The sequence below is a fragment of the Zingiber officinale genome, chromosome 9A, assembly GCF_018446385.1.
Source record: "Zingiber officinale cultivar Zhangliang chromosome 9A, Zo_v1.1, whole genome shotgun sequence".
NCBI lineage: Eukaryota > Viridiplantae > Streptophyta > Magnoliopsida > Zingiberales > Zingiberaceae > Zingiber > Zingiber officinale.
In genome coordinates this window covers 11342095-11408646 of record NC_056002.1, presented here as the reverse complement: position 1 = coordinate 11408646, position 66552 = coordinate 11342095, and the positions used below count along the sequence as shown (strand labels likewise).

At 38.4% G+C, this 66552-nt stretch overlaps 1 protein-coding gene across 1 annotated transcript; it reads left to right on the top strand.

The window, feature by feature from the left end:
* Positions 1-11467: 11467 nt before the first annotated feature.
* Positions 11468-12772, top strand: LOC122021689 (AT-hook motif nuclear-localized protein 17-like). The gene has a single exon (XM_042579839.1). The coding sequence runs from the start codon at positions 11698-11700 to the stop codon at positions 12592-12594; it is 897 nt and encodes a 298-aa protein (XP_042435773.1). The 5' UTR covers positions 11468-11697; the 3' UTR covers positions 12595-12772.
* Positions 12773-66552: the final 53780 nt, after the last annotated feature.

The window sequence follows — 66552 nt, the reverse complement described above, 5'->3', positions numbered from 1 at the left end:
CATATGTTTTTACAACAGTTATCTAAATAAGTACATCATACAAAAGGTATTAGTTGTGAGATGAGTTACTTGAATGCTTGCATGGCTGCACAAGTAGAAGTCAAATTCAGTAGGATGGCATATCTTAGAATCAACAATAGTCCCGGGAATTTCAAGGATGGCATATCTTAGTAACATAAAGCATAACAAGAAAAATAGATCCACCTTCCACATACTCACCTTTCCATTGATCTAGAGGCCAACATTGGCAAGGTACTGTTTACTCATCCTGAAAACATGCTTTGTCAAACAACATTGTGAAACTAAACCAAGGCCAGTCTCACATATCTGCTTTTGATCACCTGTAATAACTATGACATATGATAATAAAGCGAATAAGGAAAGGGAAAAATTAAAGTTAAAAGGTTCATCCAATTGATATTCGTCAACAAGTAAAAATATCAAGTTGTGTCGAACAAGAACAAGTGCAAGAAAGACATCATACCATAAAGAGAAATATCATTGTCAGGCAATATTACAATGAGCAAATCAAGCTCCTTTCCCTGAGATTGGAGTATGGTCATTGCATCATGATAGCGTGCTGAAAGCGCTCTTTCAACATGATCAGGTCGAGCAGTTAGAGGATGAAGCACAGGATCTAGAGAAAATTCCTATAAAATATGTAGATAAAAATAATGATCTATATGACTCTTCTTCAAATAAGATAATTAAGAATTAAGTTGCATATAGTAAATCATATGTTATAGTAAAAATGTTGAAGTCATACCATTCCTTATATCTGGCACATCTGAGCAAGCTCATGACAAAATCCCCTAGTTAAATTATCTTGCACATTCTTTGCAAAATTGATACATGTCCAGCTATTCACTCTCCCACCATTTATCATTTTCTACAAAATTTAGAACAAGATATGAAGTAATAAGATGAGCTTAGGTCATCCAAATGGCAATCAATGCTCTTCAACCAAACGGCTGGTTAGTCACGTTTAAATATAGAATTGCTACAACATCTTTGGCGTTTGGTTTGCATACTACACAAAGAGCTGGTCTAAAGTATTGCAGATCACCCTGCTGCCTCATCTACAAGGACATGCACATGTCAAGAAGTGGCAAATGCATACAATTGTCCAAAATTTTCACTGCTTGTTATAATTCAACAATCACTACATAGAGATAGACATTAGATGAATAGCGCGACTATCCAAAAAGTAGTAAATTCAATCTATCAACTTTTGATGCAGGCAGATTTACGAGAATATTTCATTTCATAGATAGGGATGATCTGACTTACCCCCTTGTGGTCACCTACTTTGCATTAGCATTAAATTCTTTGAACTCTGCAACATACTGATCCAAGAACAACTGGATTGTTCGCCAATACCGATCACCGCCAGAGTGCCATGTATCCATGTGCAGGCCATTTGGAAAATCCACAAATATGCAATCTAGGTTATTTTCTATAGCTTTAGAGTGTAGCATCTGCATGTGCAAAGGGGGAACTAACTCATCTTGCAACCCAAATAGAAACAAAATAGGCTGTTCAATCTGCATGACAAGAAAAAACCTGTAAAACATCTCCATCCATAGCTACTTGCTTAACAAGCATATAGATTAAAAATATGGAAGGAGAATTATGAAAAGTAAATATCAAAAATGACATTCCAATGTAGGGTGGTGATCCTTATGAACTATCCTAAATAATCCCATGGTTTGAGGATGATGAAGTTTTAACATCAGAAGTAAACATTTATAGAAAATGATGGTTTGTCAATGTGGAGACATTTAGATAAGTATCAGATTCCTTGTTAGATTGGATGGTTCATGGCAGAGGTTTCTAAATATGATTTGTGCATGCATAGTATTGCACTCTAGAATTTAGTCTGGAGTTTAGGCCTTTGGAATGGATTTCATTATCTTGATTATTAATTTTTTTTGTTGATGACTAAGAACTATAGCAATACAGAGAGATTGCTCTGCTGATTTTAATAAGGGTACATTTCTATTCCTAAAACACGAATCTATGGGAACAAAAATTTTGAAAAGCATATGCAGAAGACATCATAATAAATAAACATAATGTAACTCTATCACAAATAACAAAAGGAAAAATGCAAGCAGAATAAATATTCCAACAATTGTAATAGACAACTGGTACTGGTTATGCAAACAACTCTAGAATTTAATTTGTTAATCTTGCTAAGGAGTTCAATCATAGTTGACTTTCTCCTAATCATCACGCTCCTCTCTCTTCAATTGTGTCATGTAGAGATATTATCTGCAAGAATGTTAGAGATACATGTAATGGAGAATGGAAAGAAACAAAATCCTACCGTATGTATTGAGAGTATTAATTACAAACTATATACGAGTTCAAATCATAACATAATATAGAGCCCAAATGTATAGTAGCTAAAGTAGCACACCTGTGGGGATGCATTCAGTCTCCAACATTTAAGATGAAAGTGCATGTACAATAGTAATGGTCCACTTCCATTCAATATACCGTGACTGGTTCAAGCAATATCATTTCCACCGTGGGTGATTCTTAATCAACAATTATTATCTCAAAGGAGGAATCAACAACTGAAGAAGACTCCATTTATCTAGATCAAAACAGAAGAAAACTTCTTAGATTTTTTTCTAAAAAAAATAATTCTAAGATTGAGAAATAAAACCTCTAATTACCCGCTTCGATGTTTCGAACCAAAGCATTATAGCTAATGTTCGTTCTGCCTCCTTTGAACCACTGTTATTAGCAAGTCAATGTCTTTTGCAGTTCAAAATTTTCCACCGAACAAGATTAAGTATAAGACAACTCACCTCGAATTTGACGGTTCCCTTCCTCACATCAATGTTTTCGGTGTAGACCTCTGGATTCCACTTCTCCTTCTAGTAGAACTGGGAAGCGATCTTCGACCAGAATCCAGCTGGATCCTCTATCGATTTCTTGTACATGTTCCGATACTGAAGATACGTGATATTAATGTTGAGAAAAAAAAGGCAAAACAAGTTTATCCAAGAAACTAAACAACATTCCATTTTAAAGTTTTCGCATTCTTCCAAATCGGGGAAAAAAAGCACACAACTAGTTCTGTACAATAGCAATTATCACAATCTCCAGGTTTCCACAAAAGAATAAAACTTACATAAACCTAAACAAAACCAAAACTTACTTACAAAAATAATGGAATGTCCAACAAAGGAGGAACCTTCAAGCCCACAAAACAGAATTCGCCCAAGAAAGCTCGAACCGAAGAGTTCCAATACAAGCAGCACACACTTGTTTGGGAGAGGAGACGAGGGCCTGGCTGGAAAATTCTTGTGAGGGGAAGACGAGGTCGTTCTCCTTGGATTTTAGGAGCTCACTAAGGATGACGGTGTTAAGGTGTGAGATCCGACCAGCGCCCGAGGGATGAGGGACATGGATTCCACGTGTCGGAGACGGTTGGAGAGCGCGACACCCACCTTCGGAGACACCGCCGCCTCACCGATCGTCATCACACACCGATCACGACACCCTCCGGAAGAGGAAGAAGACCGGCTAGGAGGGAAGAGGTTTTGGCGAAGAGCGACCGAGCACAAGCAAGGAGAGGAGTCGCCGCTGAGATCTAAGACGCCCTAAGCCCTTCGCGTCCTCTTCTATGATGAAGAAGAAGAGACAACAAAAGAAGCGCAGATTCATTTCACCTTCCTCTTATAGGATGAAGAAGAGCTCGTCGGGGAAGTTGGGGGGATTCTGGTGGCAGCGAGGTGGGATCGAGAAGAGATCAAGAAAGAAAAACGCGAAGTAGATGAAGAGATCATAGGTTGGACGGAAATGCTTAGGGATCGAGAAGGTAAAGGGGCGGAATACGACGACAAAAAATTTTGGAGAGAGGGAAAGAAAAAATGCAGCGCGCGGCAAAACATTGCGAAGGGGAAAAAGCGGCGAAAGAAAAAAAATAACTATATTCAACAACACTTAATAGATAGCGATTTTCAAAAACCGTTATCGTAATCCCCAAAAAAATGCACATAGACAATAGTTTCCAAAAACTATTATCGTAGCCTTTAAAAATTATTGTCGTAGCCCAAAAAAAAAACATAAATAGACAATGTTTTTTAAAAACCGTTGTCGTAGGTAAAAAAAAATTGTTAAAAGACAGCGATTTTTATTAAAACCGTTGTTAAAAGGCAAAAAACAACGATTTGATATAAAATTGTTGTCATTTGAGTGTTGTTGAATGAGGATTTTCTTGTAGTGGTGATGCATAAGTGGTAAACATTTGTTCAAATGTTGGAGGATAAGTAGAACTTGCACCACTTGGTTCGAGAATGAAATTCTTACCCACTACGTCAATTATCATCCTTTGATATGGATTTAATTGATCATAATAACTTTGATCCCTACAAAATGAGACTTGCATGTTTTGTCCATAATCCTCATTAGATATGAATTATTCATCATGACATGTCCAATTATAGTAATTTATGATATAACCAAATCTACAAAAATATTCTAAAGCTTTATAACAGTGTAAAAATTTATCATTGTGACACTTTTTGCACAAACATCTTACCTTATTGTCATTCATATACTCAACATTACTAGATACAAAATTCAAACATTGTTCCAACCAGTCATAAACTTAAACCTCGACATTCAAGTAAATTCTTTTTATACATCTAACTTCTTTCATTCGTTATTTTGACTATTTCCAATTTATTACAACATTAATAAAAACTACTACATATAAAAACTAGATAATACACTAATGGTCAATATGTACTTAGTTCACATACAAATGAAGAGAAAATATAATAAAGAAAATAGAAACATGAGATAGTACACTAATGGTGAATATGGTATCATTATTAAAGTAACGGTTGTAGGTATACCTAACAAAGGTGAACAAAAACGAGTGTCTCTCTAAACATGTTAAATAGAGTCCACAGATAAATATAAGTCATGCAATCTCATGGCCAACTAGAGTTGTAAATCAACCAAGAGTTTGTGAACAAGCTTGGTGTTCGACTTGATAAGAGCTTGTTTATGTTTATATAATATACACAAGATCAATTAAATAAACAAGCTTGAACAGCTCATTAAACTAAACAAATAAGTTTGAACACATATGTGTTTAGCTCATTAACGTTCCTAAACAACATTTGTGAATAATGTTTATGAACCATATTCATTAAAACTCTTATCAATATGCTAAATAAATAATAAAATAAACAAATAAGTTTGAATTATCAAACTCAATAACCAGTCAAACAACTAAACGTTTCAAACAAGCTTAATTAAAAGTTCAATAACATCTAAACAAATCAAGCTTGAACTAAGCTCGAGCCCCCAGGGCGTAGAATAGACGGTGGGTGCATGACATCTCTAGCGTAATGGTCAGGGGTCAATTGTCAGGAACCGACGGCCTAGGGTTTATCCCACCATGCGCCTGACGCCTGTGTACCTGCATGTACCTCCCTCCATAACCGTGGGGCCGACACTAGGGGGCCATTAATGTAGCGGATCTACATTTGAATTGAGAGCTCGATAATATCTAAACAAATCAAGCTCAAGTCAAGCTTCAAACAAGCTCAAGCTCGTAAAAAATAAACCAAGGCAAGCTTGAACAATCATTTCAAAGGGTTGGTTCATTTAAAACTCAGCTTCGCTTGGCTCGATTACCTTATCAAATAAGCTTGAACATCCCAAATCTCAGCTCGGCTCAGCTCGCTTATAGACCTAAGCAAACAAAGGCTAGCTAAGGCTCGCCGTGTGCGGCCAAGGCCAGCCGCGGTTAGCCAAGGCCAATCGTAGGCATCAAAGGTTGGCTGTGTCTGGCCTGTAAGGTCATCACCTTAGTCGTTGAGAAGGGGAAAAGAGAGGGGAGAGGGAGCTTACACATTCGTTACACCTTAGGCATAATGCATATTGCAGCAGATATTTGGTCAATTGGTTTTTTAGTAATGGAAAATGTTTCAAAGATAAGATTTTGAATGATGCACAGCTCTCTTAGAAAGTTTCACCATCCAGTGGACATGATCGTTGCTTATCATTTTCTACATGTTTGTATACGATTATCTCATTTTTGTGGTTAACAACCAAAATGAGTTAAAGTTTCTTTAGTTGAAAATTAGGATGATTCTGTTTTTAACTATTTGCTCTACTTTTAGAAGATAGGCATTGTCATCCTCATGGTCATACCCAATGGTTATTGACTTAACTATGATCGTTTTGCAAGATTGTGTAATATTTGATCCTTGATATTTTTTTTCTTCTGATTATGCAAAAACAGAGAATGGGAAACATTGATGATGCCGTTCCGTTCTTTGGTAAAGTGTTTAACAAAATCTAACCACTTATTAATGTTCATATACACTCTGTTGGTGGCCAGCAATTTCTTCGACCAAGTAGTTGACTTTTTTGGAAACTGGAAATGGCTTAAGCTTCAACAGGAGGACGCCAATACAGATGGTTTTAATCCTTCTGGAATCATAATCCTGCAGAAAGGTAGGATTGCCCCTTGTTAGCATGATTTTGATTCTATGATGTATATGTTCTTACCTTTTTTTTTAAAAAAAAAATTGTTTCTAGTTTACTTGTATGAACTCGACAAATTTAGACTAAATTTTTCCACTTCTAAAATTGGTACTTGGATAACTTATCTTTTAACTTGGCAGAGCACATTTTTCAATCCGGAAGCTAGCAAGGTATGGGGCCTAGATTTTTCTCTTAACTTTTAGTCTTTTGTATCATTATTATATTCTTCCCCATCATTACTGAAGTGAGACCGCTAATGCAAACTAGTTAGTATTCAATTTTCTTTTGTTTGCTAAGATTGTAGCGTAGGAATATATGAAATGTGGAGAAAAACTTTAGTACTTGGGGGTTTTAAATTAAATAAAGTATGGTTTGAAATCTCATATTTCGGGTGAAACGATCAAAATATATCATTTTGATAAATCATCGAAACTCGATACCACTCGACATCAAAGTTCAAAATCTTGGGTTGTGTCATAGTTTCAAAAGTTGTTGTTCTATTATTGTTGAGTCAAGTGAAGGATGATATATTTTGTCGTGTACTAATTAGGTGGTAATCTTACAGTCCAGAGAGGTTATGGAGATGAAAGCAGCAGCAACTCTACTAAAGGAGGATGCAGGGCTCCATCAAAACCTCCAAAAGACGATTCTCGCAAAAACACTGCAAACCGTGAATCCATTAAGAACAAGTATGCCATTATAAGGGAACAGCAGGGGCGGCAATTGACAAACCCTTCAGTGAAGGGAAAGGACTCATCTCCGATTTCTGTATCATTGCTCGAGGGAAGTGACTCCGATATGCACTCAGATGGCCCAAACATGGGTGATACCACCCGATTAACTTCAACATGGGCATCCATGATGAGAGGTTTTCAGAACTTAAAGACTAATTTAGGTGCAAAGAGGTTTTTCCCGTTGCGCCAAGCTCAGGAGAGTTCTACCCACACGGCTTCCTCTGACTACCTCGATGAAAGTTTTCAGAGACTGAAGGAACTCCCTAGCAAAGATGACAACATGGAATGCAATTTCGACGATGACAGAATGGACATCACACATTCTAGATCAAACAGATAGCAAGGTAAATATTTCGTTAAGTAATCAATCAAAAGAAAATATTCAGATTAAGATGTTCTTGTTAAAATGTAGAATGGAATGGAATTAAAATTTTTTGTTTGGAGTCAAACCCTCTAGTTCATGGGAAGACTCCAATGATATATACCACAAGGTCTATACATGGTTGAATCATTGGTTGATTAAAAAAACTAAACTCTGCTTTAGAGCATTTTAGCATATACAAATACACATTCTTATGAATTGTATGTTGTCTTATAGATCCAAGGAACTTTTACTAAGGGATGTTATTTTCATTCCTTCAATTCTTAAATGTCTTTGCTTAACGAGACTTGGGATTTATTTTCATGTTAATTATTTCTTATCTTATTCTGTTAATGTTGTTGTCTTCATCAATTTATCTTTCATGTTTATTAGTTTTAGATATTTAAATGTTGGAAGCAAAAGGATACTTTGGCCATTTTAAATTTTTTTGCCTGCCCTCTCCTCTGCTCTGCTTGGGATGACCCTGCACTCAAGTAAACATTGGTCTTAACGAGTATGAGAATTTAAAATTTATAACAATTTTGAGCTTCTTCAGTGATGATGATTTCATTAATGTTCTTTCTCTTATCATATTATTATATTCTATAACTTAATTATATACAAATTGATGATTAAGCTACCAAAAGCTTGACCAATAGTCAACCACTACGATAAAAGGAATAGCAGATCTTCTGATCCATAAAAAAATAAATTAGGGAATGAACTATATATTTTTAATTATGATCGGATCGTAATTGTAAATCGACCGTAATTAGTTGTAATCCCTTTCTAAATTTACCGTTTCCATCATATTATAGTTTCGATCGGAACGGATGACCGAGATCATTCTAAGACCACCCCGCTTAGCGAACGATAATCTAGATATTTGTCCACTTTCAACTGCCTTCGGGTAATTTTCAGTTATTTATTCTAATCAAAATTATAATTTGATGGAGACGATGAATCTAAAAAGAAAACATAACCAATTATAATTAGTAGGGGTAATTAAGAATGAACTATCTCTTAATACATTTTTTTTTATTGTATTACATTAGTTCTGGTCCAGCAAAAGGACACTTGAAAATAATTGTTCTGTTGACTTTTATTCACAGAATGAGTTTCCTATAACTTTTATATTTATTTTCATATTTACCTTTTAAATATATTTTGTTGAATAAATTATTTTAAAAAAATATTATACGGTTTTAAAATAATCATTTTACTGAATTATGAAGTTTCGGGATTGTTTATTTGGAGTATCTAACTTTTATAATATCAAAAGCACGCAGCCCATTTTACTTTTACTACTTTCACTACTCGAAATTTTATCGTTTCTTAAAGTTTTTTCTCTATCCATTTAAAAATTTATTGTTCTCAATTATCATCAAATTTAAATTTAAGGATATAGATATATTAAAGAGATTCTTAAGTTTACATTAATTTTAGTTTAGAGTGATTCTAAATTTTCTTGGTCCATCACCTTAATGGATTTATATATTTGAAAATTTAGAAGTTTGATATTCTTTAAATTAAGGAGTCTTAGGAATCTATTAGTTATATTGATTAGTAAATTTTATTGTCATAGGTCTTATATTTAGTTTGTGATAAGTTTTATTAAATCTGCAAGGGAGCCGCCGTCGCTGCTGCAAGGGAGCGACCTGGCGGATCCGGGGCTGCGTCGCGGACGAGTCAACTCAGTTGGCCCTCCGGTTCGGATCGAGCCGTTCAATTAAATTTTTAATTATAATATATTATATGATAATTTTTTTTTGATAAAATGATAAATCTAAATATTAGGTTGTTATATCTCCATTACAAATATTTTCGGATTTATCCTGATTAATAAAAAATTATCAGAAAACCACATCAATCATTCTCAAAATAAAAAAAGTTAAAGACCTCGTACTAACTAAGCATAGGACATGCTTGATTGTACCGTACACTTTTAAGTGGATTAAAAATCCGTTTGCACACTTATTTTTATATCCATCAGGCAAAAGTGCAGCAAAGATTATATTAAACTGTGATTTTTTTAACAGTTGACTAATCTTATAATAGATTATATAATCTTATCTACTAGATTAAAATCTAGCCAATCCATTGAAGTACTCAAATAGAAGCATTTTATTATTTTTAATAAATAATTTTTAATCAAATGACCACTAAACTCATCTGTTGAAAGATCTCAATTCTACTGTACTGGACGAATGTTCATGTGATATACCTCTCTATCACATGGGACAGTGCTTAGGTCCCGGGTGATTGTTATCCCCCAACTTCATTCATTATAAGCCAACATATTGATTGAGATTGAACGCGACAGCCAACTATAATTTAAAACACTATTATTCTTTGTCAAACTGTAATTCATGCTAGTTTATTCACATTATCCCTCAAATATATTCTTTAAATAAGTAAATTATAATTTCACAGGTGCTCAATTAATTAGAGGATAATAAATTTATTATAATAAAACAGAGATTAAATTCTAAAAGATGCATACCTTTAGAAAAAACTTCTCCCTCTTCTAATCATCCTATCTTTTGTTATAATTTATAAATAAATTGAGCAAAGACTCCTCATCTTTATAATTTTAGTTTTTTTTTCTCTAAAGATATTTATTTTGAGGTCTTTAACAATTCTATACCTTGGTTTTATATGCAATGCAATTGGACTATTAGGGTATCAATTCAATTATGTTAGTAAAAATTGTGCCTCTATCTTATAGTCCCCTCGGATAGAAGTTTTTGAACATTTAAATGTCTCATAAGTCATATCACTTTTGAGTCTATCTTATTATAAATCTTTTAAGTGTTTGAGTGATGTTTTTGAGACGGTGCGATGATTAAAACATAATATATTATTATATTAGATTATGGAATCAAAATCCTATAAGAACAAATCATTTTATCACATTTTAAGCCATTTAGATTTAGGAACACTAACACACATTAATGCAATATAAAAATAAAATTGAAAATTGTACCTATATATAATATCAAAATTAAATAAATATTTATGTTAATTATATTTTATCATATTAAAATCTGACTCAGTCAGTCAGATCCACCCGGAATCAAGTTCACTAAAATTCCAAGTGGAGATGACACGTCCCCATCATCCACCTAAACAATGTATTCTATCCTATAAAATTTCGACACGTAGCCCGCTTCCCTGATCAGCATCCGCGTCTGTTTCTGAACCAAATTAAACTCGCCGTCAGCGTCCCCCGCTTTGGACCACTGGGCAGACACCCGCAACAACACGGCCATGATTGACGGGGCCGGGGCCCACAGTTTGACCAATCAACGCCCACTTCCATCGCCCTTGACGGCTACTCCTCCCCTCCGTTGCCTTCTCACTTCGTCGTCCTCGCGCTGCCGATGTTGACTATTGTTCGCGTATGCACGTGCTCCGACTTCCCACCTCGCAGAGAATAGTGATGTAATTTCATTCGGATTTATGGATAATTTATCATCCGATTTGAACGGAAAAGGATATGAATAAAATTTTTATATCAGATATAAATATGGAGATATATATATATAATTTAATAAAATTTTTTAATCCACTTCTCATCTTTAAAAAAAAAAAGATTTATCAATACTTATTTTGTCTTATTTTTCATAAAAAATATCCATCCAATCGAAAAACGTAAGTTGATAAGTATATTGAAATAATTTTTTTTTAAAAAATTAAGAAGGATAGAGAATAATAAAATGATGAATAAAATATGAATATCTGAAAATACGATGGATATAAAAATGAATATGAAAATTAAATATATCTATAGATATGAATATAGATATAATAAATAAAAATGGGTAAAATATCAAAATCCAACCCATTGCTCCCTAGCATAGAAGCGCATGCGACGAAGCCACTGCTGTTCACTACCGACAGGGACAGCTAGAGGAGCAGACAAGCGAGAAGGCGGTGAGAACGCGCGCACCAGCTATTTTTCCCTTCCTTGCCGTCGAAGCAATAACTGTTCCAAGTTGTTGAATTCCCGAAGGAGATCGGTGTATATATATAGAGAGAGATTCCTTCTTCTTCTTCTGCGATTCGATCTGCTCAAACATGTTCTTCGACAATTTCTTGGAGAAGAAGATGATGCAGAGCAGCAAGCAGGGCGAGGAGGTCATGCTGCGGGTTCACTTCCAGCAGCTGCAGCATGGTAATCAGTACTACGAGAGACCGGCGGAGTATTCCGTCTGCGAGGACAGCTCGCGCTTCACCAGGGGAGAGATTAGGAAGCATTACAAGCTGGAAGGAGAGCAGGACGGGGCGGGGGAGAAAAGGATACTGGCTGCAGGGGACGGGGCGACGATCGAGGTGGCCAAGCGCCGGCGCGGACGCCCTCCGGGATCCAAGAATAAGCCCAAACCGGCTGATTTTGCGGAGGATACGGCGCAGCCGCCTTCGGCGGCGGCGTCGTCCGGCATGGGGTGCCACGTGCTCGAGATCCCTAGCGGCGGGGACGTGGTTGACTCGCTGGAGCGCTTCGCGCGCCAGCGAGGCCTCGGGGTATGCGTGCTAGGAGCCTCCGGCGCCGTCTCGAACGTGGCGCTACTGCAGCCGCCGGATGCTACGGTGGCGTTCCGCGGCCGGTTCGAGATCCTGTCGATGTCCGCGACGGTCCTGCCACCGGCGATGGCGGCGCTGGGATCCACCAGGACGACGGTGTCGGTGTCCATGGCAGCACCAGGGGGGCATGTGATGGGCGGGACGGTGGCCGGGCCTCTGACTGCGGCGGGGACGGTGGTGGTCGTCACGGCGGGGTTCGCGAACCCGACATTCCACCAGCTGCCGGCGGAGGACGACGTCTCCGTGTCCGTCTCCGTTTCCGGAGGGAGCGATGAAACGGAGGAGAACAAGCATCAAAGCAAACACCGGATGCCCATCTACAGCGGTCACGTGTCGCCGGACGTCGTTTGGCCGACTGCCTCCCGGCCGCCGCTGCCTCCGCCTTACTGACTTTAAATAAAAGAAATTTTCATTCTGCCTCAAAAAAATTAGTTTATTTTCAAATTGCCCTTGTAATTTTAGAATAAAAAAATATACCTTTTTAGAAATTTTCAATAATTATATGACGGATAAACTTGTCTCCCGGCACGCGTGGAAGACTTTCTGCAATGAGAATTCAAATTTCACATGAGTATTTTTAATGTCCGCGGAGTTCCAGTGGTAGGGATCCATCCGTTAGAAATGTGAATCGAAAGGCGGGAAGGTAGAACAAGACTCTATGATACATGAGATTTTCGTTTTATATTTGGAATCCCATGATTTTATGATTAATTTATATTATTGTACATAGAAATAAATGCTTGGAGAGATTCCCTTTCCGGTGTAGGTGATTAATTTATATTGTTGTACATATCAATAAATATAGGGAGAGATTCAGGAAATAAATCTAGGGTTTGGATTTATACTGAATTAAGTTAACTCGTGTATAAGTATGATTTACGAGCGTCGAATATCGGATCAGTTGAGATAATTTTTGCCAAAATTAATCAACTAATATTTTTCTACGTAAATTCCTTTTATCTGTTGCTTAAATGAAACAGATGCATTAATTGACGATTAATAGGAAATCTCTAACCAATGGATGTTTTAATTCAGATGGTAATGACAATAAATGATCTTTAATCGGTTATTTAATATAGCAAAGGGGAGATGCTCTTATAAAAGAGGAGGTCATGATCTTGAGCAAAGAGGTGCAAGAAAAGAATCTTGAGCAAAGAGGTGCAAGAAAAGAATCTCCATCCACATACGGTATCCTCGCTATCTTTTTCTCTATCATGCATCTCTTGCTCGGTAAAATATCTGTAGTAGAATTCGAGTACCTCTCAATTTACCGTGACCGCTAGTACTTCGTGAGGATTACGGTTTATCGTTGTATCTTGGAAAATAAACGATTCGAAAGTATGTCGAAGCATAACCGGAGGTGAAGCAAATCAATTTCAAGGAAACTACTTGATAGAAAGCCTCAACATCTTCTTCCAACTCGGTACTCAGCAGTCGGTGACTCAGCAGTCGGTGACTCAGCAGTTGGTGACTCAACAGTTAACACTTGTCACTCGGCGACTCAACACTTGGTAGTCGGTGACATGGCACCCCAAGCAGCGCCTTCCTTGCTTGATAATATGATATTATCCGCTCAGGTCACTCTCACAGATAAGTTTGAATTTAGTTTGTAAATTCAGTATTTTTCTCCAAAAATTTTCAGTAACAAATTGTCCAACAATTTTGAAACAGATTATGATCTGTTGAAATGGCCACAAAAAATGTCAAGATATAACAAACTTACCACGTGAAGGCCCCTTCCGCCCCGATTGAAAATGTTCCAATCAACAATGGAGAAACACCAGAAAAGTTCACTGGGTTGAGCTTCAAGAGGTGGTAACAGAAGATACTCTTCTACTTGATCACGCTCAATCTGGCTCGATTCTTGACTGATGACCCTCACAAGCATGCTGACGATGCTCATGTTTAGATCATCAGTGCATTGGAGGCATGACCTTATTCTGAATTCTTTTTCCGAAACTACATCCTCAATTGCCTTGCCGACTGGCTGTATGTAGTGTATAGCACGAAAAAACTGACTAAAGAGTTGTGGGAGTCCTTGGACAAGAAGTACAAGATAGAATATGTGGAGGCCAAGAAATTAATCATAGGTCGATTCCTGGACTACAAGATGGTTGATTTTAAGACTATGATAAGCCAAGTTCAGGAGCTTCAAATGATTCTGCACATGATCCACTCGAAAGGTATGGTTCTGAGTGAAACCTTTCATGTGGCTGCTATCATTGAGAATCTACTTCCCAGCTTGAAGGACTTCAAGAACTACCTGAAGCACAAGCAAAAGGAGATAAACATGGAGGAACTCATTGTTATACTTCACATCAAAGAAGATAACAAGAGTTCAAAGAGAAAGTTGTTATCTCATGCTACTCTGAAAGCCAACGTGGTCGAGCACAGTCAAAACTTAAACAAAAGAACCCAAAAACTTTCAAGATGAGACCCAGAGGAGGCATAAACAAGAAATTTTCTGGAAAGTGTTTCAATTGTGACCAAGTCACTCACAAATATTCAGATTCTAGACAGCTGAAGAAGAAGCTGTAGAATTGAATAGTGAGTGCTAACTACACCAACAGAAGCAGAAAGCCAACCTAAATAAACTAGAAATGGGCAACCTCTGTGTCATGGTCTCTGAACTGAACTTAGTGAGTTCAAACTTACGATAATAGTGGATACAAACTAGAGCCACCAAACATATCTACTGCAATAGGGAGTTGCTCCACAACTTTGAAGAAATCAAAGATGGAAAGAAACTATTCATGGGAAACTCAGTAACCTCAGACATCATGTGTCAATCAAAAGTGGTGTTGAAGCTGACATTGTGCAAAGAGTTAGCTCTCAACAATGTGCTATATATTTCGGAGATTCGGAAGAATCTAATGTCCGGATTACTATTAAGCAAGAATGACTTCCGCGTTATTTTAGAGTCGGACAGAGTTATTCTATCCAAAAATAGAATATTTTTAGGAAAGGATTATGTAACTGATGGGCTATTTAAGCTCTGTGTAATGATGATTATGCTTAAAATTAATAAAACTACAAACTCTTTTGTTTATATATTTGAGTCTTCGTATTTTTGGTATGGTAGACTAGGACATGTTAATTATGATGTGTTGTATAGATTAATTATATGCAAATCATACTAACATTTCACCTTGACCTGAATCACAAATGTATTTGTATTGAAGCAAAATGATAGTTATCATTTCAACATGTTGAAAATAGCAACAAACCACTCGGCCTAATTCACACCAACATGTGTGACCTAAAAGGTACACCAAAATGTAGTGGGAATAAGTACTTCATCACTTTTGTAGATGATAACATAAAATAATATTATGTGTATCTTCTCAAAAGTAATGATAAAGCTATAGAGAAATTCGTTCTTTGTAAAAATGAGATTGAAAACTAACTTAATAAGAAGATTAAGATAGTTTGAAGTGATTGAGGTGGTGAATATGTATCATCATTTGCTGAGTAGTTGTGTATTGAACATGGGATCAGACACGAAACAATAGCTTCTTATACTCCTCAACAAAATAGACTTGATGAGCGAAAGAATTACACTCTAAAGGAAATGATGAATGTTCTTCTATTGAGCTATGGACTGCAAGAGTTCATGTATGAGAAAGTTGTGTTAACAGTTAATGACTTTTTAAATAAGGTACTCCGAAAGAAAATAGATAAGAGACCTTATGAGTTATGGATTGGAAGACAATTATCCTATAAATATTTATGAATTTGGGATTGTCTTGCTAAAATTTTGGTGCATGATTCGAAAAGGATTAAGATAGGACCATAAATAATTGATTACATATTTATTAGATAAGCACATAATAGTAGTGCATAATGATTTTTTATATATCAGTCACAAATATTGGATATACATAAGAACTTGATAGTAGAATCAAGAAATATCTCGTTCTTTGAGCATATGTTTCCATATAAGACCTGAGTTGAAGCTAGTTCCTCAAAATGAGCATATGAAACATAAGAAAAAGATAATGAACCAGTTGAGGTTTAGCTCAGATGAAGTAAAAGAGCTTAGGTGAAAAATCCTACGGAATGGATTTTATCAATTTCATATTAGAAATTAAGCCCCAAAGTTACTTAGAAGTAGTAAGATCTTCTGATGGACCTCACCAAAAAAAGATAATTGCATCTAAGATAGATTCAATCTTGCAAAATCTCACTTGAGAACTTGTGGATCTTACTCAGGAAAGTAAACCACTAGATTGCAAGTGAATCTTCAAGAAAAAAAATAAAATCAGATAGCACAATTGATAAGTACAAAGATAGTTGTTAATTAACGGTTATAAACAATAAAATTGCTTTGATTACTTTGATACATATTCTCTAGTCTCGAGAATAACTGGTATCAGCCTTTTTGCATGTCACAAGGCGCTCCAAATTAATAAAGATTGGAACCCATTTAAGCTAAAGAAAATGCGTGTAGTAAGGAGTCCCAAGTCGTATTTTTTTCCAAGGATAACTAGTAGGTGTGTATGAATTCTAGAATTGGTTCCAATCAAATTCCGACATCAACAAGATCAATTTAACTTTTCATTTAATTAACACTTCAAACTGAATCCTTCCACAATCACAAATAAATCAAAGAATGTCCATTCTCACCTTAACATGATTAAACTTCTCCTCATCAAATTAATAACAATTAAACTCAAATTCTTAAGTATCAGCTCATCAATTAAATCAATTGAATTCCCTTCCATTCAAGTTCACAAAAATAGAGCCTTCAAGTATTTAACATTTACAATCTTAGTAGCCATAACTCAACTCAAATTCTCATCAAAGTTACATGAACCGAAAATAACAATCCATTCTCTATCACAATCAAATTCAACACTTACTTGATTATCAGATCTTGAATTCACTCCACAATCAGCAAGGTTAACAGAATTTGTAATGAAACCCAACTCAAGAATTTAAACTAAACTCTAACTTGTTGAAACCAAAACATGAATTAAAAACTAGAGATAAGTTGCAAACTAAGTTAGTAACTGAACAAGATTTGGATTGCCAAAAACTCAACAAATCCATAATGCAAGTAAGAAACTCAGAAATGAAATTGCATAAACATCAAGTAAGGAAACCAGGGCTTGAATTGCTGAAATCTAAAGAAATCAAAGATGCAAGCAAGAAATCAGATCTTCAAATCTGAGCCAGGTTATGAACAATTAAAAGACAAAAACAAAGAGATCTAAACCCTAAGCATTCCTTAATCCGGATCCCGTAGCAAAAACTCCTCCAATTTGCTGTAAAACCAACAGAAATGCTCTCGGAACCCCTATAAGCATTCAACAACAATCCAACAAGCTACCTTCTATTACCAGGGAATGCTCATAGCTCTTGGAAACCTCCATTCGAGCTCACATTCATCTGGTAATCCCATCAACCGAAGAACAGAGCTCAGGATCTGTGAAGTTGCAAACAAGATCGAATGGCCAATTCAACACAGTTTGGCTGCGGAATGGAGATCGGAAAAGGTCCAGTAGCATCTGAGAAACCTCCCTTCAGCTCTGGTGGATGCGAAGATCGCCGATTGGGAGACCTCCACAATCGGAATCGCGGCGATGAAACAAATCCCAAATCGCAATCGGGAGACCTCCCTCAAGCTCTCTGATCAACGGAAGATGGACGCCGGCAGCTCGGGTATCGCCGTCGGTGAAGAAGCCAGCTCTCAGATCTGGAATTAAGGAACGGGAACTCGGCGCCGCTAAGGAAGAAGACGATGCTACAGTGAAGAAATCGCGAACGCTCGAGCCCAGCTGCACTGTAGCTTCTCACGAAGCTTTTAAACCATCTTCAATCTGATCGGACGGCTGAGACTAATTTGAAGCTTGATCAACGGCTGGATCAACTCAGATCTGGATCAAAACCCTTGGATCTTTATCAATGGACAAGATCTGCTCCTCATTAGGTCGGATGGACCAGATGCTTGACGGATGGCTCAGATCTCTCCAATCTTCAATGGACGGCTCATAATGCTCCAAGGTTTGATCGCCTCATTAAGCCCTTGATTTGAGCCCAAATGCGGTCTGATTTGATCGGGTCCATGACCCATTTGATGCCTACAAAATAATAAGCAAATATTAGCATCAAATACTATGAAAATTTACTAATTTGCATTAATGTCCAAAATCACATGCAATTATGAATTATGATGTAAATGTGGATTTAATCTATGAAAAGGATCACTAAAAACATGCATTGTGATTCAAAATAATATAGCAAAATCATGGTTATCAAATCCTCCACACTTAATCTTGGACGTCCCGTACAAGTCAAGAAAATCTAAAATCATCTCCACACAAATCCCCTAGCAATACCTAGAAGATAGTAAAAAGCATTTAACTAAGGTCATCTTAAAGATCACAAACAATCATGAACACAATCCAAACAATAATCAGTAGGTATGGTAGTTTCAATCCAATTGAAAAATTAAGCAAATTGCAATCTCACGAAGGATTTACCTATTCTAGTTCTCACATTCAAAAATGTGTATAAGTGGAGCTCACTCAATGCAACTCACAACATTTCACTACCATAGGCTTGCTTATTTTCTAATTCTCCACCACTATAAAACATAGCATACATGAATCAAAAGGATTTAATCATCAAGAATTGAAATGGAAGCAAAAAGAACAATGAAAATGGATAAAATGGCAAAAGAAAAGAATTTTCATGAAAAATTGAGAAGATAAGAGTATTGGAAGAATATACTTGATGAGTTGACCAATTTGATGTATAAAGAGATGAATACCATTTGTTATTACCACTTCAAAGTATCAAGCTAACCCCTCCTTCAATTTGAATGCAAACATAGAATCTTGATACTCTATCTCCAACTTTGATACTCTCTTGAATGTGCCATTTTTTTTTTCTTTCTTCACTGTTTTTACTGTTTTTCCACTTCATTCCATCACTTTGAAAGCTCAAATAATCTTAAACCGCCTCATGAAGAAAAGCTCCCTCCCCCACACTTAAAATTCTGTCCGTCTCGGACAATGCAACACTTAAAATCAGCACTGTTTTTTTTTTCTTATTTACTGCTGCAGATTTTGTTTTCTGTTTCTAACATTGGCAGATTCAATAAAGATGTACATCTCTATTGCAATGGTAGAAGACCAAATCAAATCCATTAACCACCAATTGCAGCTTTGCTCACAAAGGGAAACAGAAATTTGAATCTGCAGAAATGCTGATGAGGACAGATTTCTTTTCTGCTCTAGTTTTCAGATTCAGAAATAAAACAGATTCCGGAATTCAAAAACCATGACTTATACTAGCAATGCAGTGAAATCACATCCACAACAGGCACAAAACATTTTGTTAAACAATCTACTGATTCCTCGCACTGCAGTGCAATTGAACAATTCCAGGTTCTACATCATGGAACATGTTATCAAAGATTGCAAGAACATTAGATCGCAGCTCTATAATTCCACTCAAAAGGACTGCTTCCTGTCATATTTCTATAGAGCAACTTCAGAAATCTTTTAAGAGTTCTTACAAAATTTCCTGCAGCTTAGTCTCATAAATATTGCATCCAGCAGATTCCACTTTTGGAATTCCTGTGCTCACTGCTTCAAAATCAGAAATTCAAATCTATCTCTGCAACTCACAAGTTCAGAATTGGAAGTATGAAATACATTCAAACTCAACCTCAGCTTTGATATTTGCTTCTGTAATCTACAGAGAATTGAAAACTGAACACATGTTCCAATCAAAAAAATAAACTTGATAAGAATTTCAACTGCTCAAGAATTACAGCATTTCTGAATTGGTCCTACACTGATCAGTGTTGTGTCGAATTGTTACAATGTTTCTCGATTAGTGAAGAGCTCAAGAAAGAAAAGGTTTTCTGCTGAGCCTTATTTCAGTAGTGAAATTTCAGAAATTTCTATTTGCTATCATTGAGTTGCTGTTTCAGCAACTTCAGCTTCAAAGTTTGCTGTCATTGAGTTGCTGATCCGAAGTTGTAAGTCTTTGAACTTCATAACTTTGACATTCCAAGTTCTTAATCATCAGAGACTAGGGAACACTCACTCTATTCTCCTTCTCTGTTCTGCTACTACCAATCAAAAACATCATAAAAGTTTAGCACTCAACTTGAACTTATTGATACATTAGTTCATTTCTGCAGATATTACAGAAATTTCGAATTTGGATTCTGGATTCTATAATCTGCAATTAAACATTCCATTTGTTACTTCACTTTAAAACACTTCTTATAAGCTTCTTCCTTCCTTGAAATCAATTCTGAAATCTTGATACTCCATTCATCAAACTGCACAGCCGAAACTCCCTCTAAGAAGAATTCTGCATTACTCAATTCTGCAGTAATCCAGCTCCGAATTTCAGGTTCAACAATTGTTCCAATAAAACTCACAATCATCTCATCAATTTGAAAGTTGCTATACACTTCCAAATCAATTCTGAAAACTCAGAATTTCAATTCTGATTTACTGCAAGCTCAGAATTTCAGAAACTGGACACTTCTAAATCCTGTCCAGCAGGTTTTTAAAGACATAACAAGCAACCAAACACCATTTGCAAGAGCTTCTTTATTTTTCTTCACTCTTCTGATATCATCTTGAAGTGTTTCATGAGTGGAATGATACATTTGGATCCATAATGATCATATCAGAAACTCCATCACTGTTTCTGCATTCCAGCAGTCTTTAAAATCAGAATTTACAGGTTTTCATTCCATTGATTCTTGCATCACTAACAATTAAATGGGATGATGTTTCGGTTTCTACAAGTTGTTTAAGAATTTTGAGCTTTCTTGTTACTGATTTACATGTTGTTTCTGATTTTCGATACATCTTGATACTCACAACTTCCTTGTTTCTGCAATTCAACATTCTGTTCATCGGCATAATCTGATTTCAGCATTTTCAAAACCTTCTTGCCACATAGTCTTGAATGTATCAACATAATATCAAGCCTCTAAATCCAAAGCAATTGTAACTTGCTCTTGACATGATAAAACTCAAGAAATTAATTCATTTAGCATACAACTTAAGAGCACTTCAGATTTCAGCTTGAAAAGAATGGCACATCCTTTTGTTTACAGTGCTGTTGCTATTGCTTAATCAACTCAGCTCCAAACAACTCTGAAATCAAGTTCCTCAACTTCAAATCAAACTCCATACACTTGTAACAAATTTTTCACAATTTCTTGCTTTTCTTTTCTGCATTTCTTCACAAGACATGCAGATTTCTTTGGCACTGCACTGCACTGCATTTTCAGTAATCAGAAAACAGCTTCAGCAGATCCAGCTCTGTATACTCAGCTTCATCTAATCCCCGGTTTCCTTTGAGTCTCTGATTTTTATATCAGCTAATGAATCTCACAAAAACAGTCCCAGAATCAGCAAGAAGTCAGCACTTCATATTGTCCTTTGGCACTCAACTTATGATAATCAACGTATCAATTTCAGGACTCATATCTGCATTTATGTGTTCTTGCTCATTCAGGCTGATTTCCATTCGGCCATAGATGTTCTTTCTGCATTTGTCTTAGCACAAGGCTGATTTCTATATTCTGCATTTCTGATTTCTGATTTTGTTGTATTCAAAATCTATCCTTTCTAATCTGATCTCACTCATCCCATTTCATTTCTTCATCACTTAATTTTCATTGTTACACAACACTTCTGCTCTTCTCTGTTTATGTCTGTTTCTTTATTTCCTTTGCTGCTATCGATCTACTGAACAGAATTGGATAACTTGTAGTTCCATCTTACATCCTGAAGAATTCTTGAACTATGAAGCAACTACAATTGGCACAAAGCATCCTACTGATTTCTTCATTCTCTGCACTGCCGTCATTACTGATTTTCAGAATTGAATCTGATTGCTAACTAAACATAATGCTAACTGAACAAGGTTCCTATTCCAACAACAACCAGTTCACTATAAGTGCTGCTTAATTTCAGTCACTCCTTTTCTTGCAATTTTTCTCTTTTTGGTTGCAATGATTGCAATGACAATTGGGTGCAGCATCTTGAATTCCAGCACTAGCAATTTAACTTAGTTACAGTTTCCTTATTTCGGATTTTGAATTGATTCAAATTTCAATCTGTAGAACACTTGGACAGATAGAAACATCATTTGCTAACAAGTAAGCATGAGCTTTACTTAGTCATTTCATTGATCATGAAGTTGCATAAGGAACTTGGCACAAACTGCACTGAAACTCATTTTCCAAGCTTATTGTTGCTGTAAAGTCCTACTTCTGCACACTTCAGCATCTCTTCCTTTCTTCTTTACTGTTTTTATAACTTTGTAAGAGATGTAACTGCTCAACTTGATGCCAATTCTTCAACTTGTTGTAGCTTATGTCCGAAATGGCACATCAAATTGCAACTTCCAGAAATTCAGCACACATCTCAGTAGCACAGCTGAGAAGAATTGTATCACCATAGTATCAAATTCCAAAATTTTAAACTATTGAAGCTTGCTCATTCCATGATTAAACTCCAAGAACAATTAGATTTAATATTCAATCCAAGGAGCCAATTCATTCACTTCCACATCTTCAAATGCATACCAATTTTCCCCCACACTTAACCCTTTACCCATCTTATCGATCTAACTCATCAAGTATTCTTCCAAAACTCTCAATGAAATAAAAATGACAAGCAAAGGTTATCCAAAAATTAGAATGCTTCATGAGAATGTTTCAAGAAAATTGTGAGAAAATGAATTGGAAAGTATGAAGGGGAACAAAATTGACAAAAACCTCAATTTCCATGCACACAAATGCTATTGTGATTTTGAAAAGAAACTAAGCAAGTTCTAGAGTTTCAATTGTCATGAGTACATGCCACACAAAGATAAAATAGTAGAGTGTAGGCTTTAAGTGGTCCTCTCTAGGTATTTTCATGCAAACAAGCCCAATTGATCAAATTGGAATCCACCACCATTTTAACCAATTTCATGTAAGTAGAATATCCAATCATGTCCAATGACCTAAAATTGATGATCAAATTTAAGAAGCTTTTACCATCTTAAAGATATTACTTAGAAAACTCCCATGGAAACTTTTATTCCAATTGAAATGCTATGAATACCAAACAAAATGCAAAGTATGTAAGCAAAGTGCAGAAATAAAATGCAATTGCTAAGTATGGAACTAAAGAAACGTATGAAGCAAGAATTTATTAACAAAGCATGAATTAAAATGTAAAAGAAAGCGAAATTAGAACCAACTCCCCTTTAATTCCGGTGGTCGAAGAAGATTTAGCAACAAAATCCACACCGGGAATGGAGTACTTTTGGTTGCAATCAATTTCTTTTTATTGACCATTTTTCCATTGCAAATTCTTTCTGGAGGTCTAAGGCGGTTCAGTGTAAGCATCCACTCCGGAAGCTTATGTTCTCCTACAACATCAATCAAAGAAAATGTCTCCCACACGCATGTGGGGTAAAAAGAAGATAGGAGAATATTAGTGTGAGTAAAATATGTATCAAGAAATGAATCACATCTAATAAAGTCAACAATTGGTACCTCAATGAAATTTTCTGATAAATCACAAGAAAAACTCACCTTCTCATGTCGAAAGGTACCTGGAGTGGTGATTGTTACCTCCTTTTCATCAAGATATGGCTCAAGCTCTTGTTCTGGTGGTTGTACATCCTCATGTAGTGATTCTTGGGTGCTTGGCTCCATAGCACAAGTCCCTACACTTACATCTTCAACTCTTGGTGATTCTTGAGGTAATGCTTCCAGTAAGCATTCCCCTACACTTAAATCATCTTCAAAAACATGCTTAGAACCTGAATCACTAACAACATCTTCAACAACAAAATCATTAGGATCAGAAATTTGCATAATCACATAATCATCACAAAAAATATTAGAAAAATCATGTGAATTAATGGAAGTAGGGTCAGGCATGACAGAATCGCTACTTTCCATCTCTCCACTGGGGTTTTGTGCTTGCGGCTGATTAATAGATGATGTAATCTGATCTAATTGAATCTGTATGTTCTGAATCCTTGAAAATTGTTGCTCTTGATGTTCGATCATTTGTTGCATCATCTCCCTGAGTTTCCATGTTGACTCATCCATCTGAAGATCATTTTGTTGAAAAGGTTGTGGCATAAAATTTGTTAAAACTTCTTGGAACCCATATGAACTCTGGAAAGCTGGATATGGTTCAACAAATGGTCCTTGTGCATTTTCATACCTGAAACATGAATTATCCACCCAATTAGAATTAAAACCATTTGAAAATGACTCATACCTATTTTGTTGATCCAAATTTGGGTAAATTTGATACTCAGGTTGAAAACACTGATAACTCTCCATTCTACCTTCAAAATTCTGAAAATATGGATCCATGCTAAAGAAATCTCCTGTTCTTTCAAAACAACACTACAAATCAATGTTAGAAGATTCTAGAGCATAAAGTTTCAATCTCAAGAAAACATGAACAGTAAAAGCAATTAGTAATTCAAGAATAACCCAACATGAAAATACAAAAGAGAAATAAGCAATCAAATCAATCAACATGCTAACAAATAAAATCAATCAATGCATCAATCTAAAATAAACACACTACTAATTAGTTGCTCCCCGGCAACGGCGCCAAAATTTGGTGTCGGCCTTTTTGCATGTCACAAGGCGCTCCAAATTAATAAAGATTGGAACCCATTTAAGCTAAAAAAAATGCGTGTAGTAAGGAGTCCCAAGTCGTATTTTTTTCCAAGGATAACTAGTAGGTGTGTATGAATTCTAGAATTGGTTCCAATCAAATTCCGACATCAACAAGATCAATTTAACTTTTCATTTAATTAACACTTCAAACTGAATCCTTCCACAATCACAAATAAATCAAAGAATGTCCATTCTCACCTTAACATGATTAAACTTCTCCTCATCAAATTAATAACAATTAAACTCAAATTCTTAAGTATCAGCTCATCAATTAAATCAATTGAATTCCCTTCCATTCAAGTTCACAAAAATAGAGCCTTCAAGTATTTAACATTTACAATCTTAGTAGCCATAACTCAACTCAAATTCTCATCAAAGTTACATGAACCGAAAATAACAATCCATTCTCTATCACAATCAAATTCAACACTTACTTGATTATCAGATCTTGAATTCACTCCACAATCAGCAAGGTTAACAGAATTTGTAATGAAACCCAACTCAAGAATTTAAACTAAACTCTAACTTGTTGAAACCAAAACATGAATTAAAAACTAGAGATAAGTTGCAAACTAAGTTAGTAACTGAACAAGATTTGGATTGCCAAAAACTCAACAAATCCATAATGCAAGTAAGAAACTCAGAAATGAAATTGCATAAACATCAAGTAAGGAAACCAGGGCTTGAATTGCTGAAATCTAAAGAAATCAAAGATGCAAGCAAGAAATCAGATCTTCAAATCTGAGCCAGGTTATGAACAATTAAAAGACAAAAACAAAGAGATCTAAACCCTAAGCATTCCTTAATCCGGATCCCGTAGCAAAAACTCCTCCAATCTGCTGTAAAACCAACAGAAATGCTCTCGGAACCCCTATAAGCATTCAACAACAATCCAACAAGCTACCTTCTATTACCAGGGAATGCTCATAGCTCTTGGAAACCTCCATTCGAGCTCACATTCATCTGGTAATCCCATCAACCGAAGAACAGAGCTCAGGATCTGTGAAGTTGCAAACAAGATCGAATGGCCAATTCAACACAGTTTGGCTGCGGAATGGAGATCGGAAAAGGTCCAGTAGCATCTGAGAAACCTCCCTTCAGCTCTGGTGGATGCGAAGATCGTCGATTGGGAGACCTCCACAATCGGAATCGCGGCGATGAAACAAATCCCAAATCGCAATCGGGAGACCTCCCTCAAGCTCTCTGATCAACGGAAGATGGACGCCGGCAGCTCGGGTATCGCCGTCGGTGAAGAAGCCAGCTCTCAGATCTGGAATTAAGGAACGGGAACTCGGCGCCGCTAAGGAAGAAGACGATGCTACAGTGAAGAAATCGCGAACGCTCGAGCCCAGCTGCACTGTAGCTTCTCACGAAGCTTTTAAACCATCTTCAATCTGATCGGACGGCTGAGACTAATTTGAAGCTTGATCAACGGCTGGATCAACTCAGATCTGGATCAAAACCCTTGGATCTTTATCAATGGACAAGATCTGCTCCTCATTAGGTCGGATGGACCAGATGCTTGACGGATGGCTCAGATCTCTCCAATCTTCAATGGACGGCTCATAATGCTCCAAGGTTTGATCGCCTCATTAAGCCCTTGATTTGAGCCCAAATGCGGTCTGATTTGATCGGGTCCATGACCCATTTGATGCCTACAAAATAATAAGCAAATATTAGCATCAAATACTATGAAAATTTACTAATTTGCATTAATGTTCAAAATCACATGCAATTATGAATTATGATGTAAATGTGGATTTAATCTATGAAAAGGATCACTAAAAACATGCATTGTGATTCAAAATAATATAGCAAAATCATGGTTATCAATAACTTCCATTAGAGTATTATTGGCTATCGTTGCTCTATAGAATCTGAAAATACATCAGATAAATATAAAGATAGTCTTTCTAAATGAGGATTTAGAAAAGAAAATTTACATGGAGTAACCTAAAAGGTTTTTATACCAGGACAGAAAAACAAGGTTTATAAATTGGTGAAGTCGTTATACGACAAAAAATAAGAACAAAAGTAGTAGAATGAGAAATTTGACCATGCTATGAAGGAAAGTAGATTTAAGATTAATAAATATGATAAATGTGTATAAATGAAAGTCACAGAGAATGATTATGTCATCATATGCCTATATGTAGATGACATACTTATTATTGAGAGTAATGATAAAATAATCAAATTCACTAAAAATACATTGAACTTAAAATTTGACATGAAAGATATGAGCCTAGCTGATGTTCTAGGAATTAAAACCCTTAGAACAGCAAAAGGACTTGTTCTTAGTCAATCTCATTACGTGGACAAGATTCTTAAGAAATTCACTAAGGGTGATACTACGTTAGCATGGACTTTGATAGATACAAGTCAACAATTATTGAAGAATCTAAGAGAAAGTATTATAGGATTGTTACACACATGAGAGAGAGGGTGAATCACGTGGTTTTAAAATATATCCTTTCCAAAAATAGTACGCAGTGGAAGAGATATAAATAGAAATGAAAAAGAACAAACACAATAACTCGAGGAGTTACTTAGTTCAGAGCCTTCGGTAACTCCTACTCCAAGACTCACGATTTCTCTAACAGTATCAACGGGAAATCCACTATAATCCTCTTCTGGAACCGCCGGAAGAGGGAATCGAGTACAGTAATAAAACAAGAACAAGTGTAACAACCTACACTTTCCTTTATGCAATAATTAAGTACAAAAAAAAAACTTTCATTACCCAACACTTTGAAGAAGATCGGATCAAGCTCAGTGTTGGATGACTTCTCAGTAATAGTTGAGTTTAACAGTGTCGTAGCATAGCAGGAGGACAAAGTCGGAGCAGCCAGAAGCTCAAAAGTTCACTTGTAGAAGTTGTAATTGAGTTGTATTGAAAGCTTGGGTAAACCTTCCTTTTATATGTTGTTGAGGGTGCCTCCAATCCTTGTCCAAGGCATCCCCAAGTGGAAAACTAATTTTGAACATCTCGGTCAAGATAACCACCGCTTACTATGGTTTTTATCTGTGCGAGGGCACCTCTAAGCACTCCAAGGCACCTCCAATGCACCTTGGAGGTGCCTCCACCACCTCGAAGGTGCCTCTGTAGTTCTTATCACTTTGAGGGCGCCTTTGGCTCGTCTAGGGCACCTCTAAGATTCAATCTGAGGCTCCTCAAAACACCTTTAAGGCTCCTCGGATTCTGTTCATCCGAGGTTGATTCTTGCTTCTTTTATCCTACAAAATGTGTTAGTCCAAAAATAAAATATATCCTACAAAATGAAGTTAGCAAAATAATAAAATAAGCAGTAATAATTAGACCCTATCTATTGAAGACGAAGATCTAGTCAATGTCTTAGTTTAGGGATCTAAAATAGACCTAAATTGGACCCGTGCCTAAAGTCCCTAAAAGGGGCTCGTCCTCACGGGATCACTCTCCTCAGTGACTTACCTTACTTACTATGTAGCATTGCTTAACTCTACTTTGGTCTACTAGGTCTTCCCGCTAGTTGTCGGGTCCGCAGACCTAACTGGACTTCGGTCAGCTGTTAGGTCTCGTGGATTTAACTAGACTTTCCACCAGATATCAGGTCACTCCTTGACCTATCTAGACTTCTACACTAGCTATCAGGTCCTCTAGACCTAGCTAGATTTTAGCCTAGTGTCGGACTAGTTTAAGTCCTACACGATTGGTAGAAATGTTAGATCACACAATACCTAACTTTAATCCATTTATCATTTATCAAAACTCAGGTTTGACCATTGGTGCCAACTGCACCAACAATCTCTCCATTTTTGATGCAATGACAATCTGGGTTAAACTTAGAAAAAAAATATGCAAACATATATAACAAAAATGATTTAAAAGAAATCTAAATGATTTTGATTTTCTATTTATTCTCTTGATCATTTTAGGGGTTAATTTTTTCAGATTTCTCTTAGTTTTTCTTACTTAAACTCTAACCCTCCTCCTTTGGCATTAATTGAAAAATGGAACTTATCGAGTATAAAGTAGATAAATAGAGCAAGTAAGAAAAAAAAATAAAGGTAAAATTTTTCACAAAAACATGTAGGTCTATTTCAGGGAGGAGTTGATGAGTTCAAGAAAAATTTCAAAGTTTTTTAAAGGAGTATTGAAAGGGATTTTCAAAATTTGCAATGCATTTTTAAGTATTTTTCAAAAATAAAATATTTTGCAAAGCACTTCCAAATGTTTTTTAAAAATTCAAAGATTAACTTTGCAAGAATTTTAAAAACTATTTTCCAAGGCAAATTTCAAAATACTTTTCAAAAGGAATTTTCAAAATAATTTTCAAAGTAGTGTTGTAAAGTAATTTTTAAAGTTGAATTTTTAGGGCAACTTTTGAAAAGCAAGTTTTGAAAGCTTTTGAAAGTTTTGAAAGAAAGTTGAATTTCTAACATTTTTTGGTAAATATTGCACCACATGGTTCAAAGAAATTAAGCAAAATAGTTTTGGGAAGCATTTTCAAAAATATTTTTCAAACAAAGTTTTGGATGCACTTATTTAAGCATTTGAAGTCCAGGCAAAGGCTTAAGCATCTCACACCATTCTATGTTTTTGAATGCACAAGTAAGATAATCTTAGTGTTCTTATGAGATGTGGTTATCTAAAACTATATGATCATGATTTCTAGGAGAAGGAAGTCCTAGGCTATGCCCATAATAGTTTTGAAACACCTAGAAAACTGGGATTTTGAGAAAACATAATTAATGAGTTTTCCTAGAATTTGAGATTTGTTTGACAAATAAAAATAATGTGAGAGATTAAGTCCTAGTCGATCGTGCATATCTCTAGCTGTCGGAGTAAATTACTAAAATCATATTCAGGGAGTGATTTGGTAAAGATGTTGGCTAGATTTGATTTGGACTCAACGTAGTTGCGTTCAATGTCTTCTTTAGCAACATGATCCTTGATAAAATGGTGTTTAACTTCAATATGTTTTGTTTGTGAATAATGCACTGGATTCTTGGTTAAGTTGATTGAACTAATGTTATTAATAAATATTTTTATATTTTTAATTTTAAATTAAAGTCATATAAAATGTGCATCACCCATAATCACTCACTCATTGCTATATATTCTGCTTCAGTAGTAGATAGTGTTAGGACCGAAAAGTAGCTAGAGGGGGGGGGGGGGGGGGGGAATAGCTTCGCGTGTGTTCGTCGTGCTTCGTTGCTTGTTTCTTCAAAGTGATGCGTAGCGGAATACAAAGAAACAAACTACAACAATGCTAACAATAGGATTTTACTTGGTATCCACCTCACAAGAGGTGACTAGTCCAAGGATCCACGCACACACACACACCTCCACTAAAAAACACTCCTTTTCGGTAACTACCGAAGGCGGAGAAGCCCTACAAGACTCTCAATACAAGTAGAAGAAAGGGTAGTAAAGAATAAGCAAAAGCTTACAAGAGATGCAGTAAAAACCCTAGCTTCTTCTTCTTCTCGTTGCAACTCGCCTCTTGACTTGGATGAACCTCCAAGAACCTTCAAGAACTGGCGGTGAGGAGCTTAGAGAGTGCTGAGGAGGAGCTGTGATGAATCTTGAATGAATCGGTGAAGTACTACCGAAGGAAATGAACGCCTGCGGCTTAAATCGACGCTAACGGTCGAATCCCGATCGATTGGAATGCTCCCAATCGATCGGAGGCTGGATCGATCCACGGATCGATCCGAGTGTCTGCTCAAAACTTCTGGATCGATCCACGATCGATCCAGAGGCGCGAAGCAGCGGCGTCCCAATCGATCCACGATCGATTGGGACCTCTGATCGATCCACCGATCGATCCGGAGGGGTTCTGGGGACTCACCGGATCGATTGGTGGATCGATCCAGATCTTCTGGATCTCCCCACTTCGATCGATCTCTGGATCGATCCACGGATCAATCCAAACTCTGGATCGATCCACGGATCAATTCAAACCTCTGGATCAATCGGTGATCAATCCGGATCTTGGTTTTGCCCAAACCAAGCCCAAAGCCCCCTAAACCAACATCTAGTCAACCATGACTTGTTGGTACATAAGACCTAGCATCCGGTCACCCTTGACCAGCTAGGACTCTCTCACTAAGTGTCTGGTCAATCCCTTTGACCCACTTGGACTTTTCTCTTCTTGCCAAGTATCCGGTCACTCCCTAAGACCTACTTGGACTTTTCTTCCTCGTGCCAAGTATCCGGTCAATCCCTTTGACCTACTTGGACTCTCACCAGATGTCTGGTCAACCTTGACCTATCTGGATTTCTCTTGCCTGGCTTCACTCACCAGGACTTTCCCAATTGCCTAGCTTCACTCACTAGGTCTTTCACCTGGCTTCACTCACCAGGATTTTTCTCCTGCCTAGCTTCACTCACTAGGACTTCCCAATTGCCTAGCTTCACTCACTAGGTCTTTCACCTGGCTTCACTTACCAGGATTTTCCTCCTTCCTAACATCCCAGTTAGGACTTCCCAGTCAAGTATCCGATCATCCTTGACCTACTTGACTCTTCTTCAATCAACCTTGCATTGTCAAACATCGAAATCCAAACCAAGACTCAAGCTTGGTCAACCAGGTCAACCTTGACCTGAGGAATGTTGCACCAACAATCTCCCCCTTTTTGATGTTTGACAATACCAACACTATCACTTACAATACCACATGTAAGTTAGGCTAATCCCATAGCCTAAACCTTCTTCATGCCACTAGGTAATGAATACATAAGTTAAGCCCTTCATTCTCCCCCTAAGAGGGCAAACTCCCTCTAGGTGATAAAAGCCTAACTTACTCCCTTTCATTCTCCCCCTATTGGCACACATCAAACCATGCCCCATTTTTGGGCACACATCAACAGATTCACTTGTTGAAAACTCTCCCCTTGAAGAGTTGCTCATCGTCGTTCACAACTTCACTCGTTGTGATCAGCACGATAATGAAGGTCCCATACCCTTCATTAACCTTAACCCTACATTCTCCCCCAATGTAGGCAAATGCCCATCCTTGAGCATTATCCACTTGAAACCACTTGAACAATGAGAATATCCACTCCCCATTAAAGTTCAAACGCTCAACCTTGAGCATGTTCTTAACGGAAGGTTAACCACCTTCCAAGGTTCATGAAAAAATAATTTTTATGTCTTTAAAGAGTCCCTCCACATAAAGACATGGTGGTAACTTCTGTCATTGCACCAACAATGACTTGGAATCCCCAAAACTTTAGGAAACCCAATTTTAGAAGTTTTGAGGTTCAAATATTCAAAATTTGAAACAAACCTCAACCTAAACTTCAACTTAGCCTTCCTTAACCAATTCATCCTTGTTTTCCACACGAAAACACCCTTTTTATGTATACAAATGTATTTTTAGGGGTTTGGAATGGTTACCTAGACTAAAATAGGTTCAAAATGCTGAAAATAAGCTTTCCCAGCCAAAATCAGCATCTTCAATCGATTGGAGTTGGGTTCCAATCGATTGAACCCTACTGAATCGATCCATTGATCGATTCAATCTTCTTGGATCGATCGGCTGATCGATCCAGCGAGCTTCTGCTCACGAGAAATGCCTTCTCAATCGATCGGGGAGGATCGATTGAGGCACTCCAATCGATCCACTGATCGATTGGAGGCTTGAAATTGCTGAAATTCAATTTCAGCCAATTTCAGAAACCCCTAGAAAATTCTACAAAATTCCAAAAATCGTAAAAATTTGTGTAGACATTATTTAGGGTATAATTTATCATGGAAAAATAGTTTTCTATGAAAATACATCATATTTTCAAAGATTGACACAAACTTGAGAACTTGCAAAAACTTTAGTGTTTTCTTCTAGTTTGTGTCTAACTATTCAATGGTGATTACTATCAAAAGATAGCCTTCACCAAGGTTTTCCAAAATTATTTTGAAAACATTTTCAAAACCAATATCCCACCATGTTCCTTGGGCTTAATGCACATGACTTGTACATTAGCTTTCCCAATGATGGGAAAACACATAACTATGTGTTTTGATGAACTTAAAACTCAAGGAAATGCACTAACTCAGCATGTTGAGTTTTGTTCATCTTCCTAACATCTCACTTGTATCTATTGTGCATAAAACACATACAAGTCATCTTATAGGTCTTTGTGAGATGTTAATTTTGGTTTTGCTCTAACTTAGGGTTCATGCATATTTATCTAGTCATCTTGTGGATATTGACCATCCACCTAGGATGTCATTTGGTATGCCACTTGATGATAACTGCCATTTGTCCTTAATTTTAAGGAAATAACATAATGCATGATAATGTTATGGCATACATCAAAAAGAAATAATTTTCAGAAGAAAATTTCCTATAACTACATGATGTATGTATGTCATGACATTGTATTTTTGAGCTTTTCATAATAAGTCATGAATGCACAAATAAAGCATGATGTCATGGCATATAATGGGCAACCAAACATGGCAAGATTTTGCATAATTAAAATATACCTAGATTATCTATCTAAATATCCTTAACCCTTAGCTAATCCTAAAGCATAAACCCTAGATTGCCCAATTTCCTTAGGAAAATGCCAAAACCCAACTTGACATTTCTTTAATCTCTTGAATTAATTATGCCAATTAAAAATTTAAAGCATTCCTCAAATGTTGGCATATTTCATTTTCCCATAAGAGTAATCACTTTAAATTAAGGCTTAGATTTGCCTTAAATTCCTAAGACAATACCAAAGTCCCAATTTGGTATTTCTTAACACTTGATTTCTTGTGCCATTTAAAGTCATCTCAAATTTCTTCCTTTATAGCACATTTTACTCTTTCCAAGAGTAACAATAAATCCATTTCATTTTCAAAGGTTAACAAAAACCTTGAAAATGCTCCTTAAGTGTCAATTTCTTCAAAGTTGGGTTAACTACCCTTCTTCTCAGAGTTGACACTCTCTAACCCATCTATGGGATAGAGAAAATGCTCCTAGAAACTCAAAACCTATTGGTGCTCCTTGGATGCTCTAGGTATTCACTAGGGATAACTTCCCTAGATACCTTCCTAGTGACCTTGTGTGGTTTCTTAGAAGTCTTTGTCAATTTTTCTAGGTCAACTCTAGGGATTGATTCCCTTGTAACCTTCTTTGTGACTTTCTTAGACTTCTTAGAAGTCTTAGTCACATTTGTTACAAAAATACTCTTAGGGATAACTTCCCTTGTATTTTTGGCTTGACCACTAGACCTAGGGTTGGTTCCATAACTATATGGAACCCTATGGTAAGAGATTATATCCTTCTTAGCCTTTGGTTTATATCCCAAACCCCTATGGCCATTAGATGACCTTTGTGCTCCTAGACCTATGCTATGCTCATTTTGCCCTTTTAGGATATTTTCCATCCTTTTTAGGGTCTTTTCCATTTTATCAAGCCTTGACCTCAAGACTTGATTTTCTATCACTAAGTCCTTAGTTTTTGGTTTTCCATTAAATTTATGAGCATTTTTATTTCTAGGCTTGTAGCTAAGGTCCTTAGTGTGTTTGCCTAGATTTTTATCTACCTTCCTAATCCTAGGTGTGGTAGTTTTAGCATGGTAAGCTACATTATTTTTCTTAATTTTACCATGCTCTCTATTCTTATGGTAAATAGCATTAAAATGATATAAGTTAGAACTAGCATGTTTTTTACCATAATGTAAAGGGATAGGCTCAATAAAAGTTACCTTCCTTTTTACCTTAGAGGCTCCCCCTTGACTTGAGCTTCCTCCTTGAGCCTTGACCATCTTCTTCCCCTTAGGGCATTGACTCCGGTAATGCCCCTTTTGATTGCAAGAGAAGTACACAATGTGCTCCTTGCTCTTATTTGTTCCGGGGATGGTCTCCTTTGGCTTCTCCTTGTCCTTAGGTGCCACTTGACCCTTCTTCTTGGCCAATTTAGGGCACTTGCTTTTGTAGTGCCCATGTTCCCTACATTCAAAACATATAATATGATTCTTATTATTAATTGAACTATTTATACCTTCTTATGTAGGGGTGGCACTTGCTCCTCCATTTGATATGAATGTAGAGGCTTCCTCTTGATCCGAAATCGATTTCCCTCCAATTGATTTATCTTGACTTGTGGAGGTGGAAGCTTCTTCATCCTCTTCTTCTCTTGACCCGGATGTGGAGGATTCTCCTTCTTCTTGATCCGGTGTCACCAAGAGTTGCTCCCCCTCAATCCTAGAGGTGGAGGCTTCACCTTCTTCTTCATCCTCTTGTACATGAAACAAGGAATATGCTCCTTCCTTGCTCTTTTGATTACACTCCCTTGAGAATGAAGCTTCTTGGATTTCCTCTTCTTCGAAAGTTGAGCATCTCTCAACTTTGGAGTCCTCCTCTTGATCTTGCTCCAATGAGTCACCCTCTTTGGATTCTTCTTGGTTAGGTACAGTGGAGGGGATCTCATGAGCCTTTTCCAATTTGCTCCATAGCTCTTTGGCATCTTCAACTTCTCCAATTTTCTCCAAGATGTTGCTCGGCAATAGATTGACCAAAAGCTTGGTCACTTTCTCATTTGCCTCACATCTTTGGATTTGTTCTTGGCTCCATTTGCTCCTTTTGAGAACTTTGCCCTTTGAATTCCTTGGAGCCTTAAAACCTTCCATTAGAGCAAACCATTGCTCTATCTCCATCATCAAGAAATTTTCAATTCTTGATCTCCAAGAATCGAAGCTTGTGGATGTGTATGGTGGAGCCACCCTTGTATCAAATCCAAGTCCATCTTGGAATTGCATCTTGAAGTTGAGCTTCTTGAATTCTTTGACTTTGATGAATTTGCTCCAACTTCTTCACCCTCTAGCTTTGCTTGTTATGTTTGCCCCTTCCGGCGGTGATTCCAGTGAAGAGCAACCTTGCTCTGATACCACTTGTTAGGACCGAAAAGTAGCTAGAGGGGGGGGGGTGAATAGCTTCGCGTGTGCTCATCGTGCTTCGTTGCTTGTTTTTTCAAAGTGATGCGCAGCGGAATACAAAGAAACAAACTACAACAATGCTAACAATAGGATTTTACTTGGTATCCACCTCACAAGAGGTGACTAGTCCAAGGATCCACGCACACACACACACCTCCACTAAAAAACACTCCTTTTCGGTAACTACCGAAAGCGGAGAAGCCCTACAAGACTCTCAATACAAGTAGAAGAAAGGGTAGTAAAGAATAAGCAAAAGCTTACAAGAGATGCAGTAAAAACCCTAGCTTCTTCTTCTTCTCGTTGCAACTCGCCTCTTGACTTGGATGAACCTCCAAGAACCTTCAAGAACTGGCGGTGAGGAGCTTAGAGAGTGCTGAGGAGGAGCTGTGATGAATCTTGAATGAATCGGTGAAGTACTACCGAAGGAAATGAACGCCTGCGGCTTAAATCGACGCTAACGGTCGAATCCCGATCGATTGGAATGCTCCCAATCGATCGGGGAGGCTTTGGATCGATCCACGGATCGATCCAGAGCGCCTCTGTGCTCTAGAAAAACTTCTGGATCGATCCAGCGCTTATCGCGCGAAGCAGCAGCGTCCCAATCGATCCACTGATCGATTGGGACATCTGGATCGATCCACCGATCGATCCAGAGGGGTTCTGTTCGCGGGGACTCACCGGATCGATCGGTGGATCGATCCAGATCTTCTGGATTGATCCACGGATCAATCCAAACCTGCTGGATCGATCCACGGATCAATCCAAACCTGCTGGATCAATCGGCTGATCAATCCAGATCTTGGTTTTTGCCCAAAGCCCCCTAAACCAACATCTAGTCAACCATGACTTGTTGGTACATAAGACCTAGCATCCGGTCACCCTTGACCAGCTAGGACTCTCTCACCAAGTGTCTGGTCAATCCCTTTGACCCACTTGGACTTTTCTCTTCTTGCCAAGTATCCGGTCACTCCCTAAGACCTACTTGGACTTTTCTTCCTCGTGCCAAGTATCTGGTCAATCCCTTTGACCTACTTGGACTCTCACCAGATGTCTGGTCAACCTTGACCCATCTAGATTTCTCTTGCCTGGCTTCACTCACCAGGACTTTCCCAATTGCCTAGCTTCACTCACTAGGTCTTTCACCTGGCTTCACTCACCAGGATTTTTCTCCTGCCTAGCTTCACTCACTAGGACTTCCCAATTGCCTAGCTTCACTCACTAGGTCTTTCACCTGGCTTCACTCACCAGGATTTTCCTCCTGCCTAACATCCCAGTTAGGACTTCCCAGTCAAGTATCCGGTCATCATTGACCTACTTGACTCTTCTTCAATCAACCTTGCATTGTCAAACATCGAAATCCAAACCAAGACTCAAGCTTGGTCAACCAGGTCAACCTTGACCTGAGGAATGTTGCACCAACAGATAGAGCAACACAGTATTATTTTCTACTAAACCAGTTGACAAGTGATAGTCCAAGTAATTGATATCCACCACTTATACTTTTAAAATCTAGTTTACAGCCAGCATAATCTGAGTCAAAGTAACCTACAAGTTTAAAAGTAGGTGTTCTAGGATACCAAATTCCTACATTTGGTGTGCCTTTCAAGTATCTAAACATTCCTTTTTATATTAGTTAGGTGAGATTTCTTAGCACAAATTTAGTATCTAACACACATACCAACTGCAAATAAGATATATGGTCGACTTGTAGTTCAGTATAACAGGCTACCAATGACACTCCTATAATATTTTAGATCTATTGGTTTTTCATTTGGGTCACAATCTATAGTTGTATCTATTACCATTGGTGTTTTCATTTCCTTAGTATTTTTCATTCTAAATTTTTAAGTAATTCTTTTATATATTTTTGTTGGTAGACATAGTTTCCTTCAGTTATTTGTTTAATTTGTAAACCTAAGAAAAATATTAATTTATCCACTAGGCTCATTTCAAATTCTTGTTCTATTAGTGTGATAAATTCTTGTAAAAATTTTGAATTTATTGATCTAAAAATTATATCATCTACGTACACTTGGACTATAAAGATGTCTAACTTAAAGGTTTTTTTTCAAATAAGGTTGAGTCAACTCATCCTTGATTGAATCCCTTAGAGATCAGATAGGTTGATAACCTTTCATATCATGCCCTAGGAGCTTGATTTAGGCAGTATAAACTTTCTTTAATTTAAATACGTAGTTAGGGTGATCTAGACTTTCGAATCTAGGTGGTTAACCTACATACACTTCTTCTTTGATTAGTCCATTTAAGAAGGCTAATTTGACATCCATCTGGTAAAGTTTAAATTCTTTATAGGCTGCAAAGCTAAGTAGCATCCTAATGGATTTAAGTTTAGTTACTAGGACAAAAATTTCATCATAGTCAAATCCCTCTACTTGACTGAATCCTTTAGTTACTAATCTAGCTTTACTTCTAATAGTTTCCCCGTTTTCATTTAATTTGTTCCTGAATACCCATTTTATTTTAATAGATTTCTAACTGACGATCTAGTTTGAACTCTTAGATTTGGGTCACATATTATTTGTTCAACTGGGTGGTCTGAGCTAACTCTTATTGCTCTAGATTCAATTTATGTTTGTTCATTTTCATGTGATTACTTTTGTTCATCTTCGTGTTCGTCTATTTGATTTAGATTTTCACTTGCTCCCCCTATATTAGTGCTAGACCTAACAAAGTCTATTGGTTGGTATTGAGTTTGAGTTGAGTTAGATTCTTTAGAGATAGTATTTTCATCAAATTTCACATTCATTGTTTCCTCAATTCTTAGTGTAGTTTTATTGTAAGCTCTATAGTCTCTACTGTTTAGGGAGTACCATACAAATATTCCATTATCTACTTTTAAGGTAAATTTTTCTAAATATTCTCTTGTGTTTAGTATATAAATTGGGCATCCAAATACCTTAAAGTATTTAATATTTGGTATTTTATTATAATATAGTTCATAGGAGATTTATAATTCTTGTTTATTGTTATCCTATTTTGCACATAACATGTTGTATTTATAACTTCAACCCATAGGTATTTGGGTAGTTGGTATTCATTAAGCATTGTTTGAGTTGCTTCTTGTAGGGTTCTATTCTTTCTTTCAACTATTTCATTTTGTTAAGGTATTTTAAGACATAAGAGTTTTTGATGATACTCATTTTCTAAGTAGAATTTAGTAAACCTATGGTGCTTAAATTCTTCACCGTTGTCACTTCTAATTCGTTTGATTTTCAAGTCCTTTTCATTTTATGTTTGTTTGCAAAAGTAACTAAAGGTTTCAAATGTTTCATCTTTATTTCTTAGGAATTTTACCCAGGTGAATCTAGAGTAGTCATCTATTATTACTAAACAATATAGGTTTCCATTAACTAATTTTAGTCCATGAGAGTCGAATATATCTAAATGTAGAAGTTCAAGTATTGATTTAGTTTGAGTTTGATTAGTTGGTTTGTGAGTTGACTTGGATTATTTTTCTTGTTGACAAACATTACAAATTATTACATCTAAATTAGGTAATTTTGATAGTCCTCTAACTAGTTCATTTAATTTAATGAGATTTTTAAAGTGAGTATGGGACAATCTTCTATGTCATAGCCAAATTTCCTCTTTTTGTGTCAAATGACACATAAGTGAGGAGCTGGCTAGGTCAATTGTGTAAATATTATTATTCCTAAATCCTTTTAATTTTGTAATGGAGTTTTTCATATGTTTAATTAAACATTCAGTAAATGAAAACCTCACCTTATACTCCGAATCATACAATTGACTGATGTTGAGTAAGTTGAATTTGAAATTTTCAACAAGTAATACTTTACAAATAATGAAATCAAATTTACCTTAAGTTTGCTGTTGTTTCTAAAGGTAACTATTCCTAGACCTTTATATTTGAGTTTGGTGAATTTTGTGTAATCCCTAGTCATGTGTCTAGAGTAACCACTATCTAAGATCTACAGGAAGATAGGAGTCAAAATTTATCTTAAGTGTTAACTTAACTTTGTTTAAGTTATTCCTTAGAGTTTTATTTATGCTTAATTAAGTTAATTTTAATTTTAATTTTAATTTTAATTTTAATTTTATTTTTAGTTTTGATTTTAAGTATAATTTTAATTTAAAGTTTGATTTTAGTTTTAATTTTAATTTTTGTTTTAGTTTTAATTTTAAGTTTAATTTTAATTTTAATTTTAATTTTAAGTTTAAGTTTAATTTTAATTTTTAATTTAATTTTAGTTTTGAGATCCTTAATCATCTGATTTGGTCTAAGTTTTCAGAAAAGAGAGTCTTATAGTTTTGTGAGATGAATTATGCTACTTTTCAAGGGTTTATTTAACTTATGTTAGATTCAAGTTTAGCTTTGGGTCCACCAAGCAAGCATTCTTCGAATAAGCTTCTAAGTTGTGGTGAGTCACTTGGACATCGTTAGAGCAACCACATACTTTGAGAACTTTTCAAATAGTCCTGCCCAAGGAACTTAATACAAAACTTTTGTCTAACCAGTTTAAATTAGTAAGGGGTAGCTTCAGTTAGTTTCACTAAGTCAAATGCACCAGGTCAAACACATATGATTCTTCCTAGACATGCATAGACAAAGCTTCCCAAACCTACTATCATCCCAAACTTCTCTAGTATTGTTTGCCAAGTTAAATTAATCCCTAATTTTTCTAATCCTAATTACCCTCTGGGTAAACTATTATTTTAGAGATGTCAACTAGTTTGGTGTCTTCCCCTAAATTATTGAACTTAGATTTATTTTAAAATGATAATCCCAGTTAGTCTCATTGATTATCTTTGGGGGTGACCGACCCGACCCCACAGAATTTTTCCATCGGTCACCAGGGTAAATCAGGAAGCGCATGCGGCGGTCAGTCCAGAAGCTCATCATCCTTTGGTTACGCCCCCTCATTTGGAGGAAAAATTCCTATAAATACGCCATAGCTGGGGTTCGAACCGCGAGTGCCTGGGTGACAATCTGGATGCCCTACCGCGACCCTATGGCCCCGGGGACAACTTAGATTTATTTTAAATTTTAGGTTTATGTCAATTTATTTTATAGTTATAATAAACTTGATTATAACTTGAGTTTAGATTGAATTTGTAGTTATTTGATTTAAATTTAGTTTTTTGATTTCATGTTATATGTTAGGTTTGGATTTGAATTAGTAGGTTTAAATTTTATTTTTGGGTTTGAGTTTGAATTATTTGGTTTACTTTGATTTAGTGTTAGATAGTGATTTCATTTTTAGGTATATGATATTGATTGAGTCTTACTTACTTGGTTAGACAAGCTTTTAGAACCCAAGCTTTGGTTTATTTCTTATTTTTAGGTTACTGGTGATATAAATATTTTATTTATCAAGTTGGACTTGTATCCGAGTCCAGATTTATTGTATACAGCTCATTGTGATCCAAGTATCATATCTAAGTACTTAGATCTTGTTGTGAATTTTTCTAAAAGTTCTCTCGGTTCAATAACTTCACTTTTCAATTTGAAAATTTCCTGCTCAAGTTTTGCAACTTGAGTTGGATTTCCATATTAAACTGGTTCAGTTGTTGATCTTGATTTTAATTGTTCTTTTAGATTTTGTTTTTCCTTAATGAGTTGATTAATTTGAGTTTCTAACTTTACTAATTTTCTATTCATGTATGTCATAATTTTAAAGAAAGTAGCAGATAAGTTAGAATTAACCTCGTTGGGACCTTCGGAAACGAGTACAGACTCATGACTTGACTCGTATTTGGACTCGTCATCTTGCTCAACCTCATTTTCTAATTTTAGTCTAGATGCCATTAGCGTGAGTACGAACTAATTTTCTAATTTTACTTAGTTCAAAGCTTTCAGCGACTCTACTCCAAGACCCAGGTCCCGCAAACCTATCGATAGGTAATTCACTAAATACCTCTTTCAAAACCGCTGGAAGAGGTGATTGAATACAAGAGATAGAGGCAGTGTAACAACCTACACTTCCCCTTTTAGAGCATTAATAAAAATTTACAACACTTAATAAAATGTTACCAACAATTGAGAGCGCTCGTGTGTTGCTATCGATCTATCGGAGATGATTGGATAACTCGAAAGGGTTGCTTGGTGGTAGACAGACTTCTATAAAGCAGCAGCAGGAAGTCAAAGTAATCGGAACTTCAAACAAAAGCCTAGAGGATAATAGAAGTGATGATACTTAAAGCTAAGTTGAGACTGTTGGGATATTCCTGATGCAGGTGCATGCTAGAACATGTTTCATAAACACGTGCAGTGAAAAATAAAATAATAATAATTTCTAATTATTACATCACATACACTACATGCATACAAGGATACAACATGCCAAATATGATCGCATAATTAAAATTTTATGGGAAATAAATTTACACTGGTATATTGGGACCTTGATGCCCGCTAGATGGGGGGGTGAATAGCGACTCACCCAACGTTTGCTTCCTACAATGGTTAGTATGCACAGCAAAATACAAAAACAAATACTAACAAGAGAAAGCAAACCTAACACGTTGATTTAATGTGGTTCGGAGATAAAGCTCCTACTCTACGGCTGTCCATAAGGTGGATGTTCCCGATCCGTCGATGGATGACTCCCCGGAAAACCTCCGGCTATCTTACGTAGCTCCTTGTGGGTAGAGAAACCTTGCAACAAACTCGCACAAGCACGCTAAGCACACAAGAGCACTTTGGAGACTCTAATAGGGGTTAACCACTCTATTTTCGTCAACCTTGGCCAAGCACCCCGAGCTCTATTAAATAGAGCTCGGGAGGAAAACACCTACTATTTTTCCCGCTACCAGTCGACTGGTACAACCACAAGTCGACTGGTCGTAAGTGAAATTCGACCGTTACAAGCCAAGGATCGGCTATCAGTCGACTGATGAAAACACCAGTCGACTGCTACAGTAACACTACAGTAACTCTAATCCTAGTATTTAACCCCCCGAGTACATTCACTCAGCACTCATCCTCGCCTGACCAACCTAGATCTAGCCTTCTAGCCTCCTTCATCAACCTTACGTCGCTCGGATGTCTCCCCATCCTTCACATCTTGCCTTCTGTAGTTTTCATCGGTCTTGTCATTATCGTCGGGTCTTCATTTGCCAAGAGGTTGCGCCTCCGGGACTTCATCTATTGCTAAGTCACACTTAGACTTACGTTGTCAAGGCTACATGCTTGGACTTACACCGCCAAGACTCATCCTTGGACTTTCCTCCTTTACCAAGATTACACTTGGACTTTCCTTATTGTACCTATATCCTGGACACTCATAATACATATCAAATACAATAATAAACCTAACTTAAACCTTTACTCAAACATCAAAACTTAGGGTCACTAGATTGCTCCAACATACCTTACAGATGACTTGTAACGAGAAGGACATCAACTGTAGTGATGTTATCGGACCTTGCCGCTATTTGTATCCACGCCGAGCTCCTCAAGACAACTCCATGAGTACAAGCCTCTCCTTCAGAAGTTACTAGCCATGAGCGAAGAAGAGGGATCAAGAGGAAAAATAAAAGAAGCACACAAGGGAGAGTTTTTCTCCCTTGTGGTGGTCACGACAACAAAGAGGGGAGCCTCCTTGTTGGCGGCGGGAAGGAAAAAGGAGAGAGAGAGGAGAGGTAGATTTGGTTTCTCAAAACCTAATCAACCAAATAATGAAGCTTGTATCTAATTCTTTCTCAATTACATTTATATATAAATCCTCTTTAATGAGTTGGATTAGAAAACTCAAATCTAACCCATTATCTCTTAACCAAAAATTAGCTCATTAACTCTTTGGTTTGGTTCACAACTAAACCAAGTTGGTTCATAACTAATTCATGATTAAACCAAATATGGTTCAACTCTACCATAAGAGATGTAGCACATGCACGCTTCCATTATGACAAATATTTCCATATTTGTCTTATATATGGTCTAACCAAATATTTATTTCTTGATTTAAGAATCATATTCTTTAACTTGTTTTACGTCTTTTAGAGACTCGTTAGTGCGTTTGACCCAATAGGTTCTCGATTTATCTTGGTCATCCATAATTAACTACTTAATTATATAACGATCATGAGTGATACCTAGTAGTACACCATAATCCTCAATTAGTCAGAAAATCATAGTTGATCTTAGAACTAATTTTAAACCTTCAGCAGTTACAGTGAGTCATACCTTGTTCCTTTCACTCGTCTTATACCCACTTGGTTCAGGACATGATCTATGTGTCTGTCCCCACCAGATTGACTATGTCACACCCAGCCCAAGTAATACTTCCTCGTTCTATGGATTCAAATTACTCGTACATGTGTCTAAGAGTCTTACACTATTAACATGTGATACTTTGACCAAAGACTTTGAGTAATAATCTTAACTAGTGGGCATAGGGTATACGTCTCCTCGCAAGGAGCGTGAATCCTGTATGGGCTATCTAAACATCTTCGGATATTTTGACTTATACCCGATCATCCCGGGTTCACATCTCAATGAGGTGCTTGCTTAAGATGTCAAATTATAAGTCTCCATGACCAAGATGAGTTGTATACCTCAAGTCGAAGGAAACTTGTACTCAAGCTGCAGTAAGAGTTTCATAGATATATCCATATATATAGATAACCTTGTGAAGTCTTATAGCGAGTCACTCAAATGGACTAGTTACCATAACTAGCATCCACATTTAACTTTCGACATCCCAATGTCTCTAGCCAGTGAGAAAACAGCTGTTTGGCGAACTAAGGAATATAACCCGTGCTAGTCATACAGAATTGATGATGTCCGAATGCATTAATTTGACGACTAGGAAAATTCTAATACGTTCATAATTGTATATGTAGAGATAATCACTAGTTGTGATCTAATCATAATTTCTCTCATGCTATGAATTGTATTGTAGATATTCAGTAAATGAGTTTAAGACAATCAAACATATAATATGTACTCAAGTAGTGAATCTATATTTAGTAAATATCATAAGGCGATTGCCTTAGGACATCCCTTAAAATCTAACAAATTCTTCTTTAGTTAAGTCACACTGGAGGGTCTAGGAGTATTCCAGACCTAGTTTTGTTGATCGCCCAGTCTCGGAGTTCTTGGACCCTGCACCATGGTTCTAAAGCAGGATGCTCAGATAAGGCCGGTCGACTACAAACCCAGTCAGATATGAGGACTCTAGGACTTTACTCTAAAACTAAAGAAATAATACGCTCAATCAATAAATGGTCCGTCGGGTTCAAAGGAGCCCAACTGGATAAAAGGCAAGTCGGGCTTTGTGCCCTTAGCCTCATAAAACCCTTAATATACAATCGATTGGGTAAAGGCTAGTCAAATATAAGGCTCTCTGTGTACGCCCGATCGGACAAAGATTAGGCAAGCTTAAGACACTTAGCCTTGCAAAACTAAAACAAACTAGTTAGGCTAGAGGGGGGGGGGGGTGAATAGCCTCTTTAAAAACTTAAGCAGAGAGTTCTACACAGAAACTAGTTAGCGCAGCGGAATAAGCAAACTAAAACAAAACGAAAACCAGCACACAAACACTGATACACAGATTTACGAGGTTCGGGGATAACTTGCCCCTACTCCTCGGCGTGTCCGTAAGGTGAACGACTCCTTGATCTTCGGTAGATCGCACCCCGGAAGAATTCCGGCTAAAGATCCTCCTTCTAGGTGGAGTGACCTTCCCACAAAGTCTCAAGAAATATCTAAGTTAAAGCACAAGACTTACAGAAGCTCGGTGGCAGAGAAGAATGAAAAATGCTTACAACCACGCGAGGATCAGTGAAGGAAACAGAGATCGCAGTTCACCCGAGAGCTCAAGAAGTTTTCACACCCAACAGACTTTTCTTTCAGCTTTCTTGTTGTTGTGTTCTTCTTTCCTCTCGCTGTTTTTACTACTTCTGAAGCCCTGTTCCCGATCATGGTCAGACTGCACGAATCAGTGCTGCAGCCAATCCCTCTTTCTCCTTACCTGGTTCTCTGAACTCACACCAATGAAATCACAGTCATCACTGGCGTCTCTGGATACGAACCAATAAGTAGAGGTCAAAAGAGCACTTGTCTTCTTCTCTTAATGAAGCTTAATTTGAATTCAACCATGAGAGTGTGACCTGCGACCTGCAAGCTAAAAAGACTCACAGCAGATGGTTAAAAACAGACGGGTGAAAACAAATACGGCAAGAAGAAAAAGTGCATGCAGAACAATCAATACCGTGGGTCGGTCAGCAGACCGACGTGTATCACTGATCGGTCCGGCGACCGATCAGAACTAATCTGATCGGTCTCCCCGATCGATGTCGCCAAGATTTCCGATCGGTCCGCGACCGATCAGACTAATCTGATCGGTCCCGAGACCGATCAGATGTCGCTCTTCCCAGTAAGCCCTCCCGATCGGTCTCCGGACCGATCAAGAAAATCACGATGAGGCTATCGATCGATTTCGATCGGTTTGCGATCGACAAGAATCGATCGAGCCATCGATCGATTCCCGATCGGTCGCCGATGCATCAGGTGTCCAGTTTCACTGGATCGGTCTCGCCGACCGATCCAGCCTTTCTCGATCGGTCGCCCTCTCTGACCTAGTCCAGAGAAACGAGCTCCCTAGCCCTCTCCGACTTCATCTGGTCCTAGAGAACGAGCTACCGAGCCCTCTCTGACTTCGCATGCCAAGTTTCCTTCTTGGACTTTTCAACACCAGATGTCCGATCACCCTTGATCCATCTGGATTTTCCCTTGCCTGGCTTCACTCACCAGGACTTGCACCTAGCTTCACTCACTAGGGTTTTCACCTGGCTTCACTCACCAGGATTTCCAATCTGCCTGGCTTCACTCACCAGGACTTTCCAACTGCCTAACATCCCAGTTAGGACTTTCTCAATCAGGTCAACCTAGTCAACCTAGATTAGTAATTAATCTGAGTTAAATATCTGATACAAACTTAAATCAGTGTCATCAAAACAACATGTCAGACTGTATCAACGATCTCCCCCTTTTTGTTGTTTGACAACACGATTTAAGTTTAGATCAGAAATGCTCATATACCCATAATTTTAGGGAAATCAGGATCCTCCCCCTAAGACGGATATACCTTAGTTATCTTCTCCCCCTTTTTCATATTGACTTGATGAAGTCAATTCATCACTTAACTTAGTCGAATAGGTGCGAATTGGGTAAGAGGATTCAAAAAGACTCAAAGTCATCCTCTCCCCTTAAATCAACCTTTCATTCATTACTAAACTTAGTTATCTTCTCCCCCTTTGTCAAACACCGAAAAGGAGCGAACAAGGTAAGATAACTTAAAGAGCTCCCCCTTAATCCATACTGTCCTCTGCTTAATCCCCCTAGAGTTCCTTCTAAGTGTATTTTAGGACAGTAAATGAATAAAGAAATAAAAGACATATGAAGAGTATAGTAACAACCAAGAAAAGAACAGTAAATATATAAAGAAGAATGAGTAGCGTAACAGGAAGTAGCATACAACCAGGTCAGACATAAGTATCTAGCAACCATCATCCAAAACATACAATCAATATGATATCATAGAACAGTGTGTCTCAGTCAGCCTCCTCATCATGAGGAGCATCAGCAATATCAGCGGGAGGAAAGGATCCCTGAGGTGGCAAGTCGCTGCTCGAAGATGGATAGCCCGGGAAATCCTGCGGAGGTGGATATCTGGCCATCCAGTCCATAATCGTCTGATGGGTCGCCAGCTGCTGACTGCGCAAATCATCGTAGCGCTGGTCAATCCGGACGCGTAGCCCATCGAACTCAGCAGCCATCATCTCCTCGTGGCGATCAAATCGGCTCTCCAACTCAGCGATCTGCCAGCGCAGATCTAGATCTGCCTCGCCATATGCAGCAGCAGCAGCATCCTGTCGTCGAGGTAACTCACCTAATGCCCTCCCATCCTTCCACCTAACCGCCCCAGCCTGTCCTAAGATTCCAGACTTGGAAAACGCACGTTTCCCAAGTCGACAATCCTGCCTAACCATCTTTACTATCCTCCCCCTAGAGACGTCAATACCCAGGGTTTCAAGCCAATCAGTAATTACATGCCCATAAGGCATATAGATGGTGTAACCGCTTGGCTCGCTATGGGATATGATAGAAGTATAGACACTTGACATGATATCAAAGTCAAGACGCCTACGCAACCCATAAAGCATCAGACAATGATACGGTCGAATCTCTGCCAATGGTTTAGAAGTAATAGGTAGAAGACAGTTTGTGACAATTTTGAAAAGAATGTAATCAGGAGCAGAAAGGCCAAGGGCTGCAAATGTAGGAAAATCGACATCTAACTCATCTAATCCATCCGGTCTCGGATGTCCAAAGAAGTACTCATAAATCGAGTCAGATGAGACATCAAGAGGATGAGGCACGGGTTCAGGCAAAGCAGGATAGAATGAGAACACCGTCCCCGAACACAAACGACAGCCTAAATAATCAAAGAAGGCAATTAAGCTGAAATCAACGGTTTGTTTAGCCACTCTTGATCTATAACTACCATCAATAGTCTGATGAAGGTTGTTATAGAATTCAGAAACTAGGTCAAGGTTGATATCCCTCTCTAAATATACCAAGGAATCAAGTTTATAGTAGGCTATGGTCTCCGTAATCGCTGGACAAAACTCATTCATGTATTTTTTATCGACTGATCTACATGGGAGCAACTTGAAGGTCCTTTCCTTAAAGGATTGTTCAAACTGTTGGTTGGGAAATCTTCCCGAACTGGACGGTTGAGGTCGGGAGGTTTCTTTGGACTTGGATTTATCTTTGGACTTGGAAGTACCCTCACCTACTGGTTTCTTCCTAAGGGGTTAGCAATGTGGTAAGATGGGGCAATGAGTGAGCACCGGAGCCACCAACAATCAAGAACCGAGACAACAGAAGATTCAGTGAGAAATGAAAACACAATGCCAAGTTCTAGAGAGGTAAGAAGTTACCTTGGTGCCATTTGAACTTTAGGCTAGGGCTTCCGAGGGATAGAGCTTCGGCTAGGGTTTGGCGTGCAAAGAGAAGAGAAAGGGTGAGCTGGTGGGAAGAGTCGGCTAGGGTTTCGCGTGAATGAGGAAAAGAAGGGATCGGGAGGTTTTAAGGGTTTAGATGGGTGTACAGTGAAGAAATGATCGGACGGTTGTCCGATCAGAAGGTATCAGAAGCCTCCTGATCGGTCCCTGGACCGATCCAGGAACATCCTGATCGATCCACGGACCGATCAGGAGACGATCAGTACTCACTGATCGGTCCCTTGACCGATCAGCGAGATTCCTGATCGGTCGGTAGACCGATCAGAGATTGATCAGTGACTTTTGTGCCGAATTGATCTGATCGGTCTCCGGATCGATCAGAAAGGGATCAGTAGCGGGCTCGAGCATTCCAGGCTGACATGATCGGTCCGTAGACCGATCAGTGTCTGATACTAGTATCTCCTGTAATTTCAGTAACTGAAAATAGTAATTTCAGTAACTCATGTTCGATAATTCGTGGAAGTTTCTCTAGGAAAACTTCCAAGTTCAAAGCCTAGAACCTGGAGGATCTACAAGCATAACTCTTACCTAAAAGTTATGGTCTGAACTTGTTTATAGCCTTAAGGTTGCAGACATTTAGAAAACAAACAACTTAAGGCCTGAAAATTGAAATTTTTCACCTTTGTTATGTACAGTTTCAAGTTTGTCAAAATATATTCAAAATGCTAGAATTACTTCAATAGCCTGTCTTATTTTTCATTCAAAATCATGAACAGCCATATCAAACAACCCATTAATTAAAATCAGATCAAATCTAGGCAAAGGCCCAACCAAGTTTCCTTGGTTGGAATATATGAGTAAGATCTAGGAACCAATTACACATGAATTATGTAATGGTGTTCCACATACTCAATTAATGTCTCTTCAACCTAATTATTCAAGAGATGCATGATACATTTTGAATAATTTGGTTGTTCCTAGCATCTCACCCCATTTCTAGCAAACAAAAATATTTTGTTAAACCTTATAGTTTGTGTGAGATGTTCCCAAGTTGCCCAAATTATTGTCCCAATTACTCTTGTCATTTTAATAGTCCTTATTGATCATGGTGAAGTTCTAATGACCTAAGGAGCCAAACACATTCCCAACTCCCTCCTTAAATGACTAAATTCATTCTCCTGAAGGGGTTTGGTGAAAATATCAGCTAGGTTTGACTTTGACTCAACATATGTGAGTGCAATGTCTCCCCTAGCTACGTGATCTCTTATGAAGTGATGACGCACTTCAATGTGTTTGGTCCTTGAATGATGGACTGGATTTTTCGTTAGGTTTATTGTGCTAATGTTGTCACACAACACTTGCACTCCCTTATACGAAAGTCCATAATCTTCTAGAGTGTGAATCATCCACAACAATTGTGATACACTCTCTCCCATGGCAATGTATTCAGCCTCGGTCGTGGAGAGAGCAACACAATGTTGCTTCCGACTTGACCAACTAACTAATGATGAACCTAAGAATTGGCAACCCCCACTAGTGCTTTTCCGATCCAATTTGCACCCAGCATAATCGGAATCGGTATAGCCTATCAAGTCAAAAGACTCTGTACGAGGGAACCATAGACCTACTCGAATTGTGCCCTTAAGGTATCTCAATATTCTCTTAACTGCAATTAAATGAGATTCCTTGGCACAGACTTGATATCTAGCGCACATGTCCACAGCAAAAAGTATGTCTGGTCGACTAGCTGTGAGATATAGAAGACTACCAATCATGCTTCTATATTGCGTTAGATCAATTGGTTTTCCACTCTCATCATTGTCAAGGCGAGTGTTTGTCGCCATTGGAGTGGGCACTTCCTTAGAGTCACTCATATTGAATTTTCTAAGCATCTCTTGAGTGTATTTTGTCTGATGGACATAAATTTCATCTCGAGTTTGTTTAATTTCAAGTCCGAGGAAGAATGTCAACTCTCCTACTAGATGTTAGTTAGAGCCCTAGAGCCAATCATTTGATGATTGTATGGACTCATGTATATCATATTCTTGTATATTAATAAAGGCATTTGTTTGGTTATTATACTTATTTATATTAGTGCCAAATAGACTAAGTATAATAGCGTCCTTGAGTAGAAGGTTCATACCTATATCAATCGATTAGTTGAATCGATAGTGAGATGATATAGGGAACACTACTCTAAATCATTCCTAGTCGAGTATTAGCATTCTGGGACAATGTTAATACAATAAGACTAGCATGCAGGTCAGCTCGATGACTTGATCTCATAAGTCATGGATATAGAGATATCAAGCTGACACATGGGTATGCATTAGAGAATGTATACTGAATGACCCGCTATGAGAAAGTATCATGGATCGTTATATGAGTGTCATATACTTTCTCATGTGGCTATTAGTATGACTATTAGTCCTTAGACCTGAAGTCATCATGGATCCCTACATAAGGAGTTATGTACTTTGGTTTCGTCAAACGTCACTCGTAACTGGGTGGACTATAAAGGCGATTACTGGGTATATAACGAATTATGTAGAGGGATGTGAGTGATGTAGATGGGATCTATCCCTCCCATATGACGGGAGCGACATCGGTATTCTTGATAGAGTGAGACCACTAAGTGCATGGCCATTCCCAAATGAGTCAACATTAGATGTTGAGCTCATTTGATCGAGTGAGTCTACTTGGAGTTCAAGATTTAGATTGATTAGAGGATGACACGGTCTATGCCTCATATTGATCAATCTAGATGTCTAGGATAGAAGGACACTTGTCATTATTTTTGTGAGTAGTCACAATTGGTAGTCACAAGGTGATGTTGGATCTCGACATTCTTGTAACTTGGGTAGTAATGATGTGTTGCTAGATACCGCTCATTACTTATGCTCCTAAATGGGTTTAGGGCATTGCCAACGTTACAAGAACCTATAGGGTCACACACTTAGGACAATTAGATGGAGATTAGGTTCATATGATGAACCAAGAGGATTAGATTCATTTGATGAATCAAATTGGATTAAGAGTAATCCTAATTGGGCTAACTTGAGTTTGACTCAAGTTGATTCATGTATTTAATGAGTCTAATTTAGATTATGACTTATTAAATCAATTTAATTTAATGAATTAGATTCATTATATTAAGTTGGCTCGAATCAAATGGTTGGATTAGATCAACCATGGTAGAGATTGGGTCAAGTTTGACTTGACTAGAGATGGAAGACCAAAGGTCAATTTTGACTTGACCTTTTGCCACCTCATTGGTGAGTTGGCATTAGGTGGACCAATGATGATATTCCACATCATCATGGGTGCCACCTCATGGAAGTTACAAAGCCATTTTCTTATTAACTTCACATTAATTGCATTTAATGGGGAGTTACACAAGATGAAACTGGCCGGCCACTTTGTGAATGATTTTGAATTCATTTTCATTCAAGTGTGGTTATTCTTCCTCCTTCTTCCTCTCAAGCTCTCCCTCTCCCTCTCCTCCTTGCTTGGCCGAATCTCACCAAGGTGCTAGCACACCTTTGTGTGAGGTTTTCTCCACCTACGTGTCCGTGTGGATACTTCTAGAGGACCGACACTTGATGGTCTAGAGATCCGGCAACTTCTTGGACGAGCGGGAACGCGAAGGGCTTCGCTTCGAAGGTATAACTTTCATCTAGTGTAGATCTAAAGTTTTACAAACTCGTACAAGAAAAAGTTTTTCGAAAAGTTTTGTTTACGAATCTTTGCACGGATCTACGGCTTTGGGTGACTCGGGGTTTCCGCGACGCGAAAAAGCGGTTTTCGCGGCCCGAAGAACCCAACACTAGACTCATCTCAAACTCACTTTCCATGTGAGAAATGAATTCATTCAAATAGCCCTTGTTATTTGAGCCACAAATTATGTCATCGACATATACTTGGGCTACAAAAATGTTTTCACCATCTCTACGTAGAAATAGTGTTGGGTCTATTTGACCTCTTACAAATCCCTTCTCTAGTAAATAAGTTGACAGCCTTTCGTACCAAGCTCGAGGTGCTTGTTTAAGCCCATAAAGAGCTTTCTTGAGCTTGTACACGTGGTTTGGAACTTCGGTATTCACAAACCCCGGTGGTTGTTCAACATAGACCTCTTCTTTGATGAGACCGTTTAAGAAAGCCGATTTAACGTCCATTTGATAGAGCTTGAAACCTCTATGTGCAGCAAAAGCTAGCATCAGGCGAATGGACTCTAATCGGGCCACGGGAGCATATGTCTCATCATAATCAAGACCTTCGACTTGGCTATAGCCTTTGGCTACAAGTCTTGCCTTGTTTCTTACAACTTCACCCTTTTGATTTAATTTATTTTTGAAGACCCATTTGGTTCCAATAATGGTGGTCTTCCTAGGTCTAGGAACTAAATCCCATACTTGGCTCCTTTCAAATTGACCTAATTCGTCTTGCATAGCTATGATCCAATCAGGATCGTGCAATGCTTCATCAACTAGTCTTGGTTCAATTTCTGAGATTAAGGCAACCTCATTGGACTCATTTCTAAAGAATGACCTAGTCCTAACCCCTTGTTGGATGTCTCCCACAATTTGGTCTTGGGGATGACTAGTGGCTAACCTAGACTGCCTTGGTGTTGGCGGTGCCTCATGAGTGGTCTCACTCGGCACAGGCAAGGACTCAATATCAGGCAAAGGATCAGATTGAGTTCTTTGTTGCCTTTGCTCATCAACATCAGAGTCAACTTCGACTCGTTCTTCATTTTGATCATTCAAACTTAGATTTCTAAGTTCAAATTGAATTTCTCCTACATCCCTTGGTTGATCATTTAAGTTAGGGATTTCTTCAAAAGCTACATCAGAGGACTCTTCAATCAATTTAGTCCTATTGTTGTAGACTCGATAGGCTTTGCTGGTAAGAGAGTACCCGACCAGTATCCCTTGATCAGCCTTAGCCGTGAACTTCCCAAGATGATCCTTGGTGTTCAAGATAAACACCTTACAACCAAACACCCTAAGATGTTTAATTGTAGGCGGTTTCCCAAACCAAAGTTCATGGGGAGTCTTTCCTAAAAACCTATGTATTAAAACTCGATTTTGCACATAGCAAGCTGTATTCACAGCTTCAGCCCATAAGTAGCTCAGTAGTGAGTACTCATTGTAGGACTCGGTTCTTTCTCTCCACAACCCCATTTTACTGTGGGGTCCTTGGAGTAGAGAACTCATGTCTATATCCCTTTTCTTGACAAAACTCTAAAAACCTATGATTTTGAAATTCCCCACCATGATCACTTCTAATGGTTTTAATTGTTGTCGATTTTTCATTTTCAGTTCTTCTACAAAAGGAAATAAAAATATCTATAGTTTGGTCCTTATGTTTCAAAAAGAAAGTCCATGTGTATCTAGTAAAATCATCAACGATTACCAAGCAATATCTACTTCCATTCAATGATATTACACTACTGCAATCAAATAGGTCCATGTGCAATAAATCTAAAGCAGTAGATGTACTTACGGTGCTTTTACCTTTATGAACAACTTTTGTTTGCTTACCCTTTTGACATGCATCACATAGTTTGGTCTTGTGGTACTTGATGCTGGGTAAGTCTCGCACTAATCCTTGGTTGGCCAACTTCCGGATGTTCTTCATGTTTACATGTGCCAACCTTCTATGCCATAGCCAAGACTCTTCTTCTTTCGACATGAAACACTTAATCAAAGCATTAGTAGCACTTTTAAACGATACTTGATAAATATTATCAACCCTTGTGCCTACTAGTACTGTGTCAAGTGTGTCAATGTGTTTAACCAAACATTGACTTGAATGAAATTCAATTGTGTAACCCGTATCACACAATTGACTGACACTTAGGAGATTAAAAGTCATCCCCTTGACTAGAAGGACATTCTTGATACGGAGACATTCGGATATATGAATGTCTCCAACTCCTACAACCTTAAGGCTACCATTATTACCAAAAGACACATTACCTCTACTTTTATTTTGAATGGTTGTAAACAGTGATCTGTCCCCGGTCATGTGCTTGGAGCATCCACTATCAACAAACCAAGTTGATAGATGCTCCCCCTCGACCAATGCCTACAAGACACGGAAGATAGAGGTTTTAGGTACACAAATCTTGGGACCTAATGCTTCTACAACAAAAGACCTAGGAACCCATGCCTTGGTCATACCTTTCCTAGTTCCATGAGCCCTAGAAACATGTGATCTACTATTTTGAGTTCTAGACATTAGAGAAATGAAACTCGACTCCTTGGGTTGATACCCTAGCCCGGCCTTGTTGTAGACTGCCCTTTGGGCATTTAGAATCATGTCTAGAGTCTTAGAGCTAGTTGAGAATTTCTCAAGCATTTTCTTGAGTTTCTCAACCTCACCCTTTAACGCCTTGTTCTCATCCTCAAGGACTTCTAGATGTAGGTCATCGACCTCATCTTCCCTAAGGGTCCTTAAGGTTTTTACTTCTTCTTTTAACACTTTATTTTCTGTTTTTGACTTTTTAAGCAATGTAGATAAGTGAGTGATAGTCTTATAACACTTTTCTATATGAGAAGAGGTTACCTCTTCATCATCCGACGATGATGAAGCCGCGGTTGAAGCGTCGCTCGAATCTCCCTCACTTTCGGAGTCCGAAACCTCCCTTGCCATGAGTGCTAATTGTCGTGTGCTCTTTTCCATCTTCTCTTCTTCCTCCGATGAGCTTGATGAGGACTCATCCCAAGTGGCCTTGAGAGCCTTCTTCTTCTTGCCTCTTTCCTCCTTCTTTTTGCCTCGTTCCTCCTTCCTCTTTAATTTCGGACACTCGCTCCGAATGTGTCCTTTCTTTCTACACTCATAACATATAACATTAGATTTATCAAAATTTTGATCATTTGTTTTACCTTTTCCTTTGTATCTTCGGCTTCTTCTCATAATCCTTCTTACGAAGTTCGCCATCTCACTTGATGATGATCCACTTTCATCATCAGATTCGGAGGAAGTGGTGGATGAGGAAATCTCCTTTTCCTTCTTCTTTTCCTTCTTCCTTCTTCCATCCTTGCTCTTTGGTCCTGCAAATAAAGCAATACCCTTCTCTTTTTGACCTTTGTTAGCAAGCTCATGAAGTTCCATCTCACAGAAAAATTCATCTAGTTTAACAATGGAAAGATCCTTGGATACCTTGTAGGCATCTACCATAGATGACCACAAGGCATTCCTAGGAAAAGATTTAAGAGCGTACCTTACTAGATCGCGATTCTCCACTCGTTCGTCCACAGAGTGTAGACCGTTGATGATCTCCTTGAATCTCCCATGAATCTCACTTACCGTTTCATTGTCCTTCATGGTTAGATTTTGGAGTTGATTCAAGAATAGGTCCCTCTTGGCAATCCGAGAATCTCGAGTTCCCTCTTGGAGCTCGATGAGTTTGTTCCATAGGTCTTTGGCACTCGAGAACAGACCTACCTTGACGAGTTGGTCCTTGGAGATTCCACATTGCAAGGTGACCATAGCCTTGGCATCGGCTTGTGCTTTGCGGAGTTGTTCGGTAGACCACCTTGACGAATCGAGTTCCTTACCTTCTTCATCCTTTGGTGGTGTGAAACCTTCCTTGACTGAGAACCACATGGCAATGTCGGTCTTGAGGTAATACTCCATGCGGCCCTTCCAATATTGAAAATCTGCTCCTTCAAAGTAGGGTGGTCGATTTGTGCTAAAGCCTTCCTTCATAGCCATCCTTGTTTGCTCTTTTGGGTGTTAATCCGAATCAAAGAGCCCCTTGCTCTGATACCACTTGTTGGGATCTTAGATGGCTAGAGGGGGGGTGAATAGCCTCTTTAAAAACTTAAGCAGAGAGTTCTACACAGAAACTAGTTAGCGCAGCGGAATAAGCAAACTAAAACAAAACGAAAACCAGCACACAAACACTGATACACAGATTTACGAGGTTCAGGGATAACTTGCCCCTACTCCTCGGTGTGTCCGTAAGGTGGACGACTCCTTGATCTTCGGTAGATCGCACCCCGGAAGAATTCCGGCTAAAGATCCTCCTTCTAGGTAGAGTAACCTTCCCACAAAGTCTCAAGAAATATCTAAGTTAAAGCACAAGACTTACAGAAGCTCGGTGGCAGAGAAGAATGAAAAATGCTTACAACCACGCGAGGATCAGTGAAGGAAACAGAGATCGCAGTTCACCCGAGAGCTCAAGAAGTTTTCACACCCAACAGACTTTTCTTTCAGCTTTCTTGTTGTTGTGTTCTTCTTTCCTTTCGCTGTTTTTACTGCTTCTGAAGCCCTGTTCCCGATCATGGTCAGACTGCACGAATCAGTGCTGCAGCCAATCCCTCTTTCTCCTTACCTGGTTCTCTGAACTCACACCAATGAAATCACTGGCGTCTCTGGATACGAACCAATAAGTAGAGGTCAAACTGAGCGCAGCCCAATCGCAATCAGATTCGCCAGTGAACGTTGATTCCTCAAATGCATCTGTTGCAGCAAATCACAGTGAAAAGAGCACTTGTCTTCTTCTCTTAATGAAGCTTAATTTGAATTCAACCATGAGAGTGTGACCTACGACCTGCAAGCTAAAAAGACTCACAGCAGATGGTTAAAAACAGACGGGTGAAAACAAATACGGCAAGAAGAAAAAGTGCATGCAGAACAATCAATACCGTGGGTCGGTCAGCAGACCGCTGTTTATCACTGATCGGTCCGGCGACCGATCAGAAACACTCGATCTGAGTCTCGGATGTCGAAATCAGAAACTCCTGATCGGTCCGCGGACCGATCAGCACTATCTGATCGGTCCCGAGACCGATCAGATGTCGCCTTCCCAGTAAGCCCTCGATCGGTCTCGCACGATTAGTAAAATCACGATGAGCTATCGATCGATTTGATCGGTCTGCATCGACGAAATCGATCGCAGCCATCGACGATTCTCGACCGGTCGTCGGACCGATCGTGTCCAGTTTCCTGGATCGGTCTCGCCGACCGATCCAGCCTTTGCTGGTTCGGTCCCCTCTCTGACCTAGTCCGGAGAAACGAGCTCCCTAGCCCTCTCTGACTTCATCTGGTCCTAGAGAACGAGCTACCGAGCCCTCTCTGACTTCGCATGCCAAGTTTCCTTCTTGGACTTTTCAACACCAGATGTCCGATCACCCTTGATCCATCTGGATTTTCCCTTGCCTGGCTTCACTCACCAGGACTTGCACCTAGCTTCACTCACTAGGGTTTTCACCTGGCTTCACTCACCAGGATTTCCAATCTGTCTGGCTTCACTCACCAGGACTTTCCAACTGCCTAACATCCCAATTAGGACTTTCTCAATCAGGTCAACCTAGTCAACCTAGATTAGTAATTAATCTGAGTTAAATATCTGATACAAACTTAAATCAGTGTCAACAGCAAAACAACATCCAGGTCAGACTGTATCAACAGCTTCGAGATGGAAGAGGCTAGAAAACTCATAACCGTTGCTTTAACACTTGAGGAATTTGAGATGATTGTCGAAGCTCGAGTGTAAAAAGTATTGCAGCAACGACAAACAACTACCAGAGGTACACTACCACCTCTAAATCTCGCAACATCAACGACGTCGCATTAGAGGGAAAGGGGAGTTCAAGAGGAAGACCTTGCTCATTTGCTTCTTGTGCCTCTTTCACCAATTTGACACCCTCGAGTACTATTATGTACACCACCTAAGCAATTGGGCCAAGGAGGAGTACTCAAGAATCTTCGGGAGAAGCACCTGTCCAAGACAGGTGCAAAGGAAAAGCTGTAGCCAGTGATAGCTCTCCTGAGCAAATTGTCACCTCGTTCTCTCAACGGGTACTGGAGGATTCATTGCCAAAATATAGGAGAATATTCGAGAACAACCTACCCGGAGGATTATCTCCTCAAATTTGAGAATGTCGCCCTTATTCAATAATTTACGGATGGTGTGAAATGTCGAATGTTCCTCACCACATTCAGCGGAGCAGCCCAGCGATGGTTTAAATGGCTACCAGACAACTCCATTCGCCACTTCAAGGATTCTTGTAAAGCATTTCTCCACCACTTCTCTAGTAATCGACGTTACCATAAAACTCCTAGGAGTCTCTTTTCGCTCAAACAAGGGCCTAAAGAAACACTCTGAGCATACATCAAGAGTTCAATCAGGTGACTATGGATGTCCCCATAGCCACCATAAAGAGTTTAGTGAGCATCTTTTCTTAGGGACTCACTGATAACGATTTCTTTCACGACTTGGCCAGAAGACCTCCAATGAACTTTGACCTGCTGATTGACCGAGCAATTGAATTCATCAACGTCGAAGAAGCATAGGTTGCCCGAAAGAAGGAAGTCACCACACCTACCCCCTGCCCCAGCGGTCGATCGACCAGCACAACCTGCTTCTCTAGCAAGAGGACAGCGAGCGAGTCCTCAAATTTGTGATCAAGAACCATGGCCTCAGGCCGTGCAGCATGTGGAAACTCCTTGGGAAGCTCCACGAAGGTGGTACACATACCATTGAAAGTCCACTCATAACATTGGGGACTGTTACACTCTTCTGAATCAATGAAACAACAACCCTAGATATTATTGACGTTCTCCACCTCCAAACCGCCAACCGTATCGGCGATAAAACAACCCACTCAAGATTGAGTACCAAGTGGTCGAGTAGCAGTAAGGAACATTTCAGCCCCAGCCCAAACAAGTTTAAATGATCGCTCGAGCTCAATAGGAACAACCCTCAATGTGGCAAGAGGAAAACCATAGTAATACCGCCTGGGTAATATTAACATGATAGCTGGAGGATCGACCGATGGTAATTCCAATCGAGCGAGGAAGTCACACACATGACGCCTGAAAATTCATGCGGTCAGCTGTAGTGCATAGTGGGCAGCTGGGCCCAAAATCAGCTTCGGGCCCAAAGGTTTAGAGGGAGTGGAAATATCCAATGATGATGTATTAATAATCAAGGTTGTTATAGCTAATTATAATATTTCTTGTATTTTTATTGATATAAGTAGCTCAATTAACATTATCTTCAAATAAGCATTTGAGCAACTACAAATAGATTCGAGCGAGCTTTAACCTATGGTGACTTCTTTGTATGGGCTCACGGGTAACGAAGTTCGGTCGCTCGACCAAATAAAGTTGACTATATCTTTAGGGGAGGATCCCCTGATGAGAACACGTCAATCGATCTTTATAGTTGTGGACGCGCCCTCCACTTACAACATCATTTTGGGCCGACCGACCCTAAATAAATTCTGGACAGTCGTCTCAACCTTCCGCTAGAAATTAAAATTCCCCATGGATGACCAAGTTGGGGAAGTCAAGGGAGATCAATTGGTAGTGCGCAAGTGCTATGTGGAGATAGTAAAGACAAAGGCTAGTGTCATTCGAAAAGTGAAGAGGATGGAAGTCAATACTATTTAAGTGAAGCCGCCCATCTTGGTATATGAAGAAAAAGAAGAAATCCAGATTCAATCTGGTCGTCCAGAAGCCGTTACTCAGATAGCGGCCGACCTAGCTCTGGAGATTAAGGCCAAGCTAGTGGAATGCCTAACATGCAACAGTGATGTGTTTTCATGGGCACTCAAAGAAGTAACAGGCATATCTCCAATAGTCATGGAGCATGTACTCCAAGTGATGTGTTTGCATGGGCATCCAAAGAAGTAACGAGCATATCTCCAACAGCCATGAAACATGTACTCCATGTCTATCCTGACATGTGCTCGGTTAAGCAAAGGAAGCGAGATTTAGGGACTGACTAGAATAAAATCATCAAAGAAGATGTGGATAAATTATTAGAGGCAGACTACATCCAGGAGGCGTAGTTCCTAAGCTGGTTGGCCAATATGGTCTTGGTCTCCAAATCTAAAAATAAGTGATCGGTCTGCATTGACTTCAGGGATTTCAACAAGACCTGTCTGAAAGACTACTATCCTCTACCTGCTTTGATTAAGTAGTTGATTCTATTGACGGCTGCAAATTCATCTGTATGTTGGATGTTTATCAAGGATATCACCAAGCCCCACTTGCCAAGGAGGATTAGGAAAATGTTAGCTTCATAACTGTTGAGCGCACTTATTGTTATAATGTTATGTCATTTGGACTAAAGAACGCAGGAGCTACCTACCAACGGCTTATGAACAAAGCCTTGCAAAAGCAAATCGGATGGAATATGGAAGTTTACGTGAATGATATCCTCATCAAATCTCTCCGAGCTGTAGACTTGTGCGCGGACATAGAAGAACCCTGTAAAACTTTGTGGTAGTACAGGCTCAAGCTCAACCCATGCAAATGCTTGTTCAGAGCTAGCAGTGGAAGATTTTTGGGTTATATAGTTACCAAGTGAGGGATTAAAGTCAATCTCAACAAAGTACAAGATCTACAAAACATGTCTCCCCCACACAATTTGAAGGAGGCACAAAGATTAACTGGCTGAATTACTGTTCTGTCTCACTTCATCTCCCAATCGGTCGATCAAAGTTTGTCCTTCAAGATACTTTGCCGAGTGACCAAGTTTCAATGGGATGCTTATTGGGACAAGGCGTTCGAGGAGCTAAAGAATTATTTAGCTGCTTTGCCCATATTAGCTAAACCAATAGTGGGTGAAACTTTGTGAGTTTATTTATCAACTAATGAGCATGCTATTGGTTCAGTGTTGGTGAGGTAGAAGGGAAAAGAGCAACATGTATACTTTTTGAGCCATTTATTAAAAGGAGCAGAGTGTCATTACACTGCACTTAAGAAATTAGCGTATGGATTGGTCTTAGCTGCTCGAAGGTTGCATCTTTATTTTTTATCGCATTCAATCATCGTATTAACTAATAGTACTTTGGGTCGAGTGCTTGTCAACCCTGAGGCGTTCGGAAGATTGATCAAGTGGACAACTGAACTTAGTGAGTATGGCATACAATACCAACCTCAAGCAACCATCAAAGTTCATACCTTAGCTGATTTCATAACAAAAGTGCAAGGTCTTGAAACTAAGGAAATTTGGAAGATATATGTTGATGGATCCTTTACCCGATAAGGTAGTGGGATAGACATTCTTGTTATATCACCTAAGGAAGATCGAATGTAATTATCTGTTCATTTAAATTATCGGACCACCAATAATAAAGCAGAGTATGATACATTAATAGCTGGATTGCAAGCTACGCAGCACGTAGGAGCTGCTCTGGTCTTAATCTATTTAGATTCTTAGCTGGCAACTCAGCAACTATCTGGTAATTTTAAGATCAACAATGAATAGCTCAAGTTATATGTAGAGGCATTTGATAAGTTGAAGACTGAATTTTAGGAAGTAATTATACAGAAGATTTCTCATTCGAACAATCAAACAGTAGATAAGTTAGCTAAATTAGCTTCTTCCATAATTCCCTGGAATTTTTAAATAAGTCTGTTGAGTAAACATTATTAGTGGCTTGCATTGAGTGGCAGACCGACCTGGAGCTACAAAGCGACTGGAGAACGCTAATCATCTTATTCTTACAATAAGATACTTTATCAATTGATAGGGAACAAACACGTATGCTCAAGAAAAGGGTTGGCTGGTTCACTATAATTGGAGATCATCTTTATAAGAGAACCTTCTTCTATCCTTTACTCAAGTGCATTGGGCCAAATGATATGTAGTATACATTTTATAGGAAGCGCATCAGGGTTCTTATGGTAATCATGTAGGATGTCGATCTCTTGCCCGTAAAATATTATTGGCAGAGTATTTTTGGCCTACTTTACAGACTAATACAGCTCAACTAGTAAGGACATGTTTATCTTGTCAAAAGCATCAAAATATCCCACATCATCCTACATATTACTTAAAACCTTTATTGTGTCTTGCTCGTTTAATCAATGGGGTATGGACATAGTAAGGTCTTTTCCCTTGGCACCCGCTCAGAAGAGCTTTTTACTAGTGGTTGTGGATTATTTTTCAAAATAGGTGGAAGTCAAGCCCTTAGCTAAAATAACTGAGCAAATAGTTATTAAATTTTTATGGAAATATATTATCTACAACTTTGGTATTCCATGTAAGCTGCTTTCCGATAATGAAAGGCAGTTCCAAGGTAGAAGGATTCGAGAATGGTGTTTGGGATATGATATCATGCAGACCTTCACTTCTGTGGCTTATCCACAGAGTAATAGTCAGGCTGAAGTCAAAAATAAAGAGATTGTCAGAGGGCTTAGACTAAATTAGATCATATTGGAGACAGTTGGGTGGACGAATTATCTAGTGTATTATGGGCATATTGTACAACTCCCTGAGAATCGACAGGCATAACTCCTTTTCACCTGGTTTACGATGGTGAAGCAATGGCCCTGATCGAAATTGACATGGAATTCGACCAAAGATGTTTATATGACCAGGATAGAAGAAGTGCAGGACAAGACGACAACTCGGCTTATATCATATCGCCAACAAATGAAGTAAAATTATAACAGAAGAGTTATCCCTAGATATTTTTAGATGGGTGATCTGGTCTGGAAACACATAAACTAGTCAAAGATGTTAATAAATTGGAGCCACTATAGGGAGGACCCTACAAGGTGATACAGAAGCTCACCTCAGGCTCTTATTATCTTCAAGATGTAGAAGGAAGAACCCTAGAGTGACCTTAGAGCGCTAACCATCTCTAACCTTATAGAGCTTGACAAGTACACCTGTAACTTACTCTTGTATTTTATTCAATTTTTTATACACTTAATGAAAGTGCAGGTAGATTCATTTGAGAAATTTATTTAGCATCCCGAGCACATTTGAGAAATTTATTTAGCATCCCGAGCAATTGGGTTTGTTCTATACAATCGAATGACGATTTTAAACTCTATATAGTCGAACTGCGACTTTAAACTCTATACAGTCTAATGACGGCTTTAAACTCTATATAGTCAAACTGCGACTTTAAACCATATATAGTCGAACTGCGACTTTAAACTCGATACAGTCGAATGACGATTTTAAACTCTGCATAGTCAAACTGCGACTTTAAACTCTATACAGTCGAATGATGACTTTAAACTCTACATAGTCGAACTGCGACTTTAAACTTTATACAGTCAAATTACGACTTTAAACTCTATACAGTTGAACGAAACTTTAAACTCTATATAGTTGAATTGCGACTTTAAACTTTATACAAGTAAGCGGATTCTCACACTTACAAATTCTTAACCCCCGAGCAATCAGGTCTATTCCAAGTCCCTGAGCTTTTGGCTAGGTTCTAAACAAGTGTTCATTCTGGATAGATTCTAATATCAATGGCTTATAAATATCTGGTATGTTTGTTCCGCTCGGCATCACGTGCTCGTCTGGCTCATTATTCAGTCTGGAAATTCTTTATGAAAAGTTGTTCATAAGTATTCGGTTTGTTTATTTCGCTCGGTGTTATGTTCTCATCTGACTCATTATTCAGTCCAGAAAATATTTATGAAAAGTTATTTATAAGTATCCGGTCTATTTATTTCGCTCGACATTATGTGCCCATCTGGCTCATTATTCAGTTCGGAAATTCATTATGAAGACTGCTTATAAATATTCGGTCTAATTATTTTGGTCAATGCACCTAGTCCGTCCGGTATATCATTCAGCTTGGGAAGCTCTTACAATGTAATTCATTTGCTCGGCCTAGTCAGGCTGCTCGGTGTATTTACCTTGCCAGGCCTATTATGCGAACCAATATATATATATATATATATCATAAAGAGCACATACATGATCTATTTTTATCGGAAGTATTGGTGGTCTGGAGATTCGCGAAGGGGCGGGTAACATTTAACAACATTGAAGAAATATTTAGATATTTGATTTTCGTCCTGTTCAATAATCACATAACTACATGTCATGAAATCTAACATGAAAAAATTTAGTTAAATTTACTCAAGAGATCTCCTGGGAGTTCTCTGAGAAGTCGGTGTTGGTCTATAGACTGGTGAGAAGGTTCTGATGGTAGATGACGGCCCTCCTGCAGTTGTTGGATCACTCCCCCACTGCATGGTCGAGTGTTTCAGAAAATCTCTTAGCTAATTTTCTTTTAAAATCAATAGAGTTGAGATAAGCTCTCCTCTCTGCATCTATGTGTTTATTCTCCCCAGCTTTATAAGTGGATAACTCGGCCCGAACAACATCTGTTTTAGCTTTTGCAATGTCCAGCTGGGCCTGTAGGGATTCTATATGGATTTCTCATACATTTAACTCCGTTTGTTTCTTTAGGAGCAAGAAATTCTTAGTGGATAATTTTTGGGTTAGTTCAGGAGATCGGGATGTATGTGTAAGCTTTAGCTCTTCTAGCAAAGTAGTTTTGTGAGTTAGGTCTAAAATGACTTTATCTTCCATTGCTCTCTCCACTTGGAGCTTGGACTCATTGCCTTGTAATTGCAGCTCTAAACTCTGCTTATCTATCTCTTGAGACTTCAATAACCTCTGGCAGTCTTGTAAAGTCTTTTCCATACCAAAAATGAGCTCGGTCTGCTCCTCTATTTTTTCCTGCAAGTGGGTCATCTCGTTACCAAGAACAGTGGAAGTAGCCTCTAGTTCTTCCACGTGATCCTTGAAAAATTTATTGGCCTTTTCCAAATCCACGACCAATTGTCCCAAGTGTAATCCTGAGGCATAGAACTAAATAGAACAACGACAAAGTTATAGTTCATAAAAGTAATTTAAGAAAACTTAGTCATAAACTTATTGCAGTAGCGTTTCAGTAGTGTTCATCAGCACACTCTGAAATTGTGATACCTTGTGCTTGTTTATACGCTTGCACCTATGACTCGGCTAATGGACTCTTCAACTTAAGTATCCCGTAAGGTAAGGGAGGAGTGGTGTCAAGTTTAGGTTGGGATGGTAACCTAAGGGACTGCTTGAAAAGACATGACGAACTAGTTGAAGACGTAGGCCTTGAAAGAAGAGCAAGAGGGATCTCGAGCAATTGTAAATGAATGGAAGGTGGTTGGACAGGTAAGGATTATGAGGTTTGTCCAACTGGTCCAGGGTTTTTCTCAGGTATTGATCCTTCAGACACATGGTCGACCAATCTTTTACTGGGAGTTCGCTTGGAGCGGGGAGTAGTTGAAGAAATACTTAAGGCTGATAGGGGAATTGGTTGAGTAGTTAGAGGGGGTGACGTTTGTTGGATCGTGAAGAATGCTAGAGAGAGGGGGAGGGGTGAATAGCGATCCTCAAAATTTGATAATTAAATTGAGTACACAGCGGAAAGATAACAATGAAAACAATGTTAACAAACCAAGTTTTACTTGGTTCAGAGCCTTCATCAACTTTTACTCCAAGGCCCACACTCATCGAGTGCTTTCGTTGGGCAATCCACTAAAAATTCACAAATCTTTATAAAAGGAATACAAAGGATCTATAATTTAAGTGCAGAAATAAACAAGTATACCAACAACTTCTCAGAGATCTGGAAGGTTGTGCTTTCAGTTGTTGGAGTTGCATCACTCTGTCATCGGAGTTGTGTTACTCGATCATCGGAGCAGCAACACTCGATCGTCGGAGTTGCTTCGCGGAGTCGCTGGAATGTCTCTGGAGCAGTGCGCAAGAAAGCGATCACAAAAGAATGTTGTATATTGTGCTCTTGGTGGAAGGCTGCTTATATAGGTAGTTTCAGGCGCTTAGATCCCTTCTGGGCACTTGGACCATGACATCGGCCAACCAATCAACGCGCTCCAAGTTGGCGAGCAGATAAGCCTTGGGCAATCTGGGCGCCCGGACCACTCCGGGTGCCCGGATCCTTTCCGGGCGTCCGAACCATCTTTTCCAGCAAACCATTTTCCTACAAGAAAAAGTTAATCTGAGGCAAATAGAA

Coding starts and splice junctions, on each gene's coding strand:
- LOC122021689 (XM_042579839.1), top strand. CDS start 11,698: ATGTTCTTCGACAATTTCTTGGAGAAGAAGATGATGCAGAGCAGCAAG.